This window comes from Humulus lupulus, chromosome 7, assembly GCF_963169125.1.
Source record: "Humulus lupulus chromosome 7, drHumLupu1.1, whole genome shotgun sequence".
In the NCBI taxonomy this organism is placed as follows: domain Eukaryota; kingdom Viridiplantae; phylum Streptophyta; class Magnoliopsida; order Rosales; family Cannabaceae; genus Humulus; species Humulus lupulus.
This window is the reverse complement of record NC_084799.1, coordinates 20764804-20836892: the sequence shown is the minus strand read 5'-3', so window position 1 is coordinate 20836892 and position 72089 is coordinate 20764804. Positions and strand designations below refer to the sequence as shown.

Below are 72089 nucleotides of genomic sequence, written 5' to 3'. Positions count from 1 at the left end.
AGCGAAGACCGAGGCCCAGACTGCCCTGAAGGTCGCCTTGGAAGCTGAGCGGGCCATCTCGGAGCAGTCCCTGCAGGACCTGTTCTATCACTGCTGGGCTCATAACCCGGATGCTGATTTCTCTTTTATGCCGCCTGACCTCTGGGCTTTTCTGCTGCCGAAACTCCAAGCCCGCCTAAACAAAGAGGCACCACCCTCGGAGACTGGGGAGGCCTCTGGCGCGGTGGAGCAGGACGAGACCGCGACCTCCAAAGGACCAGCTGATGGGGCTTAGGGCACTTCTCTTTGGGCATTTTTAATTATTTTTTATTTTCTTTGTAACCTTTTCATGAGGTGTTTCCACCTCGAGACGATTTACTTGGCAATCTTAACTTATATATATATATTTTTTTATATAAGCTTAGCTCATGCTTACCGTTATTTATATCCCGAGCTTTTTAAGAAAGAGCCACGACCAATAAACTTAAGTTAACTTCCAAGTTTTATGACCCGGTTAAAACCAGGAACTTATTTTGAAAACTTAGTTCGTGTTAACTTTTATCCATATCCCGAGCTCTTTAAGAAGAACCACGATCAATAAATTTAAGTTAACTTCTAAGTTTTATGACCCGGTTAAAACCAGGAACTTATTTTGAAAACTTAGTTCGTGTTAACTTTTATCCATATCCCGAGCTCTTTAAGAAGAACAACGATCAATAAATTTAAGTTAACTTCTAAGTTTTATGACCCGGTTAAAACCAGGAACTTATTTTGAAAACTTAGTTCGTGTTAACTTTTATCCATATCCCGGGCTCTTTAAGAAGAACCCGATCAATAAATTTAAGTTAACTTCTAAGTTTTATGACCCGGTTAAAACAAGGAACTTATTTTGAAAACTTAGTTCGTGTTAACTTTTATCCATATCCCGAGCTCTTTAAGAAGAACAACGATCAATAGATTTTAAATCAACTTCTAAGTTTTATGACCCGGTTAAAACCAGGATAGGACTTAGTTCGCACTAACCCTTACCCATAGATAAGAGTCAACACCTAAGTCGTTAAGGAGACCTGGTTATGTCCAGGTACCATATGCCCCCCAAGTAACTGGGAAAGGGTCTTTCGTGGTTACTTTTAAAATCACACTTGCAAATAAAAAGAAACATTCGATTCTTATTTATACATAGAAAGTGGCCCTCCAGGCCTTACAAGTGGATCATTGATAGTATTTCTTTAAGTGGATGGCATTCCAAGTCCGCGGGATCGCCCTTCCATCAAGTCGAGCTAACTTATAAGTTCCCTCCTTGATGACTTCGACGACCTGGTATGGTCCTTCCCAGTTTGGTCCCAAAACCCCATCTTTGGGATCTTTTCCGGCCAGGAAAACTCTCCTTAGGACCAAATCGCCAACGCTAAAGACGCGTTTTTTGACCTTGGTGTTGAAGTAGCGAGTGATCTTTTGCTGATAATGGGCGAGTTGGAGTTGCGAATCCTCCCGCTTTTCATCAATCAGGTCTAGGGAATGGCACAGGAGTTCGTGGTTCCGGTCTTGGTCGTAGGATTGGACTCTATGCGATAGAACTTTAACCTCCACGGGGAGGACTGCTTCACTCCCGAAGGCTAGGGAGAAAGGAGTGTGACCCGTGGGAGTTCGATGCGAGGTCCGGTATGCCCACAGGACCTGGGGGAGCTGGTCTGGCCAGACCCCTTTTGCCTCGCCTAGCCTCTTCTTGAGGCTTGTCTTTAGAGTTTTGTTCACAGCCTCGACCTGGCCGTTCGCCTGGGGATAGGCCACGGACGAGAAACTCTTCACAATTCCGTGCCTTTCACAAAATTAGGTGAACAGATCGCTGTCAAATTGGGTACCGTTGTCGGAGACGATCTTCTTAGGAAGGCCAAATCGACAAATGATGCTTTTCACCACAAAGTCGAGTACTTTCTTTGATGTTATTGTTGCCAATGGCTCTGCCTCGGCCCACTTGGTGAAGTAGTCAATGGCTACCACGGCGTAACGGACCCCGCCCTTCCCGGTGGGCAGGGCGCCCACTAGATCTATTCCCCAAACGGCAAATGGCCAAGGAGCCGAGATCATTTTCAGCTCGACCGGAGGAGCTCGGGCAACCACAGCGAATCGCTGACACTTGTCGCACCTTTTCACATACGGGATTGAGTCTTTGAACAGATTCGGCCAATAATAACCTTGCCTGAGAACCTTTAAGGCCAAGCTTTGCCCCCCAGTGTGGTCTCCACAGAATCCTTCGTGAACTTCCTGCAGGATGGCATTCGCTTCGCTTGGAAGAACGCACCGAAGGAGAGGTAGGGAGTGCCCACGTCGGTACAACACTCCTTTGACTAGCGTATATCTAGGAGCTTGATAAAGGACTCATCGTGCACCGTTACGCTCTTTGGGTAACCTGCCTTCGACGAGATACTCAAGAATGGGAGTCATCCAGGTCGGCCTAATATCGATCATCTCGATCTCTACCCGATCTCCCTCTATACTTGGCTTTTCCAAGAATTCTATTGGCACCAACCCCAGGGTTTCTGCCTCTCCCGAGGTGGCGAGTTTGGCGAGAGCATCTGCGTTGGCGTTCTGCTCCCGAGGTATTTGTTCGATCGAACCTCGCCCAAACGCGGACAGCTCGGCTTTTACTTTTGCCAAGTAGGCAGCCATCTTTGGTCCCCGCGCCTGATATTCTCCCAGAACCTGGTTCACCACGAGTTGGGAGTCACTGAAGCACTGGACGGAGTTCGCCTTTAGCTCGCTAGCTACCCTCAGCCCAGCCAACGAAGCCTCGTACTCTGCCTCGTTGTTAGACGCCTTGAACCCGAACTTTAGCGCCGAGTGGAATCTATGTCCCTCGGGGGATATCAGGATGATTCCGGCCCCGGAGCCGTTCTCGTTAGATGAACCATCGACGAAGATCTTCCACGACGAATGTGGGGAGGCGACCTGAGGCAAGCCTTCTGATGGATTCTCCTGGAATCCCGTGCACTCCCCCACGAAGTCGGCCAAGGCTTGACTTTTTATGGCAGTTCGTGGAGTATAGAAAATCTCGAACTGACTGAGTTCGATCGCCCATTTTAGCAAACATCCCGATGCTTCAGGCTTTTGCAACACCTGCCTTAGAGGCTGATCGGTCATGACGTGTACAGAGTGGGACTGGAAGTACGGCCTGAGCTTTCGCGAGGCCGTGATTAGGCAGAACGCCAGTTTTTCCATCAGTGGGTATCGCGACTCTGCTCCGAGGAGTCTCTTGCTGATGTAGTAGACTGACTTTTGAACTTGGTCCTCTTCTCGCACTAGCACGGCGCTTGCTGCATCCTCAGTGACGGCCATGTACAGATAAAGAGGTTCTCCTGCCCTGGGCTTGGACAGCACAGGAGGCTCAGCCAGATGCGCCTTCAAGTCGAGGAATGCGCTTTCGCATTCTACTGTCCACTCAAACTTCTTGTTTCCCCGGAGCAGGTTGTAGAAGGGCAAACATTTGTCGGTTGATTTGGAAATGAACCGGTTGAGTGCTGCCACTCTTCCTGTGAGGCCTTGGACGTCTTTCCGCGACCTGGGGGAAGGAAGCTCGAGCAGTGACCTGATTTTGTCGGGGTTTGCCTCGATTCCTCGGGTATTGACTATGAACCCCAGGAATTTCCCTGATGCGACACCGAACGTGCACTTCTGAGGATTGAGCCTCATGCCGTATTCCCGTAGTATTCCAAAACATTCTTCCAGGTCGGGAACATGGTTGTCGGCAGTCTTTGATTTGACAAGCATGTCATCAACATACACCTCCATGTTCTTTCCGATCTGGTCCGCGAACATTCTGTTTACCAGCCTCTGATAGGTAGCTCCGACATTCTTCAGACCGAATGGCATGACTTTATAGCAATAGACATTCGTTGGGGTCATGAAGCTGGTATGCTCCTGGTCCGCCGGGTTCATCGCGATCTGATTGTAGCCTGAGTACGCGTCCATGAAGGACATGAGCTCGTGCCCCGCCGTGGCATCCACCAGCTGATCGATCCTTGGCAATGGAAAGCAATCCTTGGGGCAGGCTTTATTCAGGTCGGAGAAGTCAATACAGGTCCGCCACTTCCCGTTGGGCTTTGGAACCAGCACGGGATTAGCGACCCAAATTGGAAATTTGGCTTCGCGGATAAAGCCACACTTTTTGAGCCAGGCCACTTCTTCTTCAAGGGCTTTGGCTCGGGTCGTTCCTAAACGCCTCTGCTTTTGGGATTTGGCAGGAACACTTTTATCCAGGTGGAGTGTGTGCATGATGACACTCGGACTAATCCCCACCATGTCCTCGTGGGACCAGGCGAATACGTCCAAGCTATTCTTCAGAAATGCAATCAGCTCCGCCTTTCTCTTGTCGCAGAGGTTCTTCCCAAGCTTAACCGTCCGTGACAGATTTTTTTCGTCAATGATCACCTCCTCGAGCTCCTCAATAGCCTAGAGCTCGGATCTATCCTCGCCTACTCGGGGGTCAATGTCCTCATTTAGGGCGATCTTTTCCTCTTCGGAAATCCGAGGTTTTTCGATCTCGGGAGTCGCCTTGGGTCCCTGAGATTCCTCTTCACCCTGAATGGCCATTGCCAGCTGCCCGGGTTTAGACTTTCCCTTCATGGAAATGCTGTAGCATTCCCCGGCAGCGAGTTGATCGCCTTTGATGGTACTGACTCCTGTTGAAGTAGGGAACTTCATGGCGAGGTGTCGAACGGAAGTGATGGCTTCGAAAGCTATGAGCGCAGGTCGGCCCAAAATGGCGTTGTAGGCAGCGGAGCAGTCAATGACCACGAACTCAAGTAGCTTGGAGACTGTCCGAGACTCTTCTCCTAGGGTGATCACTAGCTCGATCGTCCCTATCGCTGCTGATCCTTCTCCCGAAAAGCCATACAGCATCATCGAGGTGGCCTTTAGCTCGGCGACAGTCAGACCCATCTTTTCTAAGGTGGATCGGAATAGGAGGTTCACCGAGCTCCCATTGTCCACCAACACTCTCCTTACTTTCCAGTTGGCGAGCTGGACTGCTACGACCAAGGGATCGTTATGAGGGAATTGGACATGGCATGCGTCTTCCTCCGTGAAAGTTATCGGTTGTTTCTCTAACCGTTGTTGTTTTGACTGACGTTGCTCCGGGGCGAACTCCGCTCCGTTATGAGCCTTTAACTCATTCACATACCTCTTATGTGCGCCTCTGCTCGTGCCAGCCATATGCGGCCCTCCAGATATGGTGGATATCTCTCCCTCGATCACGGGAGGAGGGACGTCCTGATCTACCCGAGGCCCGGGCTGATTGGCTGGGACTTCTGGAGTTGGTCGACCCACTGGGACCCTGTTTCGTGAATATTGCGCCAAGGGGCCTGCTCGGATGAGAGTCTCGATTTCATCTTTTAGATGTCGGCAATCTTCGGTATTGTGGCCGATGTCGTTATGGAAACGTCAGAACTTCGAAGTATCTCTCTTTCCCTTGTGGTGCTTCAATGGCTCCGGCCTCTTCCAGGGGACCCGAGCAGCGTTGGCCAAGAAAATATTTTCCCTGGACTGGGTGAGCTCGGTATATGTTGTGAATACAGGCTTAAATTTATCCACAGACTTATTCTTCTTTTGACCGTGCTGGCTGTTTTCACCGTTTCCCTTTCTTTTGCCCCCGTCGGGCTGGTTGTTCTGCGCGTCGCCGGGAATTGCCACAGCGATCTCCGTCCCTGCCCCTGCGGGCTGCTCGGGAACCTGGCTGGTCCCCGCGGCTGAAGCTTCAGCTTCCTCTAAGTTTATCCATTCTTGGGCTCTGTTAAGGAATTCGTTAACCGAGCTGACTCCCTTCCTTTGAATATCTTTCCACAGGTCTCCTCCAACCAGGATTCCGGTTCTCATGGCCATGAGCTTAGAGCTATCGTCAGCGTCCCGAGCTCGAGCAGCGACATTCGCGAATCTGCTCAAGTAGGCTTTTAGCGTCTCACCGGGCTGCTGTCTTATGTTAGCTAGGGAGTCTGCCTGGACTCGGGCGGCCTAGGAGGCGCGGAATGCCCTTTTGAAATCAGCTGAAAAAGTCTTCCAGGAACTGATTGACTGTCTTTTACTTTGCTTGAACCACTGCCTGGCAGGTCCGATCAGTGTGGAAGGAAAGATCAAGCAACGCAGCTCCGGGCCGATGTTATGAGCCATCATTAGGGTGTTGAACATTCCCAAATGATCCGACGGGTCCCCGTCCCCGTTGAACTTTGACAAATGGGGCATACGGAAACCAGATGGGTAGGCCGTCGCTGCTATATTGGGGGCGAAGAGTTCCATTTCGTCGCCAGAATCATACTCGTCTTTTTATTTTTCTGTCAGGAGCTTTCTCATCAGCTCCTCCATCTGAGTTAGGCGCTCAAGGGTTTTGTCCTGAGATCCTGGGTTATTCCGGGGCTGTTCCACAACTCCGGACCCATTGTACACATTAGGTGGGTTGTTGCCCCTCCTATCTTGAGATAGGTTATTTGGGACATTCCCTCCATTACGTACTTCGGATCGGACCCCCGCCGAGCGGGCCTGTCTACCATCTTCGGTTCGATCGTCTCTGTGAGAGTTGAGGTGATCTCGGAGGTCGCCTCCTTGTGTAGTCTGGATACTTTGTGCCGAACTCAGTCGCTGACGCAGGTCTCCTCCCGAGAGATCACTCCGGCGACTACCGGTCCAGTGGCTCCTGCTGGATAGGCTTGGAGTGCGTCTTTGGCGGTTACGACCTGATCCTTCCCCTGGCACCCTACTGCGCCAGGAAGGCCCAGCCGACGGCGGGTCTCTCCTACTACTCCCGTAGGCTAGGACGTCTCGAATGGGCTGAGGAGATGGGTATCTGACTGGAGAAGGAGGATGCCTGACTGGGGAGGCGATCCTAGTTCCGTCCGTACGGATCAAATTTGGCGGGGGCCTTTCGGCCCTGCCAGCTTGCTGGTCCTGCGCAGGGCGAGCTGGACGAGGCGCAGGACGGTCTTCTGGGACGGGCTGGCGCTGCTGGCCCGCCCCGGATCTCCTTCGGGAGTTTCCTCGAGCTCTCCTGGGCGCCCTCGAGGAAGGTTGAGAGCTAGGGGTTGACGTCCTAACCGAACGGCTGTATTCCTATTGTCTGACCCCAGGCATTTCCCTAAAGTTTGCCTCTTGATGGTGTGATGAAGGGGCAGAGTTGGCTGCATGAGGCCTATCTGAATGGCTATGTCTGGACCGATTACTCCGGCGAGACTTAGGAGCCTCACCTTGCCTCTCTCCAACGTTAACGTTGGTTGTGAGAGGGGGTAGTCGGGCCAGAATATCCTGGATTTGCCGACCGGCTGTTGCTAACTGGCTCCTCAGTTGAGCATTCTCCATCTCCACCGCAGTATAATAACACGGGTTCGGATTAGGTGGCCGGGGGGCTGAGCTACCAGTGTCGTCCTGGCCCGCCGGCTGCTTTCCTGGCCTCTGCTGGACTTCAGGAATTTGCTCATCAGGGATGGCAACCTGGTGGGCCTCCTGCCCATCATGAGGTTCTGTTTCGTTGCCATGTCTGGATCGAGTGGTCACCATAGTTGGATGTTTGCAGTAGCACTAATCGAACTTGCTCTCAATGAAAGCACCAAACTGTTGACGCGGTTCTTCGCCAACAAGTAATTAAGAGAAGAAGAGAAAGGGATTAGCGCTGAAAGTAGAACCGTCACAGATATGAAATCTTAGAGAATGAACTATGTGACTCAAGACACATTTTTTAAGTGGTTCAAAGGTTAAAATCCTTCTACTCCACTAGTCAATATTATTGATGTATTCTGGATATTTGGTTTACAAAGTATATGGCTCTTCAGAGACTATTTTTTCCAACCCCTATCAACTCCCAGGGTCCCCATATTTATAGGAGAAGGCACCTGGAAGTTGGTAGGGAGGTCATCACGTGACCTTCCCATTGGTCATATCAACTCTGTAACATTTATGATTAATTCCTAAACCTGACACATAAGTGTGGTCTAATCAGTATGTAAGGAGATAATGGGCTGCATGGCCCAACCCAGCTGTGGGTGTCTGAATGCGCACGTTCCTGATGTGTGCCCGGAAAGTCAGGGAGATATCGGACACGTGATGTCAGATATAGGCACGTTTATCTTGCGTGTGTTGACTTCACAAAGGGTCAGGAATCCACGAGCATCAGCTCGCACATCGAGCTGCTTCACTGACCCAACCTTCGGCCTGAAGGACTCCTTCCCCCAGTCTTAGGCAGCATTGGCGAGTTCTTGAGGATACCCCGAGCTAAGTGAGTACGACCTAGAAACCAGATCTCTGACCTGGGGAGGCTTACGGACTAACCTTGATTAGTCCGAGGCTCGACCTGCTAATCAGCCCGTGGGAAAACTAGGGCGTACAGGCAGGTATCTAGATCTTTGGTGGTGGGGGATTCAGTGATGGTGGAGGAATTGTTGTACCGCCCTGCTAATTAGGGTCTGTCACCAAGTGTATTTAAAACCAGTGCTGGACTTGCTAAACAAGTCATTTGGACTAAATGTGTGATTAAGCCACTAAAGGTTTAGGTACTAAAAAATTTTGGTCAACTCATAAGCATTTTCATTAAATTAAAAACATGTTCTTTACACGGGATTCCAAAAACATCAGTTTAAAAGCTGGTTACAACATTCAAGTTACATAATAAGCCGACCTAGGCGGCAAAAGTTGGGTTTAACCCTAGTTTCCATGATCATCTCAGCCGTGGTGGTCAAGCGGACTGCATATGTACATGTCACTACTATCGCTCTCCGACTCATGGCTGGTTGAGCTTCTCTTTACCTTTACTGATGGACCCAAAACGGGTATGTTTTAAAAATTTATAACTTTCAAGCGCACGAATTGTATATGAAATATAATGTTCGTGTAAGCACGAGATCGAACCCAAATGAGTTGTCTAAAATAAAAAAGAAAACTATTTTAAACCAAAATTAATAAATTCTAACCTAGCTCCAAAGATTGATGAATTTTAATGTTATGAACATAAAATAAAATATTGAAAATAAAGCTATTTAAGAGAATAAAAATAAACCAATAATGATTTGAAAATAAGTATTAAAAGAAAGATTATTAAGATACTAGAATCCACAAAATGTAAGTTTAATAATACTTATTAGTATATTGATTCCCAAGTTTTAGTGATAGTTAAAATAAGTCAAACTATAATTTTCCAAATAGATTTATAATTTCAAGCACAAATTTCTTCTAAAAAGATAGGATTTTTCTTCCCTTTTCAAAAAGTATAATTTCAAAGTATTTAATGTGAATCAATCTAATGAAACAACAAAAAATCAAATAACATTATTTATAAGGCAAATCATAATATTTTTGTTCTAAGCATTGGATGTGTACAATTTAATGACACATCTTACACAAAGAATATTATGTTTTTGCAAAATGAAGAACAAAGTGCATATTATCTAACAATCCAAAATATGAGATATTAAAGATGAAAGACATATATGAAGAAGAAAAATCCATAAACTTTGTTGCATTACAAGGGAAATCAACATACAACATAAATATTATCTAGTTACAAGTTGCTTCCTCATGATCTTAATAATCTTATGAAAAATATTAGAAGCACATAACTAGAATAGAAATTACAAAATAAACAAAATACATACTTGAAAATGCTCTTGAAAAACTCCAAAATGAAAGAGAGAATGGTAGAAAGAAAATGGGAGAAAAGATGATGGTAACAAAAAATTAAGCACCCCCAAAATGGTCTTCAAAACCCTTATTTATAGCCAAAATGAGATTATTAAAATAATCAATTTAAATTACTTAAATTGATTAGATTAATTAAACTAATAATAAAATGGCAAGTAGGGATAAATTGTAGTGGTGATGATGATTTTGGGTAAAATGCTGTAGAAAAGTTGGGTAAAAATATAGCATTTTTAGACCAAAGTACAAAGGGACAAAATGACAATTTTTGGGCTCAAGAGAGTGGGAAGATGGCTGGTGGCAGCTGGGCAGGTGATTGGGTCAGGCGCAGAGAGGCAGGCCCACGGTGGGCAGGAAGTGGGGCTATGATGAGGGTAGGAGGCGTTGGGCCTTGCTGGTGGGATTTGGCCTGTTGAAGGGGTGTTGTTGGCTGGCCATTGGATTGGGCCTTGTTCATGCGGCTAGGAGCTTGAGGAAGTGGCTAGGCAGGGCTAGGGCCGAAGGAGTGAAGGAGGCAGCAAGCACGGCTGGGGCTAGGGGAAGCTTCGGCTTGGGCGTGGGTGCACAACTGGGCGTGGGCTGTTGGATTGCTTGCAGCTGGCGGGCCTATGGCTGAAGGGGAAAGAGCTGGATGAAGGCTTGGGCCTGGGTGGTTGCTTTGGGCTTTAGTTTTCATTATTACCATTTTTTCTCCTTTCTTTTCCTTGAAAATGCCACATTTCCTTCATTTTTCTTTCTTTTCAAGAGCAAAAATACCATAAATTCCCTAACAAAATAAACATAAAATAAATCATAATAAAATATTTTTATTATAAAATAAATCAAGTTAATTCTTTGAAAATATTAATTCTAACTTAATTTATATTTAACATTTAAGTTCAATAATACAACATTTTTTTACATCACACTAAATAATAATAATTCAACTAATTAACTACAACTTTTTACAACAAAATAACTATAAAAACACACAAAAAATATAAAAAATCAAAATAAACCCAAAAATTCAAAATTACTTTAAAACTTAATAAATCAATTAAAAATTCAAGAATTAAGCAATAATTAGCACATAAAAGTGGTAAAATAACTCTATTTTGTAGAGTTATCATTTACCTACACCACAAAACACCTGTGAGCCAAAAGACTCAGCAAGAAAACATATTAAACAATTCACAGAGTATTATATCCATCAAACAGTAATAAATGAATCTAGTGTATTCATTATACAAAATCGACAACCATAGGGTACTCAAGTGCATGTCGCACTTCCTTTGAATTTGTTGGCATCCAAGCCAGTCAAGTGCGTGTTGCACTCCCAGGGTGGCCCAGCCATGGTGGCCTGCACTCCACGTGCAAAATGCCAACCTCAGCTTATAAACTGAGTCCTTCAAGTCCTTGACTTATAAGTCAAGCCTCACATGCCCCCGACCTGTAAGTCGAAGCTTTACAACCCTCGACTTATAAGACAAGTCTCTCAAAGTCCAATATGCCCTCGACTAATAAGTCGATCCCCAATTGACATCCTAACAATCCTCTGGTTTATAAACCGAGCTTTCTAGTCACAACAAACAATCACATATTTCATTTAACATATGAATCTACAGTCATAATGCATTTTAATACACTCAAACAACATCATAGGCATAACCATAATTATGTGCATTTCAATGTACTTAACCAAATATTCACAAACATAATTATAATCATGCTCATTAACAGGGCCAAAGCCTTAATCATGTTTATATTTGACCATCGAACTAAGCCATAATCACACATTCACATATTGGGTGCAGTTTTCTTACCTTCGGTCCAAGTACAAGTTACTAGCGACACCCCTTGAGTACGATCCCTGATCCAAGCCCTTATCATTGACCTAGTCACAACCATAATAAGGAATTCCATCAACAATGAATGATTAAAGACTTCCAAACCGAGTCCTAGCCTGCGGGACATCAAATTCCACCCAACACAGAAGTAGAATCGATCCCGAGCCCAAAAGGTTAAGTTCCCGACCCAAAACATTCCTAGGGCCAAAAATCCCCTTAAGGGTTGCGGCCCTAAGGACCCATGTTGCGGCCCGCCTCTAAATCAGAGGCTTGGCCTCCCTGGAAAACCAAACACGCGCTGCGGCGCTCCCCTGAGGCGCCGCGGCCCGCCTCTGCCTCCGAGCCCACCTGGCTCCTTCTTGCTCCATAGGGCCGCGACACACCAAGAATAGGGTCGCGGCCCTGCCATTCAAACCCAGAATTTCTGGGTTTTTCCTTAGCCGAACCCAACTAAAAACAACCTAATTACACCCCAAATCTTTCAAATCCATTCCCATGATTAACATAACCCTTTCCAACAACAAAGCCTAGCAATTACTAACTCAAAACTCATCAACACATCCAAAATTTACTCTCCCAACTCACATACATGCAAAACACCATAGCTCTAAGTATTTCAACTGAACTAACATGTGGAGTTCAAATTAAAACCCCTTACCTCTCCTGTATGATTCAAGCTTTAACCCTCTCCAAACCAATCTCTAGTTTCAGGCCTCACTTCCAAGCTAACTTCCTTCCTATTGACTCAAGCCACCCAAAGCTCCAGAAGTTAGAGAGAGAGTGAGAGCAGCTGAGAATTCCCTTTTTGATTTCCCAAACCTTCTGATAAGTTCCCAGCCCCCAAGTCCTATATTGGATAGAAATGACCAAATTGTCCCTTGCCCTTAGCCTATTCATCATGTGCTCTCAAGGGCAATTTTGTCCTTTGTCTCATACCCTGCTATTCACAATTTACGTCCTATAATTCCCGTTACTTCCAACATTCTCACAAGATCACTAAATAATTTCCAATTACCCGTTAAATCCCGGTAATGTACTAAATTACTAAAAATACCCCCCCAAGCTCGCTCCGAGCCCGGTATTAAACCTCGTTATGACTTTTCCGCTAACTTGCTCATCAGGATCGCCTCGCGTCGAATAACCCAAATATATCCAGTGGTCTCAATCACACAGTCTCGAATTAACAATTATACCCCTAGCGGGTCAAATTACTATAATACTCTTCTTATTAGAAACGGGCCCACACACACATATTTAATATTTCTAACATGCAAGTATAATTATATTATAATATAATTCACATAATAACACAATTATTGCCTCCTGGCCCTCTAATCCAGACACTAAGACACATTAGGAAATTTGGGATGTTACAATTGTTGACAGTAGCTTTAAGTTTTTCTTGAGGCTTTCGAGGAGTACCATAGCCAGGAGGGAAGCCGTGCAAAAAATAGCATTTGTCAATTAAATTTCCAGGTTTGTTGTAATGGGTGCAAAAAGGTCGAGCCTTCATTGACCTAGGAGGTTGAGATTTAGTTGTCAATGTTGTTGCAGCAACAATTGTAACGCCCTACTACCTTAGTGCCGTTACTTAGTGAGTTTTAAAAATAGAAATCGTGCTTTTGACTGACTCTAAGTGGTTTCTAAAACCAAAAGTGTGAATAAATCATAATTTAAGGCTGTACCCTTTGAAAATGTTTAGTTTCATTGAAAACGTTAAGTATAAAACATCTGGGATCCCAAAATAAGGTTTACAAAATATTTACAACTCAAAAATAGATTTACACTAGATCAAATATCAAAAGAATGGTTTAATACAACCATATACAAAATGCCCCCAACCAAAGCAATCGGGCAGGCCGAACATGTACGCGCCGCCCCCACGCTCTCCATACTCATGGTCGGTTGACTGATTCCTTGCTTTTACCTGCCACACGGAGCACCCGTGAGCCGAAGCCCAGCAAGAAAACCCAAATAGTACATAACATATGCAATTAATATAGCTGGCATAATTCACTGATAAATAGAAAAACCATCAGATTAAACAAGCACGGCCATGCCGCCCCAGAGGCCTTACCAAAGCTTGGGGTCTCGGTCCTCACCGTAGGATAACTCATGTATCCCTTGGGTCCCACCCTGGCTATAGCATCCCATGTGCTGAGCGTTACTTCCGGCCCCACTGCCGTACCCGACCTACGCCGCTCTCTGCCTTAGCCGTTCATTCCATTATAATCACACATATAATACATTCAGAAATAACCATTCAAACATGCGATAGTTCATCTAAGTTTACACATTTGCACACAATACAATCTAGGGTCGTGCCCTGCAATCACACAGTGGGCCCATGCCCTATTCTCGGGTGTTACGGTTTTCTTACCTTTAGATTTGGTAGCCTTGATCACCCGACTCCTTGAGCACGATCCTACCCGAGCCCTAGCGCTTACCTAAGCAAAATCCACAAGTCAAAGTCATCACCAACCTCAAGTCCAAAACCTAGCCTCGGGACTAATCCCGAGCCCCCGGGAAGTCCTAGATCCCCAAAACAAAGTGGCGGAATCGAGCCCCGAACCCTAGGTCAAAATCCCTTCACAAAAGCCCAAAAATCCCCTCTGTGAACAGTGCAGCGCTACAGCGCTCAAAAGAGGGCGTTGTAGCGCTACAAGCAGAACCACCCCATCAGAACAGGGGCTAGCGCTACAGCGCCCCCTGACTAGCGCTGTAGCGCTAGTTGCAGCCAGACCAAAACCAAAAATCGCATTTTGCGATTTTCTTCTCCCATTTCAACTCCAAACTTGCCCAAACCTTTACCAAACCCAAAAACACACATATACACACCACACACTCATCCCAAGCATCCCATGAACTCAATCCCAAGCTCAAGCAACCCAAAACTCAAAATCTAACACAATGAACCCAAAAACCAGAAATTCACTCAAACAACAAGGATAGGGTCTTAGAATTCATACCGTGGGTGGAATTTCGACCTTGAATCGAACTCTAGACCTCCTTAGCTTGCACCTTCACAACCTTGACCTGTTTTCCCCAAAAACCCCATCCATTTAGCTCAAAAACACAATCCAAACCAGTCAAGCCCTAAAACAGAAAATCCCCAAGAACTTACCTCAATTTCTGATGTGATCTTGCTAACCCCTTGCCAATCCTCAGACCTAGCTTAGGATTCTTGATGCTCAGCCTACCCTAGCTCTCCACTGAGCTTGACTCCAAGAAAAATGAAGGAATTTGGTTGGGAGAGCCACAAACCGTTCTTGGACAAAACCCTTCAGCTTTCCCTCTTTTCTTTTCTCTTCTTTCTTTCTTTCTTTTCAGCCTATAACTTTTCTCTACTAAATCCACTAAGTATAAAGCCTTCCTTAACTCATCTCTTCCAAGCCTAAAGACCAAAATGCCATCCCTTAATAATTCTAAACCTTTATGCCCATAAAGGGGCATTTTAGTCATATTACCCAAGTTCCCACTAATTCCTCAAGTGTTCCTAATAATTCCCGCTCGCTACCCAATACCTGATTAGTCGTCAAATATGCATTCCTCATCATCAAGATTAACCTCAAAATATTTCCAAATTCTCATTAAAACTCCCCAGGCTTAACCCAAGCCGGGTATAGATTCCCGCTTTGACCTTTCCGCTAACCCGCTCACTCTAGGATCGTCTCGAGTCATGGATCACCGATATCAACACAAAACATGCCCAAAATGGCCAGATTACAATTATGCTCTTTTGAAGACAATCAGGTCTATATGCATACTAATTCACATAGTCATGCATCACAAATAATCAAATAGTCATATAACGTGCATTAAATCATAATCATGCATTAAACTCATTAAAGTCACACACAGAATCTCATTATGCCCTCCAGGCCCACTATTCAAGGCCCTAAGCCTTAACAGTGAATTTGGGTCGTTACAACAATGGTTGGAATGGACTAGGCAGTGGTAGAGCCAAGAGTCCGCTGACTTTCTTCTTGAATGACCATAGAGAAGACCTTGGATATGTTCAAGAGAGGGTCAAGCAGAAGAATCTGAGCACAAATTGGATGATAAGACTCATTCAACTCAGTCAAGAATTGTAAAACCTGATCAAGATTGTAGAAATAGTTGAGTTTTTCCATTGCTCCACAAGTGCATATAGCAGTAGGATGAAGCTCAGCAAACTCATCCCAAAGAACTTTGAGTCTAGTGAAGTAAGTTTGAACATCTTGGTTGCCTTGCTTGAGAGCAATAACAAATTCTCTGAGTTGGAAAATTCTAGGTCCATTGTTGTGATTGATACGATCAGACAAATCTTTCCACATAGCAGCAGCAGTGGCACAAAACATGATGCTTTCGGCAATATTGGGGAAAACAGAATGTAAGATCCAAGAAATCACCATGTTGTTGCATCTGAGCCAGTGTGATAGGTAAGGATCATTGGGAGGAGGTCGGGGAAGAGACCCATCGACAAAAACAGTGTTGTTCTTGGCTGCAAGAGAAGCAGAGATGCCTATTTTCCATGATTGATAGTTAGGACCAATAAGAAGAAAAGCTCTGAGGATGTGATTTGGGTGATCTGCCAAACTCAAGAAGTATGGTGTGTCTTCGACTTGGAGACGAGGCCTGATGTTGATGTGCTCGAGGTTAGGAGAAGCCCTTTATGGAGAAATTTCAAGGGCGATTGGCTCTTGATGCATGCAAGAAAATAGAGAAGGGGGACGATTTGCAACAGAGGGGAGATCGTTGGTGCTAGTTTCGCCATGGATGATAGAGCTTCGTGTGCGTGGTTGAGCCATGGAGATGCGGAAGCAAGAAAGAACAAAGAGGAAGGAAGAAGAAGAAAGTTTTTAGGGTTTCTTGATTTTCTCTGATACCATATTAGGAAAGAGAGACAATTGTATTATTTGATAAATTATTACACGAGATGGTCTTATAGCCCAATTACATAACATAACTGGTTAACCATCTAACTAACTTAGTCAACAAGTCCAACAAATCTAACAGAAACTTAACTGAAAGGAAAGGTATTCTAATAGTAATTTGGGCAAAATTTTAGCTTATTCAAAATTGGCTTGTGACCCTTATATTTATAAGATGACCGGTGTATTTGATTTTCCTATGATAAATGAATTTTTTACTCGACTTGATACATTCACATATTTGAATTTGAGTAACTAGATCTGTTATATGTGAATACATTTAAGAATGAGTTTTCTATTACATAGGATTTGACTGATTAACATTAAATAGACTAAAATTGATTGATTCGGAACCTACTTCATGCTTGTCGAGCTTGCAGTGCCATCTTCTCGAGCACTTCACTAGGAGTTAGCCACCTTATTTGCTCGGAGTCATGGATCATGGACGAGCTCAATTGCAAAATCTTCTTTAAGTCCAAGCACTTCTACATGGTACTTGTTGAGGTGCACCATGGACAATTAACCTTGTACATACACTCCATTGCTTTGTCTTCAAGAGTTGGGCTTTTAATCCTGTCATGATCATTGTCACTTCTTATCTTTAATTAATGGACACGAACTGTGGTTGTATCAACATATATGATTATAGCTATTCGTAAAATTTATTATTTAATTATATTATATTTATGATCATTGTAGTGTGAATTTTGTTATAAGAGTAGACTTTGTTGGTCTTTTCCTTGAAACAAAGTTTATGGGGACCATTTGAGGTTGTAGATTTCAAAGATGTGGATGGAAGAGCAAATCTTCACTCACTCCCTCATCCACTGGAAGGTAGAAATATTATGAATTAATTATGTATGTGATTAATGGTTGTTTGAGCCATAAAATTGTCACTCTTGAGTCAATACATGTGGGCTTGATACCTTTTTCACTAAGTGGGTCCTCCAAATCGATTCATATTAGTTTGAGATTTTCACAATAATAATAACAACAACAACATGTTTGAGGAAAGCAAGTTTGAACTTAATTTTCTATGGTCGTGCTTATACACTAATAGATAGTTGTCAACTCAATCATCACAGTAAGCTGACTTGAGTTAAAAGGGTGTCCAAATTTTCCAACTAAGCTAGCAAACAAATAAGCAAAAAAAGCTTTGGTTGGTCAAGTTGTTGACTTTGTGTTTGGTACGACTAATTAAATGTAATATAATAATATATATATATACTAAACCCTAGCAAATTCAGAATAAGAAAGCAAGTGTGGTTCACTGGTTTTGCTGTGCTTGATCATTCTTCATAATCTGATATATAACAAAAGACATTAAAAGAAAGCATGACATTTTGTGTTGGCTAATATGGCCCATCTCATTTAATGTAGAGGACCCAAAACATATACCATCACCGACGTACTACGTATCTTATTATCTTTTATAATGTGAAAAACAATTAAGTACAGAATCAATAGTGAAAATAAATAAATAGATATGTTTTAACATACCCAAAACAGTGATAATTGAATTTATATTTATATATATATATATATATATTTATGGAAGTGGGTATGATGTACATGTATCCATCTTTTTTTTTCCCCTCTTATTTCATGGGCTAGCTAGCTAAGAGTACTAGTGACACAAGATGTAATATGTTCACACATATATAATGGTGTTATTATAATATAATTAGTATTAATTAGTTTTAATGAAGATAATAGTCATGATATGAGTTGCGACAATGCCCTAAGGAGTTGTGTTTTCATTGGTTTCTACTTGTCCTTTTATCATAAACTATCGATGGCAGACGTTCACAACTCATAATTAGTATATATTTTGATTTCGTTATTCCCACTAAACTCTCACACGAAAATCCATGCATCACTCACACTCAATTCACTTCACTATGTATTATATATCATATCATATCAATATGTGCCACATACACACACACAGTTATATATATATATATAACCACTACCAAGTAATAAAAGTGAAAGAGTTATTTGTGGAGTTGTCTAGTAGCTAGTAGGACCCAAACTATAAATGTATGACGATTTATATGTCACTATATTGGTGAAGCTTGAAGTGAACATTTTTCACATGTACGTTTTCATCAATTTTTTTTAAACTTTTGTACTTTCACTTTTTATTAATTTGTAGCTATAATTTGGTACACAAGGACCCTATAAAAGATATATTGATCGATATTAGGATCTTAATATAAGACAGAAACAAATATCAACGTAAGTAAAAAAAATAATATACAAGCTAGTTCTGACATGATCAAGTCCAAAAGAAGAAACAAAGATATAGTAAAATATATATAATTAATATAACTCAAAACCTAAACCCAACAAAGATACCTGCCCTTTTATTTTTTAAACACTACAAATTAAATCGTGTTTCTACTTGGAACGGCAAAAACCTTAGTTTGTGAAGCACAAAACATGTTAAGAACTACTTTATTCACAAAAACGATCGAATTAAGAAATGAAAATGGCAGTACTATGGTAACCCTAGAAAACTTCATGTGGTATGTGTAAATATATATATATATATATATATATATTATATATAATGGAAGAAATTGAAACTTATAAGCTTAAACCAACAAAGGAAGAGTCAAAGTTAAGATCCTGAATTTGAGGTCCTTTGGAAGACTATATATACATGAGTTTCATTGGGTTTAAAATATTGTCAATTTACATAATTAAGTTTGTCTGAGACATTTATAAACTAGTTTTGGTGTGTATGTGTATGGAGTAATGGAAATTGATGACTTTCATTTGTCACACCTCCATATGCATGCGCTCACTCTAAAAATTCTTAATTAATACACCCTTTATTGTTTATTGTTATGTATCCATAATTTCAAAGTTATATACCAAGTAATTATATCAGCGTATATTACCTTTTGCCATGCTTAATTATTAGTATTGCTGTTTTTATTTATTATTTTTTTTTTTTGAGAAATTATTATGGGCTAATTTGATATTGTTTTTGTTTTAAAAGTTGTGTTTTTAAAAATGAGAATAAAAACAATTTTTTTTGTTTTGAAAAAACAAGAGGTGATTGACTAATATTTTTCTATAAATGATGGGAGAGAGTGATAAAAAAAATTGACAAAAAAATATTTTTGAAAAACATAGAAAATAATTTATTCTCAAAATGTTCTGTTTTATATTTTTTAAATTTGTTATCCGTAGTAAACAATGCCAAACATTTTTTACAGAACAATTTTTTGCTTTTAAAAATAAAAAACATTTTTAGTATAATACAAAAAGTAGTCTGTATATATATGAGTTGAGGGCTTCACTTTTAAGAACTTAATTTTTAATGTACTTTGAGAAAGTGTTGAAATCAGTATCAACCACCCCCACGAAGCAGCTCAAACCCATAAGTTAATTATAAAGCCTCATCACTTTTCTTCTTGTCTATATTATGGTATAAAGAATTGACCAAATCTTTCCAGCTTCACACATACATACATTCACACGTGTACAGCCAGTAAATCAATAATTATAATTTCCTTCTCCATCTCTTTAAAGCCTACATGTCCCAACTCATTAAACAATAAGTACTTATTCACTCTCCATCATAAGTTGTGTCCACATTATTCTCTTCTTTCTCAAAAAAGAGCCATAACCCAGTTCACAGTTCTCGCATATCTTTGGTTCTCAACACAAGAAAAAGGTCAGAAAAAGACCATGTTTGTGCCAAGGAGTACTAAACAAGTAGTACTTAATAAGGGTCTGTTAATGATTTTGTTGATGAGTATTATAGCTCTACAGTACAACCATGGAGTTTCAGGAGCTAGATTCCTATTAAGTATGGAGAAGATGGAAGATCTAGACAAGGTTCCAGCTTGGAGTAGTACTGAAAGTTCTACTACTTCTAACAATAATGATAATCATAATATTGATGGAGACCAAAGCTTCTATGCAAATGTCAACAGAGAAGTGCCCTCTTGTCCAGACCCTTTACACAACAGGTAGATTACATATATATATATATACATGACTTTTACAAGCTACTACTACTGGATTAAAATTCATTTACAACGAGTTGTATATAAACTATAAGCCAGTTATATATTATATTGTATTGGATATGGAGATTCGTGTTGAATGCTGAGAAAGTAATAATGCTATTATTTTTTTTCACTTATTATTTAAAAGATTCTGAGTTTTTCTTAGAAGATATTGTTATAGAACTTATTAATAGTTATGATTGGTTGTCATGAATCCAAATAAATGAGTTTTTCTTTCTTATTCCCTGAAAAACAGGGAAATGTATGTTCTAGCAGCCTAGTAAGGAATATGTGGTTTGACCTATATTATGCAAAAGAACAAAAAGTGGGTAATGTTATATCATCTATACCAATAATGCATCTTTCTAGCTTTTGCTTTATGGGGTTCAATTAGAAATTTCAACCACTATTCATATCCATTTCGTTTATCCAACTGGGTTTGCAGCCATATCTGCTATAGTTTCGAGTACTAACTAAGTTTCCATAATGAAGTTAGGTAATGGGGTTTTATAATATAGTACAAATTGGGACATTAAACATATCCATACCCAACATAGCCCCGTGAAAGTGAGGAATTCGACAAAGTTATTGAATCCAAGCAATATGTGTTGCTTTCTTGTTTTTAATGTACTGTCTTTGGGGTAACGTGTCTACTTGTTCATCTCTAATTTTCTTTTTCTTTTTTTTTTTTGGACACAGAATTAATGAAAAAGAAAATCACAAATTTGATTGGTGTGAGTGTTTACCGTAGTGGAGCAAAGTTAATACCTTTTATTTATTTATTTATGGTTTTCTTGGGAAGAAACGGGAGCACTAATAAAGTATAAGCAAAATGTCTATTTTGATAGATATAATTGCCATCGTGAAGATTAACGAAATAAAACAAACACCTTTTAAGACTTTGCGGAATGATTCCTTTGACTCGAGGAAGATGAGTCAAAAAATCACAAAAACTGTCTGCTTAAGTGAAATTAAAAAAAGAAAAAAAATGAATAAATAAACAAGAAAGGCTTCTTATTTCAATCTTAAGCTCAATTTTCTAAACCCAAGATCCCACGCCCAATTGAGGAATGACTTCTTTTCAAACAGTTTCATAAACGAAGGAAATTGTGGGCCAGCTTGTATGGATTGATGGGGTCTGCGTGCCCTGCAGAAGTCAAAAATGGAAAAACCAATGTTCAGAAGCCATCAAACTGAGCAGAGTTGAGTTTTAAACCTCAAGTCTTATGTTACTTGACTTGCTTATTGTACTGTGCGGATACGTAAAGGGATTTATGGAAAAGAAGATCCTTTTCCATATCTGACCAAATTATAAAAACAATTTTTCAGCATTTGATATTCCAAATTCAATCAATAATAATACACGAAAAGGTTCTGATATGAAACACTGGAGTTCATTAGCAATGTCAAAAACAAAACTTCACCACAATCAAGAAAAGGATCGCAAGATCAAGGTATTTAATTTAGTGTGGGAACAAATATGCATTGGAACAGATATGATTGAAACTGTTTCCACGAGTTATTTTGTGTTCCAATGCTTTTCCTTTTTCACATGGGGTTCAGATAATTCAAAACTAAATCTCAATGGTCAACTAGTTTTCATATGAAGTTGTAATATATGTTAACCTAGGCCTTTGATTTCTTCCCTTTGGTTTCACCGGCTGGTTTGCTCTTGAAAGGTAGGAAGGTCTTCCCGCCCATAAATGCTTGCAAGGCTTCCGGTACCTCAACACCATCTTCCTTCTGATAGTTCTCAAGAATGCAGCACAAAGTCCTCTCTGTTGCTGTGAGAGTAGAGTTCAACAAATGAACATATTGCTTTGTCTGCTCATTGCTCTGAAACATCACGAGGATTACATTAGAAGGCACTGAGAGAAATCAGTTGATCCTCTGGATCAACAACCAGAAATCTGCAATAGAATATGGCTTAGCTCAGATATATGTTGAGAGTACCTTTTTCTGTCCATATCGAATTTCTAATTTTCTAGACTGATAGTCTGTACAGTTCGAACAGGATACCAGCTCTCTATATGCCTGAGATGAAGGAAACCATGCTTCCAAATCATACTTCTTTGCTGCAGCATCGTTCAGAGCACCAGAAACAATAGCCACAACTTGATAGGGAAGATTTAGCTACAATTGAGAAAATCATTTAAGATTTAGTCATGTCAATAGAATAAAAAGTAAACATCATGCCTTTAGCATTCATAGAAGGCTCAACTCCCAATAATATATACAATTAATATAGATGATCTCTGTCGCACTAGAAGCAGGTAGGCAACGAGAGTGTGATCTCGTTATCTACGTCAATGAATGAGCCAATAGCTTAATATAATAGATGTCAATTTAATTTTACTTTGTTTAGCTCTCCCTCCCTCCCTCCCTCCCTCCCTCTTAGAATAAAAAAGAACGGCCATGAAATTTGCAACTAAAATATGGAAAGCAAGTCATGGAATAAAAAAAATACCATCTTGTAAAAGTCTTCGGAGTTCTTAATCATTTCCTCATGCATATCCCAAGAGTCATTACCATTTGGGGTAGTAAGACAAAATTGCTCCACTTTCTCAAATTGATGGACTCGGAATATTCCCAAAGTATCTCGGCCATGTGAGCCAGCTTCTTTTCGGAAGCAAGATGAATAGCCAGCATATCTGGAAAAGAAATTCTGATATGACATACGAATATCAAAAAAAGAAAAAGGTCTATTATATTCTAGTGCGAAGCTCCAACGTATTCTAACCTTATGGGTAGCTGAGAAGGATGGATCCAATCATCTAAATGATACGAACAAAGTGGCTGTTCGGCTGTAGCAATCAGATATTTGTCGTCTCCCTCACCAGTCACCTATTAAAAGCACTAGAACAAAGTGATGCTTGAATTCTAAAGTAGGAAAGTTCTAAATTCATTTGACTTACTTAGGGGGCGACTGTTTTTTTTTTTTTTTTGAAGGATCAACTAAACGAACTAACTATATCTTAGATGGTTGCAGAGTGAAAAACTGAACCTTGAATACGAAAGAACAAGCATGGGCAAAGAACACAATCTATTTAGTCTCAATATATAAAAAAATATTTGTAGCAATTCAAAATTCTACCTTGTAGAGTTCTTCATCAAACTGAGCTAATTGAGCACATTTTGCCATGATATCTTTTCTCATAAAAAAAGGAGTCTGCAATGCTGTGTATCCCCTTTTCTCCAAAAAGTCAAGACCAAAGTTAATCAGGGCCTGATTTAGACGCACACCATCTCCTTTCAGATAATAACCTCTTGCTCCAGCTATATCAGAACCTACATATTCCAAATTTCCAAACATATTGCACTCAATTTACATATCATATAGGACATGTGATGACTTATAATGGTCTTTACGCCCCCCACAATACCTAACTTGAGTGAAAGATTTTGCAACAATTTACCTTTCTTTGTGTCTGCAATCCCAAGAAGCTCAACAAGCTCAACATGATTCTTCAATTTTGGTTCTGTCCGTTTCTCACCCCATGTTCTAATCACAGCGTTATTTGCCTACACAAGATTTTGAATCTATTGTTATTAGGAAAAACAAAATGAAGTGTGCAAAAAGCCAAATCAAAGCGCTATAACTTACCTCATCATTACTAATGGGAACTGAATCATGAACAAGGTTTCCAATAGTTTCCAACTTCGAATTCAACTGAGTTAAAGCTTCTCGGACTTCAACTTCTTTCTCTGCAATGGACTTCTTGTTATCATCAGTATTCTTGATCATCTCAGTTGCATCCTCGCCTTTCTATTCTCCACAAATAAGAAACAAATCAAGTAAGAGTGTAAGCCGATGCAAAAGCAAACTTAATGAAAGCAAGTCAACAGCATTCGATGTATGAGATTCACAAAGAATCACCCTTGGTAACCTTTAATCAGAAAACTAAACTACAAATCCTACTTAGGCTTACCCAATTAAGAAATTTAAAACTAAACCCCTATATAGGCTCTCAGAATTCAAGCATTACTTCATTTTCTACCCAATTTTCATTTTCCCATAAAAATTCCACCCACCAAAAAAAAAAAAAAGGATGTTTTTTCAAATCTGAAACTACATTACAATATATATATATATATATAGAGAGAGAGAGAGAGAAAGAGAGAGAGAGAGAGAGAGAATAAAAAGAACCTACAATTCTGAGCTGAGCAACTAGCTTGTTGATCTTATTGAAATCCTTGCGAAGACCCTCAAGCTCGAATTGACCTATAATTACATTAACCAACAAATCAATATACAATAGTACTAATAAGCCAAAACAACAAATGAGTAAAGAGAGAGTTACGTTGACGCCATTCTTTGTCGAGCTTGATAACTTCGTCGACGATCTCAACATTGGCGAAACGACGTCGTTGAGATTCACGAATGATTTCAGGGTTGTTCCCCTTTTCCTCTCTGAAAAGATTGATGTCCAACATCGTCGTCTGCGTATGTCTAAAGCGAAAAAAAGAGTTCAAACTTGAGCTGATAGCGAAGAAGAGACTTGTTCTTTCCTTTACTCACCCAATAGCCAAAACCCTAAGCCTAAGCTGTTTGGCTGAGGGTTTATTTATATCCCTAACAAGAATAAAGTTATTGTAAAATCTGGACCCAGTTAACCCTATGTTTGGTACAGAGTAAATAAAAAGGGAAAGACTTAGGATTCAAAGAAAATTGGATTGATAGAAGGATTCAAAGAAAATTGGATTGATAGAAAAGAAAAAAAAAATATATATATATATATATATGATGGTAGGAAGGAAAAAAACAAAATAAGAGTTGTTACACTCTGTTAGTTATTGTTTTCTGTTTTTTGTTTTCAAAATTGTGTTCTCAGAAATGAAAACAGAAAACTGTTTTTGTAGTTTTCAAAAACCAAGAGGTGTTTAGCTAATGATTTCTAAAAACAATTTTTTAGTTTTATTTTTTTTAAATCTTAAATAAAATATTAACAAATATATTTACAAAAAGAAAAATATTTTAAAAGTTTGTAATAAATAATGATGAAAAATAAGAAGTGAGAAAGTAATGAGAGAAAATTTGAAGAAATAGAAATTAAGAAGAGATAAATTGATCCAAGAAAAAATGAGAGAGAATGTGATGAGAAAGAAAGTGAACAAAGAGAAGTGAGTAGAGATAAAGTGATGAGAGAGTAAATGACGAGAGAGAAAAAATGATGATATATTAAGTGATGAGAGAGAAAGTGATGTGAGAGAAACTAATGAGAAAGAAAATTATGTGACAATAAATAATGTTAGATAATAATAAATAAATAAATGATGTGAGAAGAAAAAAAGATAGACAAATTTTTTTTGAGAACAACAGAAAACAACTTTTTGTTGTTCTCAAAATTTTCTGTTTTTTGTAACTTTGTTTTTAAAATTTGTTTTCTGAAAACAACGCCAAACACCCTAACTTGTTTTCAAAAAACAGTTTTTTAGTTAAGGTGACAAACACCATATTTGCATCCTAAAATATCACTATGACACTTATTTTTATTAAAAATTAATATATAAATATATTTTTTTCAACTTATATTCATATTTTTCTAATTTTTGTTTAAATTTGATATTCTAAAAAAAACATATAAATGATATATATTTTAAATATATAAATAACAAAATTAAAACAAAAAAATGCAAAAACTTGTTAAATTAAGAGTGTTTTTCTAAAAAAATATGTATTTTAAAAAAAAATATGAAAACAATATAAAATAAAATTATTGAAATTAATAAAAAAAAATTAAAGAATGTAAAAAAAAATATTGAGAAAAAAGTTAAAAATGATTTTAAAAATTTTAAAAATTTAATTAAAGAGGTGCATATATATATTCTTATAGATAGTGCAAATATAATGCCAAAAAATAATAATAAATTAATAATTTATATTAATTATTTTGAATTAAAAATAAGGGTAAACAAGTAATTTGCTTTAGGTATATGTTATAAACGTTTTCTCTCTAATTTGGTGAGAAAAATATTGGTCGGATCCATTATATTTTTTTCCATCCAATTTTTTCTTCTTTCCATTTTTCTTTTCATCCAAACAAATGATCTTTTTCCTTCCCTCCATTTTTCTCTTATACTAAATATAGAATAAAGCTACTTATTGAAATTCTGTTTTTTTTTATGATTACCAACTTAATTATTCAATTTAAATAATTAATTGTTGAACTGTTACAGAAATATTTAAACAGACACAGAGACTGTTTGAACAGAAACCAGATATGTTTAAACAGTTTATCACCAGAAGATAAAAACAAACATAAGGTAAAGAACACACGAAATTATACGTGGTATCAGCAATCTTTGCAGATTGCTACTAGTCCACGGGGCCACGCCCAGAGAATGAAATTTATTAGAAGAATATCTAAACGATTACAAAACCAAATTGACTTATACAAATAAAGACTCCCTCTTGAATTTGTCGAAACTGTTGTAATCTAAACTCCTAATCAAATTTCTGAAGTGCTAAGATCTTGAATTTCCTTCAAATCATAACACTTGCACTTTTCCTCTCGAAAAGTGACTCACGAACAAGACTTCTCCCGAAACTTGATGAACAATGTCTAAATGTGTTCTACCTGCACAATTAGCACAAAGAAAATAATACAGAAGCACACTGTAATAAACCACTAAGAACTTGCTGGACTCAAGTTCTTCACATAATAAAAAGTCTCTCTAAAACTTGAAAATATTTGGAAAATAATACACAAAGAGATGATAAAAAAACCAACGACCTAAGGAAGATTATATACCATTTAGAATCCCTTTAGGTCGTGGAAAACAAATGAGAAATCAATCAGTCAATAAATGGAAAATCTCCCAAAAAATGAAAGTCAGAATCTGTTCAGACCGACTAGCAATCCGTTCAAACAGATTCATTGAACCTGGACAGTTTTTAAACTTAGTTTCCTTAAATAAAAAAGGAAACAATATATGCATTATCTCTGCAAGCTGTACATGGTTTTTAGACAAACAAATCAGATCAAGAAATTAAAATAAATACCAATAATTTCCATATATACAAAATTCAAGAAAATATATTATTTTATAGGAAATTATATATTTATTTTATTAACATATATAGAATAATCTGATTAGAAAACATTTCACCACAAAACAAGAAACTACCCATTTAGAAAATATCACACAATATATTTCGAAAATACATTCCATAATTAATTTTGTCAATTTTATCAAATATGCCAATAAAAGATTTTACACTTATTATCTATTTCGTTGTTGTATTCCGAAGCGTTGATGTGGTGTGATTCGAGAATTTAAGTGAGCATAGATAATGGTCTAATGAATTTTTTTTAGGAATATATATCTGCATTCTTATAACTAATGTGTGTATGTTTAGTGCCAAAAACTCGATTTTAACTAGTTTTAATTAGTTAAATAGACATCAAACTACAACCATGTCTATGGTATGTGATCACATCAGCAAACTATTCCAAAAAATAAACAAAATGCACTAGAAGTAGGGATGCACATGGGGCGAGGAATTGACAAGGAATGCTCCCCCATCCCCATTAATAATTTTAATCTTCATCCCCGCCTACTCCCCATCGGGGCGAAGTGAAGAATCCCCACGAGCCCCATTTATTGAAAAATAAATTTTAAAAGAAAAATGGTGAATTGTATAAAAAATAAAATATTACAAAGCATTTATACTTAAAAATACTAAAAATTATCATAAATAAAATTTAATATCTTTGAACACACATAAAAATATTAAAAAATAAATAAAAATTTAAACAGGACCCTGTTCGGGTAGGGAGTGCCATCCCGCGCCCACCCTGTGTAACATTCGGAGATAGAAAATTGTCCCCATCCCCACCTTGTTCCTCATTTAAACGAAGAATCCCCACCCCGTTAGGGGTAGATCCCCGCAGGGAAAATGTGTACCCCTAACAAGAAGGAGCATGTTTCTAATGATTTCGATAGTTCAAGGGGATTTTCACTACAAAAAGAAAACCAGGGGCAAAACTCTACAAGACCATAATTCAGAGGTACATATAATAGACAATTATTTTACTATTCTTAAAGTAGTCAAGGATATTTGGTTGAGTTAACAATCATTTTGTTAATATTTTATAAAATTAACTTAAAAATAAATAATTTAAAACTAGATAAATATCATTTTGGCTCTTGTGTTGTGCAAAATCATTTTGTTAATATTTTATAAAATTAACTTAAAAATAAATAATTTAAAACTAGATAAATATCATTTTGGCTCTTGTGTTGTGCAAAAGTTACCGAACGGACCTTCTGTTTTGTTAAATGACAATTCATGCCCTATGTTTTTCAAAATGAAACAAAATAATACCATAAGCCCAATTTTAGTCAAATATTTTTTAAATATAACTAAAATGCCCCTGAATTTTATAATTAAGTTAATTTAATAAAATAAATATTAATATAAAATTTAAAAAATTATTAAAAAATTTAAACAAAATTAATAATTAAATATTTATTAATTAATTAAAACTAAAACAAAATTTTAATAAACAAGAAATCAAAATTAAAACCATAACTCTAAACTATTAATCTATAATCAGATTTGTTTAAAAAAAATAAAGAATTAAACAACATTTAAGTACAAAATTAAAGCTTTAAACAGAACCAAGTTTAAAATCAATCTCTATCCTATATCAAAACACAAAATCAATTAATTTTTTGTCTTCATCTTAATCTGACGTTCTTCATCACCATCAAAACCGGAGATCTTCAATACAAAATGAAACATTTTCTATTTCCTATTTGATCTTCATAATCACAAATTACATCAAACAAACTCACAATTATCATTCCAACAAACCCACAATTAGAACATGAAATTAAATCTCATTCCATTACAACAAAAACTCAAATCTGGGAACATGGGAAAAAAATAAATACTGAAATCTCGATGAACAAAAACTCTCAAAATATCCAAGGCAATGAATAATAGGTTGGAAAATACTAAACATATCACAAACTCGAATATGGGTGATTTTTTTCTTACTTCTTCTTCATATTATTCTTGCTGCCAAATCTCTTCCAGCTCTCCACGGTGACCAACAAGATTCAGCCCCATCGTAGACCAATCCCAATGAAATCCAGCCCCAAATATGGGCCGGCTTCCCTAGCTGGAGATGGAGTAGATCTGAGGCACTCCACTGTCGCTGACTAAAGCTCCTCACCCACTATCACCGACCGAAGCTCTTCTGTTATATTATTTTATAATATAATATAATATTATATTATATTATAATATAATGTTTTAGATTAAATAGATGTGACAAAAAGTGTCACATATTGTAACATATAATAGAGAGTTATAATATTTAGATATATGAGATATATCCAAATATGTAACATATTTGGTGTTACAAATTTGTAACTTTCAATTATTACCCATTATTGTGTAAATTTGTTGTTACACAATATATAGATGAATTTCTTAAAGCCATATGTGAAATGACTTATAGAGATGTGATTTTAACTCACATAATGTGTATGGAAGTTACAAAATCAAGTGAAATGAATTTGGAACATTTTGGAAAATTTAGAAAAATTGGTTGTTGGAAAAGGTCTTGGGCCACGGCCCAAGTGGCAAAAACACTCTGTGGGTCGAAGCGGTTATTTGTCAGACAGCGACCCAAGTGGCTAACAGCATATTCCAATTTTCGGTTTTATCCAATTTTGAACGTTTCCAACAGCCAAATAACTCCCAAATCTTCATTTTAATTCCATAAACATCAAATTAATCATTGGTAACAGCCATGACGGTTTGTGGAATTTGAAATTCAAATGATGTCTCAAAACTCTATAAATAGGAGCTTAATGCTCACTTGTAAGATACAACTCTATCTATTAGAACACTTGGCTAGAAACACCTTGAGACTTGATTATTCCAGAAAGCATTTCCAAAATCTGTGAGAGAACCCTTAGTGCTTGAGTTAGGGGGATATAAGATTTTGGACAAATGTTTCAAACCTTGTTCAAGTTGGTGATCTCCAATACTCTTCACTTTGGTAGTGTGAGTGAGAGTTGTTTCTATTTTGTTTTCTTGTTCTTTCTTTTTATTTTATTTCTCTTCATCTTCATATTCTTCTCTTTTGTTTATTTGTATTTCTTGTTTTGAGTCGTAATCTTCTTTTCTTTTTGTTTCAAACACTTTACTCTATTTGTATTATTTTGCATAGAGTTGTATTTCTTTATTTCTCTTCTTCTATTTCTTCTTTTATTTATTTGTATTTTCCGTCATAGAGTTCTTCTTTTATTTATTTGTATTTTCAGTCATAGAGTTGTAACTTTATTTAATCAATAATTATTTATTTGTCCCAACTAATTAAAAGGAAAATTCACTTCTCCCCCTTTCTAACAATAAAGCAAAAAAAATCCCTAGAAATGGCTTTCCATCAAAAAAAAGAAGAAAATCATGGATAGAGATAATTAGATCTTTGTTAGTTTTCACAATGACACAACATTATATTCTATTCTTCCATAGTTTTTTATTCTTTTTCTTGTTCTAAAAAGTCCAAAAGTATAGGATTTTTCTTCTTTTTCATTAGATAGATGAATTTTTTTTTCCCATCTTTTAATTAGTTGGGAAAATATCATGCTAAAACTCAACATCATTTACTCTTTCAATAAAAAATGAAAAGTAAAACAAACTAAAAAAATTAAAGTTTTCCATGTTGTTTCTGTTCACCTTGTCTTTCAATACATGACTATGAAATGAAACACAATATTCCCAAGAAACTTTTTCCACCAATTATAAAATATAACAAATAAATAAGTAAAAAAAATTCCTGATTCTTCCACATGAAAATAGAAAATCAACTAAAATAATATTATCTCTTATCACTGACCACAAAAAGAGGACCAAAGTCTATACAGAATGCAGAGCTATAAGATTCTGTTTTGACATAATACAGATTGAAATACTGCACAACCAAGCGAAAAAGTTACAATGAATCATCTCTTTATACTCTAATAAATTGGCAATGCATCATATCAGCAAAATGTTCCTAAGTATAGGGTGCCTTCTTTATTCCACCCATTTTCTCTTAACATAATACACAGTTCTAAACAGAGAATGATACTAGCATTGCCAATAACAAATTTCTAAGCTATAGCTACAAATCCCTTTAAAAGAATACCAATCCAACAGTAAGAGAATCAATTACTTTTCTTGTTCTTTTTTTTTTTGGCTTTGGATGAGAGAATCAATCCTTGTGACATCACTCCAAGTGTCAGAACGTTTAAAAGTAGAATTGCAGCCTGGTCGGTATATATTGAAGTCCTTCAAATTTTCTAACTCGGTGGATTCTATGGCCGGCCACTTTGCTATGCTTCAGATGCCATCCTAAGAAGAAATTGGAGGACATAACTGCAATTCAGACGGACACGCAGTCCAAAAGTTTTTCCAACTTCTGTTGTGGTTTGCCATTTAGCTGACATTTAGGTGAGGCAAAACTGGAGGAACAGAACTGATTAGATTTGCCCACAAATTCGCAAGCTTCAACAAGTAGTGATTTCCATCCCAAACCACCATTTTCATTCCTGATGCCAACAAATATAGAAAATTTCAGTAAATGCCTTATGCCAGAAACCAGATAAACATATAAATTTAATGGCCAAGATTCTAAAAATATAATCTTTTCATAACTGATGTCCTTGAATTTTTCTGATTACCAACCAAAAAAAATTCATACCTGGCATAATTCCTGCAGTTAACATTGATAGTCGACAAATAGGTTGGTCTCCAGAGAAAACATGGTGCTGGAGTGCAAGTGCATCAAGATCATCAATGCACTTCATAGACTCCAGTAGTGCTTTCAAAGTTTCACCAAACTCCGAATCATATTGCTGTGAAATAATCTGAAGAGCTTCATCAAGCCCTGAAGTTGACCAGAGAGTAGAGCATTCATTTAGAAGAGGAAACAAACCAACGGGTTCTTCAGAATTTAACAATATCCATGGCTTGTAAAGTTCAGCAGAAACTCCAAGAACTTGAACTACTCTGTAAATCTCGGCAAGACAGATGATATATTGCCTGCCTGTATATTATCACAATAGAAAAATTATATAATAAGGATACTGTTTTAAATGTAACATAGATAAGGCTTTTATCATCAATACATCTTTGCCAATACCTTGAGTTTTAGATATAATTTGACTCTGGACATTCTTCTGCAATGCCTGTTTCCAAATAAAGGCACCATGTCTTAGCTCTTGAGCACAGACAGTGACTATTTTAGACCACTTAGATATATAACTAGATTGCGCCTCTGCTGATCCCAACTTAAGAATACTTAGTGTTGATGCTGCATGTTTCGAAAGTTCAATTGCTGATCCCAAATTTGTCTCAGCCTATTAAGCCAAAATATTTGTAGTGGTATCAAGATAAATCCACAAAAGAATATGTAAAATGAAACAATGAAACTCTAAAAAAATCTCGAGTCAGTTCTACGGACAGTAACAGTAAACAAACTTGTAGTTCCTTTAGTAATTATAGGCTTAATGAAGGAATAAAAAAAATTATATGGTTTTTTAATTTTTACATTATTATTATTATTATAAAAAAATTATTAAGATTGCTTGGGCATAATTTCCTTGGCACTAACGATTGACAAGTGTGTCATATCCAAGCCAAGTAATAACAATCCTTCCATTGCCAAAAATTAACAAAGACCATACAAAGCTAGATGTTGAATTCGACAGAGTAAAAAGATATCTGTTTAAACTAAAAATATAGTGAAGCAGTAACCATTCGGCACCGTTGTTTGCAAATGCAAAACACTAACCAAGCTGAGCATAAATTTTCCGGCTCTGATTGAAATGTGAAAATTTCAACAACCTTCAGTAACAGCTTACAATGATATACATATGAATTTGATTGCCAAAAAAATAAGATAAAAGTTTCAAAGACCCAAGTCTCAACATTTTATCATAGCACAGAATATATTTCTTGCAAGTGTATAAGGAAAATAAGCATGCACCTTAACTAAAGAACATATGTCATGGTTTTTTGTTAAATAAATGGAATAGACATACCAATGACAACTGCTTTGATAATTGATATTCCGACTCGAGAACCCTGAACTTTGGTTCCTGCAGAGCTTTAAGAAGTTCACCGAAGCATACATTTTTTGATGAAAGATTCTCTGTCTCGAACTCTGATATTACATTATCTTGATAAAGTTGATCATAGATTTTCTACAATGAAAGAAAAAGAAAAAATTAAAATGTTAGAAACCTGACTTTTCATTAAAAAAAAGAAAAAGAAAAACGAGACATTCAAAAGGTTTTGTTATTTAATCATCTAAACTGATTCACGATAAATCATTATTAGAAAAAAGAGAGTTACAAAAGATAATTAGGTATCATCATCGTCAGACACAGAATAACAGGGAATAATCTAGATTACAACCAAAGGTATCAATCTCAATGTATTTCAGAAAACGGGGGAAAAATCAAACCTGGAAGAACTACATTAATGAAACTCATTGAACTTATTGATTAATATAAAGATTACCAATGAAAAATCGTCAATCTCTTTCCTGCATTTTACATTCTAAAGGTATTTGCTACTAAACATTCTAAATGCTCAATAATAAAACAGTCAAAAGAGTTTAATTTCTATCAAAATGATACACATGAACAGATTTAATTATTTAAATGAGAGGATTATTAACAAAAAACAAAGGAAAAACTACAGATACCAACCTCGATTTCCACACCAAGCGCTTCCAAGCTTGCTTCTTCACCAGGAGTTGCACTGCTTTGAGCTTTCTGAACCAAAAAATATGCATATATTTAACAAGTTAGCATTGGTACGTAAGTTGCAAAGAAAAAAAAAAGATAATAGGAAGTTCACCACCAACCTTTAAATTTTCGAAGTGGCTCAATGCAACAAAACATGAGTCATCCTTCAACTTGCTATAAAATTCAACAGAATCCCTTAGTTGCAACTTAATATAAGATTTGCTTGGTAAATCTTCAACATGAGTTGCAAAAGTTTGGTTTTGATCTTTGGTATCCAAAACAGCATCCTTAAATTCCCAAGCATCATCATCATCATCATCATCGGAATCGTCATCATGATTGAGAATATCAGATTCCAATGGGCTAAGGGCAGCAGGCATTCCATTTTCACTTACTTTTGGTGTATCACTAACAGAAGTGTTCTCCTCAGCTTGAATGTATAAACTTGATATCAAATCATTGATAGATAAATTAGAACCAAGAGCCTTATTGCTATTATAACTTGGATAGGATGTAGGTTTATGCGTCAAAACATCATTTGGAAATTGGGAAGAATCATTCTCCAGTTCTTCATCACCAAAAATGGACAGGGGCAAGGCTTCGTGACTCTTTGGCTTGACTTCATTCTCCTGAATAATAACAAGAAGAGCAGTAAAAAAACTGGCAAAGGGAAAGTGTCTATCCATAATAAAGAGCACAAAACACCAGCAGACTACAATGGTTGCAACCAAAAATGTGGAAAGGCAAGGACCTCAAATCATTATAAGCACAGTTCAAAGCTAGATAGAGAAAATTGGATATACATAAACTCATTTATACATGTTTTTAAAAGTTTAAAAAGAACGTCATTTAAAAGCATTGACATAGACAATAGAATAAAAATAAATACTGAGGTCCAACTGTTGATTCACCTCAAGCTTTGACACTGTTTCTGGAAAGGCATCCTGAAATTCCCAATCATTGTCATCGGACTCATCATTCTTATCATCTGCAGAAAAACAAGCTCCATTTCCAGTATCATTTTTCATGCTACTGGAATGTAAATTTGGTATAATGCCATCTTCAATTGCAGAGCTTGAGGTGAAAGTAGACTCAAAGTCCCATACCCCAGTTTTGGGTAAAGCCTCCTCAGACACAGCAAAAAAATCAATAGTACCATGAGCACCATCTCCATTTATTGTTTGTCCTCCTAGATCTGCTGGTGCTGGATTAGCAACCTTCGCAGCTTCCTACAACAAAAATTTATTCACAAAAGATATGTTCGTAAACTATCTAACAAATCAAACAAAACAAAAAAGAAGGAAACCTTGTAAATAACTCACCAGCTTAGGCTCTGGTCCAACTTCTGAAAATACATCCCTAAATTGCCAAAAGTTTTCATTAGAATTTCCCCGTTCACCAACTGTAGATAAGTTTGACCCAATCTCCATATGATTCTTCTCAGTTATAGAGTGTGAATCCCATATAAGATCATTTGGAGAGGCAGAACTCGGATTGAAATCAAACAATGAGTTCCAATCATCAGCTTTATGAGGCTTATCACTGAATTGGGTCGCCACATCAACATGACCATGTGCATCATTACTAAACTCAACTGCAGTTATGGATTCCTCAACATTTAACCTTCCTCCATCGTCAACCTTTTAAATTTGAAATAGTCAGACTCACCGGACTAAATATTAATACTAGAATTCAAATGTTCCTATGCGAGTCCAAGACTCTTGATAAAAATTGTTGAGGTACTTAATCTAGAGAGGCAAAGTAGTTTCCAATTTCGAAGAAAATTTCAATTATATGATACAAACATGAAGCATGTATAGAAAGAATAACAATTAAACAATACCCGCCTTAAATTCCGGGTCCTTCTCCATAGCTTCTTCCACCTTCGGCCGTGACATTTCAACAACCTGTTGTTCCTGACACAAAGGCACCAAAAAAATAAATTAAACCGAGTTTTCACCGATTTATTGTTTCTGATAGCATCAACAAAAGCTTAACTTTACTAGCACCAGCTATATTACTAATCCAACATTTCAAAGTCAATACAATTAAAAACAAGAATCTCTAATTTCTTTCCATTCCTGAAATTCTTATCATCCAAAAGCAGGAAATCATCTAGTAAAAAATTATAAGGATCTCCATTTTGGCACAAAATTCTCATTCCTCACCTGTTTGTTTGCATCAGCAGCTTTGAATTCCCAACCACCATCGTTGTCTTCATCATCATCAAAACTCTCACTATGTTCTACCAAATCCGAACTCAGCCCATCGGAATTGAAATCGCTACCAATATTAGAATCTAATTTATTTGAGTTCGGATCATTATCGTGAAAAATGGAATCAAACCCATTAGGTTGCCAATAAAACGCATTAGTTTTTGATCCCAGGCTTTCAACATTCATGCTGGACTCATTATATTTCGTACTCGCTCCATCCGAATTTGAATTCGGATGCGATCCATTTTCAACCTTGATCCGCGGACTCTGACTATACAAATTTGCAATCAAATCATTAATACCAACGCCCCCATTCAAAGCCAAACCTTTTTTCGCATTATCATCTTTCTTATGAAAGAATGAGGCTGCACCATCACCAACCGTAGGCTCACCCAAGCCAGAATTATTCTCCTCCTCCTCAGTCTCTCCAAACAACGATAACGGAATAGCTCCCTGAGGTTTAACCCACTGAACCTTCGCCAACTCGACTCCACTAGGCACCGATTCAACCCGAGGCAGCGTAGATTCAATACTATCCACTGAATTCCCAAATAGGTCCAAGGGTTTTTGGTTCTGTGAAGGAATGATGGACGAATTAACGCCTACTCCATTGGAGAACTCAAATCCGCCATTGATCTGATTAGAAGGGGTGGTTACGAAGTCGCCCCAATCATCGTCGGAGAACAAATCAGCGGAGGATCTGGTCTTCAGATTGGCGATGGAGGAGGCGATATGAACAGGGGTCATTGGAGCAAATTTGAAGTCCCCAAAGCCCTCATCGTCGTCATCGTCTGCCATAGGTGAGGGCTCTGGTTCGGGTCTCCGTTTTCTTCAGGTACCGCTCTGTTTTGAGCTCTGGTTTATTATGGTTTGCAGAATCGGGTTGTTGATTTTCGGACTCTTCGGATCCTTGGATTGGGTCGAACGAAACCACTTATATATTTTGACTAATTTTGACCGCAAATCTTGACTTGTATATTTCTATATAAAAACAATTTATTTATAAAATAAAAAAAACTAAAAGTGTGGTCAGTTGATTTGGAAATGATTTTATGATTTTGAAAACTCAAAATTTGTGGGATCTATCTGATTAGTAGATTGTTTTTTAAAACTATATCCTAATCAGAATTCTAATTTTGTATTGTAATTTAGAAAACAATAATTTCTTTTTTTCTCTATTTTGTAATTTTTTCTCCAGAAACTTAAAATCAAAATGAGGGTTTGTTTGTTTTCTCTACTCCTATCCTATCATTGCTTGTATTTTTTTTTTTTGCCATTTTTTATGACTTGAGTATGTTCCCACTAGTAATAAGGTGTTTATGGAACATTTTATGATATTTAGGATGTTTGCTGTTATTTTTATAGATGACAATGCAATATTGTTATAAATTTAATCAATAATTATTATTAAATTTTAATTTATCAATATAATTAAATTTTACTTAATTAAATTTATTGATAAATCAAAATTTAATATTATACAACTTATGTATATAAAATATATAAAATTAAAATAATATGTAGATTCAACTCTTCCAATCAAGTATTCAGTTTCTGTTATATTTTCAAATTTAATACCAATCACAGATTCATTTTTTTAAAACTCAAAAATAATTTACTGACATTGAACCAATCACATTTTCAGAAACATAATTTTAGTCACTAAATTCAGATTTTCATTTTAGAATCTCATTTTTTAAAAATACAGTTTTCTAATCGCGAACCAATCAGACCCTAAACTATTTAATCAAAAACAAAAATAATAACTATTAACTAAGATTAACAAATATATATATATATATATATATCGTTATCAATTTGTTTTAAACTAAGATATAGAATTTAGATCAATTTTAAAATATATAGATGTATAATAAGAATTTGGGGGTGGCCTCTTTCATTTTGGCACGTAGTAAAATTATAATTCAATTTTTTTTTATATAATATTGTACATTATAGTTATAACATGCATCACATCAATATTTTAGAAATTATAAATAATTTACGATATTAGTTTTAAATAGTTAATTGCACGCGTATTTTTTTTAAACGTGTGCAATTAACCATTTTGAACTCATGATTTTAGTATGATAAATTATTTATAATTTTTTGAAAACTAGTGGGATGCCTATTAAAACTACACCGTCATATAAAAATTAATTTCTATACACGCCGAAAATAGGGAGTCATTGACTAGTAGAGACTAAACTACCACTCCTACTACATAATTTTCTAATAATTATATACAAATTGTAATGCCCCAAATTTCCTAATAAGGTTTAGGACCTTGATTAGGAGGTCGGGAGGGCCATAATTGATTTATTATATTATGTAATGATTATATGCATGTTTATGTGAATTATATTATTATATGATGGTGAATGCATGCATATGGGCTTATATATTAAATGTAAGGGCATTTTGGTAATTTGGCCATAGTGGGCGTAAATGTATATTTTGGGTGCATGGTTGAGATTAATTATAATTTTACCACATTGTATGTGGATTGGTTCGAGCTTCTCGACATGAGACGATCATGAGATGTAAGTGTTCGGTCTAGTCATAACGGGCTTAAGTTCGGGGCTCGGGGTGAGTCTCGGGATGATATTAATGATTAGAGCATTACCGGGAATTAAAGGGTAATGGGATGTGATTTATTGGTATTTGAGAATATGGAGATTAGTGGGAATTGGGAAGCGTTAATTATGATTAACGGGATAGGCGAAAAGTACCAATTTTACCCTTGAAATGGTTTAGAGGCTTTTGTTGGCTTAAGGGTATTTTGGTCATTTTGGGTTTTGGATATATATGATTTAAAGGCTGCTGGCTGTGGAAAGTGGTAGATTAAAACAGAGATAAAACAGAGCATCTTCATCCTCATCTCTCTCCCTCACCGTGCACCATTTCTCTTCCTTCTCCCTTTGGAATTTTGAGAGCCAACTTGAGGGAACAAGCTAGGAAATCAGGGTGGCAGCTAGGGGACTTGTGTCAGCCATTAAAGGAGGTTCAAGCTTGGGTTTAAGGTGAGCTTTATCCACTAACTTTCTGGTTATACCCTGTTTTAGTGTTAGATTTCAGCTTAAGTTTTATGGTGGCTTGTTTGAATTGATGGAGGTTTTAGTTGAGGTTTGTCTTGGGTTTTTCTAAGGGTATGGTATAGAACAAGTTTATGGATTGTATTGGAGGTTTGAGTGGTGTTTAAATTGGGTTTGATGGATTGGTTCCAAGAGAAATCATAAGGGAAGAAAAACAGGGGTTTTGGCTGAACTAGGGGGTTGCGCCGCGGCATGGATAGGGAGAGCCGCGGCCCTTGGTGTAAACTGGGTTTGGGCGCCTCTGTCTGAGGGGCGGGCCGCGGCATGGCCAAGGAGGGCCGCGGCCCTTAAGGCCCATTTTTGCCAAAATGGGGTTTTTAGCTTGGGGATTCAAGCCATAGGCCTCGGGGTTGAACCTACTACCCGGTTGAGTAGTATTTGAGGTCCCGGAGGTTAGGTTTTGGTTTGGGAACATTTTATTATTCATTTTATTAATGGTATCCTATATGTTTGGTTATGACTAGGTGACCGCTAAAGGACTAAAAGCTGATCGTTCTGAAAGGTCGTTTCTTTTATTAATTCTCGCTCGAACCCAAGGTAAGAAAACTGCACCCTGTGTATATGTGACATGCATGGCTATTATGGATGCATGTTGATTGATTATTGAGCATGACATGCATGGCTATTATGATGCATGTTGATTGGCTATTGAGTATGACGTGCATGGCTATTCTTGATGCATGTTGGATGTTTAAATGTAAACATTGATAGCATAATGAATGTCTGGCAATCTTGCCCATTTGCATATGATTATTATTGAGGCATGCTGGATGATTAAGTGTGATGCATGTGGTGCACGAGGAACATATGATTAGGGCATGCCATGAGTGATGAATATGAGATTGGCTAGAGCTTGAGTCTCTGAGTTTGTGCATGATTATGATTATGCTAGCAACTGTTTGGTAAGCATGATGAATGCCCTGTTCTTGGATAATTGGCATATGACACACATTGATAGCATTGCTTACTTGTGCATGGCACTGACTAATTAGTCAGATTTGGTAAAAGTGTTAGTATCAGCTGTGAGGCTGTGACTTATTAGTCAAGTTCGGCAGTGATACTGGACACTGATCACATAGCGCTGACTTATTAGTCAGAACGGTCTTAGCGTGGTTCACGCAAGCCAACGGGGATTAGATCTAATCGACTGCTAGCATTGAATGACTCAAGGAGCATTAATGCCTGACCGAACTTGAGGGTCGATGAACAAAAAGAGCCTGGAGGCTAGTGGTTTACCTAGCAGCCACTCTCCCGCTACAAAACAGAGCCTGGAGGCTAGTGGCTTACCTAGCAGCCACTCTCCTGCTAGAAAAGAGAGCTTGGAGGCTAGTGGCTTACTTAGCAGCCACTTTCCCGCTAGAAAGCAGAGCTTGGAGGCTGGTGGCTTACCTAACAGCCACTCTCCCGCTAGAATCATGTGATGATCACCCATTGGTTTGAAAGCTTTATGTTCAATGTGATTATAATGATAATCGTTTGATAATGTTTATGAAAAGTGTTATGTTTTCTTGCTGGGCTTTGGCTCACGGGTGCTATGTGGTGCAGGTAAATGCAAAAGGAAGCTGAGCCATCCTTGAGTTGAAGAGCTTAGGTGATGACGTGTACATATGCAGCTGCTCGACCGCCACGGCCGAGGTTTAAAGTGGAACTAGGGTTAAACCCTGTTTTGCCGCTTGGAACGGCCTGATGTAAATAATTTCTGTAATAAACTCTTAAATTTATATTTTCGGGATCCCAATGTATATATTAAACGTTCTAGTGAAACGTTACATCATAACCAAAATGTTTAAACCCTAAACCGCTAGTCTTACTTAGATCACAATTTTGGCCAAATGACTCGATTAGCGAGTTTAGCACTATTTACAAGGCACACCGTAACGGTCCCAGGAGTTGGGGCGTTACACAAATTATTATATATTTTTTTAAAAAAAATCTCATTCAAATTTTAAAATAACTTTAGATACGGTTGTCATTTTTTATTTTATTTTTATTATCATTCGTTGAAGCTAGGGAATTTGTTTATAAACAAAATTTGGAAGGGATGCTGTATAAATTTAATAAAGAATGTTATTAAAAATCATCAATTGTATTTCAATTTAGGAAGAATTGCATCAAAAATCTCTATCTAATCATATTTGTAACACAAGCAATTTTTTTTGGTAGCAGAAGCTTCTCTTGTTAGTATTTTGTTGCACAATTAGTCTATTATTGGTGCACTTAAATCCCCATACAGTGTTTTTTTATGAAATTTGGAATGGACAAGTGTCATTATTAACTTATTAACTATTAGGGATCAACTGTACAACAAAATGCTAACGTTAGAAATTTTTGCCACTAAAAAAATTACTTAAAGATTTAAGTGTTACAAACATGATTAATGAAGGTTTGTGCCGCAATTCTTTTTTAATTTATGAATAAATTTTGCTAGTCAACAACTCAAAACTAAAATAGTCTTAAATTACAATAATACCCTTGCTTGAAATTTATTTCAAATCTAAAATTAAAAATAAAACTTAAATGAGAATTAAATAACACTAATTTTGTGTAGGTATATTCATTATTCTAGCTTTATTGATTCGTTTGAAAAGATAAATAGTTTCTATGTTTTAGATTTTTATCTAATTTTTAAGTTTGAAACTTAGATTTTGGCAATTGTAAAAATTTGTTTACAGATACATAAAAAATTTAATTTAAATCTGTTCAAAGAAATGAATTATTTTAAAAGTAAAATAAGAAATATTTTTAAATACTTTAAGAATTTTCTTTAAAATAAGTTATTTAAAACTCTTTAAATAGTTGGTTGACAGTTGGATGGGAGGCAATTGTTAACTCTGACATAAATACACGTTCCATATCAATTTTTTTTTTAATAAATTTCTAAAATAGACATTGTAAATTTTAAAATAAATAAATTAATAACAATTTAAAATTGAGGAATTTGCCAAAATTGCTTTATCGGATATTGATATTAGCAAAATGGCTTTTTTATTTTAATTAATTTTTATAATTATTACATATTTTAAAAGAATGTTTTGTAAAAATGACCTAAATGGAAACTTTTATTAAGCAAATAGCTTTTAAAAAAAATTATTAGCAAAATGGTCTTTCTTTTTAATTACCAAAAAATCTTAATTAAACTTTTAATTAACATGAATATGTATTTTTTTGGCTGAATCCTCCTGAATTTGATTGAAAATAAAAAAGAAACCCTAAGAAAGAGAAATGTCTAATTCTCCTTTCTTTATTTATTGTAAAGGTTAGTACTTTACTTGAATCTCAGTTTTTACAATTGGGTATTCATTATGTCAAGTTATATAGCTATATTTAGCATAAATATACATTTTTCTGCTGAAAAAAATGAAATTCTAGTGTAAAAATAGGTCCAACTCGAGGTTGAAGACGACCTGGCAAATATGCGATCCAGTGCGACCCACGTGGGTCTCACAGAGTCTCTTAGTGCAATTTTCAGCAGTTACCAAATTGCACTAAGCGACCCTGTGCGACCCATATGGGTCTCACAGAGTCTCTTAGTACAATTTTCAGCAATGACCAAATTGCACTAAGCGACCCTATATGATTCATAGGGTCTCTTAGGGTCGTTTTGTATGTTTTAAAATGAACTTGTATCGCTTTAAAGTAATTATAAGCTAATTGATATGTTATTTTTATTTTATATTTGTTAATTTAAATATTTAATTTATGCCTTTATTTGCATGGACTATAATGGTGAGTGGAAGATGGTAGATAGACGCATTTGGGAATGGTTTGGTACTAGTTAAAACAAGGGATTTTTGGTTGATAGAAGTATAAAGTTTCATCAATTAGTGGATAAAGTCTACGAAAAAATAGGTGTTGATCGAAATTTGTATGAAATTGAAATTACTCATAAGTTAGTTAGTGAAATATTTAGTAAGATGGCACCAAGTCAGGTTTGTAATGATTCTGATGTTGAGGATCTTATGATATTCCACAAAGATAAAGATGCGATTGCTCTATATGTGTGCGTGAAAAAGAATAAAGATAAAGGAAAGACAAATCTTGTCAGTGATGGTGATGATGATGAGTTTGGTTGTGATGATAGTGATTTTGATACTGGAAGCTTTTATGATAACTATTTTGGTTGTCATATAATTGAACAAGTTTCAAATGAAGATCTAGTGCAGAACAATGGAGACATCATTGGTTCCAATCCAACACCAAATGATATAGTACAGGAGGGAGGTGACAATGTACTCGAGGAATGTGATAAATTAGTTGAAGAAAATAACAATGTAACTGAGGGAGGTGACAGTGTAGTCGAGAGCGGTCAGATCATCCCTTATCGAAATTTTGATATTGGAGAATTTACCAGAGAAGCAAGTCAAAATAGTGGGAGACATGATGAATCTGATTTAAATGTGGGTTGACACTTTGCAAGTAAGGATGAATTGAGTTATTATCTTAGTGTCATCGCCATTAATGGGAGATTTGAAATGAGAACAATAAGATCAAACAAGTCATTGAAGGAAGTTCGTTGTATTAGTGAAAATTGCTTATGGTGAGTGCGTGCTACAAAGAAGAAAGATTCATAATTCTTTGTCATTCGACAATACCATGGTCTTCACACTTGCTCATTGATGAACCGAAATATCAATCATAGACAAGCATCCAGCCGTGTTATTGGTGCTCGTGTACAGGGACACTTCAAGAACAGTAAGGATCCACTCAACCCTAGAAGCCTCGCGAGATTCATGTGCGAGGAAATGAAAGTTCAAGTCGGTTTTTGGAAGGCTTGGAAAGGAAAACGATGGGCTCAAAATTTGATCAGAGGAACAGCAAAAGAAATTTTTGCTTGCTCCCTTCGTATTGTCATATTTTGAAGCAGGTAAATCCATGCACAGTTACCCACATTGAACTTGATTCAGAAAATACGTTCAAGTACTTTTTTATGGCTTTGGGAGTGGCTATAAGAGGGTTCACCTACATGAGGAGAGTAATTGGTATAGATGCGGATTGGATCAAAACTAAGAATAAGGGTGTGTTATTAGTAGCAACTACACAAGATAGTGAATATCATACTTACCCCATTGCATGGGGTTTGGTTGATAGTGAGAATAACACTTCATGGACATGGTTCTTAGAGAGGTTAAAGGAGTTGATACCTGATAGCTCAGACTTGTGTTTTATTTCTGATAGACATCAAAGTATTGAACATGCAGTGCGTCATGTTTATGTTATGGCTTCTCATGGGGCATGTTATTGGCACATAAAGCAGAATATAAAACATCGTTTCAAAAGTGCTGCTTTGGCTAAATTGTACAAGAAAGCTGCAATTGCATACTGTATCAAAGAGTTTAATAAACATTTTGACCATATTCGCAAAATATATCCACGTGTTGCTAAGTATCTTGAGAATGATGCCAAGTTCAAAAAGTGGCTGAGAGCATATTTTGGTGGTAATCGGTATGAAGTTATGACCACTAACATAGTTGAGACTGTGAATAATTTGATGCGAAAGGCAAGAGAGTATCCAATTATTGCTATGATCGATTTTATCATAAGCACCATGGGACAATGGTTCCTTTCTCGTCCTCGAGAAGCATATGTTGTGACAACTCCATTGACACCGAAGAGAGAGGAAACCTTAAGAAAAAGATGGGATGAAGTTGGTTCATTGATAACACTCCAATTAAATGAGAATGAGTACAATGTAATGTGCGGAGAATTCGATGCAATAGTGAATTTAAGGTCAAAAAGTTGTACGTGCAAAATTTTTGATATCGAGAAACTTCCATGTGTTCATGCCATAGCAGCAGCATGAATGTCCCAACCTCAAAATACTGGGGAACTTATATATTCAATGTGGTCAAAATTCTACACTTCAGAATATTGGTAATTAGCATATGTTGAAACTATATATCATGTTCCTCCAAACTCACAGTGGACCAATATTCTTGAAGATGTTACTGCAATACAAGTGATAGCACCACCTGAAGACATGACTAAATGGCAGCTAAAAATCAACTGCATACCTTCCCAAGGTGAAGTTTCTAAGAGACAATATAATTGTGGGGCATGTGGACAATCAGGACATAATGGGTAGAAGTGTCCAAGTCGTCATGCACCATCAGATGTTAGAAGCACAACTAATATGTGATTTGTTATTGTATAGTTTTGTAAAAACTATGTTCACAGTTTCTTCTTTTAATCTATGTAAACTCTGTTTAGATTTATCTTTCTTTTAATCTATATAATCCAATGAGGCCCTTAGGGTCTCTTAGTGCATTTTGAAGGTATTTTATATTAGTGGTAAATGCTTCAATGTGACCCTTTGGGTCTCTTAGTCAATTTGAGGGTCTCTTATAAATTAGGTGTAAATGCTTCAATGCGACCCTTTGGGTCTCTTAGTGCAATTTTAGGGTTTCTTATAAATTAGGTGTAAATTCTTCAATGCGACCCTTAGGGTCTCTTAGTGCAATTTTAGGGTCTCTTATAAATATGATGTAAATTCTTCAATGCGACCCTTAGGGTCTCTTGGTGAAATTTTAGGGTCTCTTATAAATTAGGTGTAAATGCTTCAATGCGACCCTTAGGGTCTCTTAGTGCAATTTTTGGGTCTCTTATAAATTAAGTGTAAATTCTTCGATGCGACCCTTAGGGTCTCTTAGTGCAATTTTAGGGTTTCTTATAAATTAGGTGTAAATGCTTCAATGCGGCCCTTAGGGTCTCTTAGTGCAATTTTAGGGTCTCTTATAAATTAGGTGTAAATGCTTCAATGCGACCCTTATGGCCTCTTAGTGCAATTTTAGGGTCTTTTAGTGCAATTTTAGGGTATCTTAAAAATTAGGTCCAAATGCATATAAAGCGACCCTCATGGTCTCTTAGTGAAATTTGAGGGTCTCCTGTAAGTGATGTCTAAATTATAAAAGTGATTTAATTAATCAATTATATTATAAAATGTTATTATAACTAATTTAATCATTGAATTACATTATAAAAGATCTTTCATTAATAGTTTGATCGTTTAATAATATTTTATAAGTGATTTACTTATTGAATTCGATTTTATTGTTGATAAATAATCCAATTAGTATCACTACATAAGTACTTTCATCATTGAATTGCAATATAAAAGTCCAATTTTAGGACTACTTCTTAGGTGTAAATGCTCCAATGCGACCTTTAGTCTCTTAGTATCTGCTGGGCTCTTAATGTAATTTGAGAGTCTCTTATAAATTAGGTGTAAATGCTTCAATGCGACCCTCAAATTGCACTAAAAGACCTTGAGGGTTTCTTAGTGCAATTTGAGGGTCTCTTATAAATTAGGTCTAAATGCTTCAATGCGACCCTCAAGGTCTCTTAGAGCAATTTGAGAGTCTCTTATAAATTAGGTGTAAATGCATAAGTCCTTCAATATAGTAAGAAATACATAACACCAAAAGCAGATGTTCTTAACAAAAAAAAAAAAACAATACATCTAACTAGGAATCTGCACTACCGACATATAATTGAACTACATATGCCTGTCTAAAAGTATCTATGTTGTCATCGTTTAGCAACGTTCCAGCTGACTCATTGCACTTACCAGCAATGTGCATTTCTATTGTCTTCAGCATGAATATACCACAATCTCCCCTATGAAAGACAAGGTTAACTATATTAGTATTATCTTTAAAAGTTGACTCATATATGTAAATTTAAATGAAACTTACATTCTATTGCTTTGACGAATAGTATCTGCAGGGGCAACTTCTATCTTCATGAAGTACATACACTGAGCATGAAATTCATTAAAATGGCCACTATCACGAAGTAATAGCAGAAAATATTCTACAAGTGGTTGCACTGATCTTTCCATTACTTCTATGGAGATCCAGTAGTCTGGATTGGAGTTATAAATCCATATTGTCCACATTCTAATGTTTACTACCAATGCCATAAAAATGTTTGTTATTATTGTTCCATGGCACATAGAAGTAATTCAATTTTATTCTTTATGTTAAAATACCCTAAGCGACCATAAGCGACAATGTGGGTCACTTAGTTCAATTTTATTCTTTATGTTAAAATACACTAAGCGACCCTGTGTGGGTCGCTTAGTTCAATTTTATTATTTATGTTAAAATACATTAAGCAACCCTGTGGGTCGCTTAGTTCAATTTTCTTCTTAGTTGTTAAAATACACTAAGTGACCTTTGCGAGCCTCTAGGTCTCTTAGGGTCACTCGGTTTAATTTTGTTCTTGATGTTAAAATACACTAAGCGACCTTTGCAACTTAGAGGGTCGCTTAAGGTCACTTATTTCAATTTTCTTCTTAGATGTTAAAATACACTAAGCGACATTTGTGACCCTTTGAGTCTCTTATGATTACTTAGTTCAATTTTCTTGTTGATGTAAATATACACTAAGAAACCTAACCCAACTGAGGGTCGCTTATTTCAATTTTGTAATAAATATTTGCACTTAGTTCAATTTTCTTGTTGATGTATTTTGTTTGTTTGGCAAATTATTTCAGATTTCTAGAACTATTTTGACAACAGAGCTTCCTTGTGTCCCGAGTGTTATTATGAATGAAAATGTTCAAAGGAAATCTAAAGTTACCATTAGGTCTTCGATGCAAATATTTGAAAAGATAAATTCGTGGTTATCAAAAACTGACAAGATTGTTTTTAGAAAATATGGTCAATTGGGTCATTTGTTGGACCTCCCTTGGAAATGAGAGTTTTGGGGGACCTTATCGCACCAGATAATTGCAAGAAGGATAAATTGTCAAAAAAAAAACATGAGTTTTGGTTTTTGATAAATGGCAAACCTGTGAGGTTCTCTATCCAAGAGTTTGCAATAGTATTTGGATTATACACTGGTGGCGAATTAACACTAGAAGAACTAAATGTGGTTTCATCAAACAACAATTTAAAGAATAAATACTTCAAGGATAGGTCTATAAAAATAGAGGATGTAGCAAATGTTCTAGATAATATACCAAAAGAGGAGAGAACAAAAAGATAGAGTGAAGTTGTGCTTTGTCTACCTACTAAGTGTGTTTCTGTTAAATTCAAGTGTCGGTACTACAATAGATTTATCTTGGCTACAACTAGTGGACAATTTGGAAATATTTGATAAATATCCTTGGGGGCGGCTGGTCTATGAGAAGATTATAGATCAAATCACTCGTGTAAAGTTCCGGAAAGATCATAAAAAGATATTATCAGGTGGAACTTCATATGTTGTCCTTGGATATTTCAAGTAAAAAAATCTAAAATTTTGTATCTAAATTTTGATAAGTATGGCTTATCATATGTTTTTCTTGCTTATAATTTTTGTTTTGATTCTTATAGATATGGATCTGTGAAGCAATGCCAAAATTTGGAGAAATGATTGGACAAAGAATTCTAGAAAATCATATTCCACGATGGATTGATTGGAAAATAAATGTTAAGGTCCAAAATATCACAGTTGCAAGAATATTCAAAGTAATAGAAGAAGATGATGAGGTATTTATCCACTTATAAAAGTTGCTTATGAATTTTTTAAAACGCAAATATATTTGGTTATGTTAACTTATTTTACTTTTCTTTATTTGGTTTTTCAGTTCTTTGTGCGACCTACTATACTTCCAAGTGCGGAAGAGAATGTACAACTGTTCTATGAAAGGCTTCATAGCTATGTAGACAATGTAGATGACATTATAGATCAGATTTCTTCATTTTTAGGCGGCAATGTCATCCTGCGTAATAATCCTCGTATTGTTATGGGAGAAGAGGCCCAGATCCATCCAGAGTGTTCTACGCCAGATTCCCCACCTCCATCTCCTCATCCACCATCCTCAGAGGGTCCTTCAACCCAGATCTTTGTAGATTCTTCTATGCCACCTCCTCAATTTACTCCAATTCATCCTGTGCCATCCTCACAATCTGCCCCAACTGATCATGTTTATAGTGAATTATTGGAATCACTAAAATGTTTCATGGCTGAACAAGAAAAACTGCACATAGCGAGATATGAGGAGATGGAACGTTTGAATAAAGAGAGGTATGAAAAGATTGAACGTTTGAATAAAGAGAGGCATGACGCAATCATGGCAGCCAACTCTAAGAGTGAGTTTTGAATAGAGAGAGAAATGTGGCATTAATGGAAAAGTTGGATATTTTGATTGAAATCCTTCGACTTGTGCATGCACATTTTTTCTGGGTGTGAAGACCCACAGGTAACTTTTCAAGTACTTTAGCTTATGATTATTCTTTATTTCTTAATTATAAGTTAAATGCTTTGTTACTCCATGGTTGTAGGATACACCTTCCAATGCGCATGCAAACTTTGTAGATGGATTCACCACACCTCAAGGAGAGCATAATATAGATACTGACCCTAAGGTACCTGATATGGCTGCACAACCTTCTAGAGACGCAATCACCACACCATCTCATTCACCTGCACATACCTATGAGACACCACCATCAATTATTTATGAAGGGGTTGGTAACGAAGAACCTCGTGATGAGGAAGAATAGGTAGTTCGAGATGGCCGACCATTGAGATTAAGAAAATGTGCTCGAAACTTGTTGTTACCTTTCATATCATGGCCAAAGAAACGTCGATACTCAAAGTTAGAACCTCCTACTTTCGACCCTTTTAGGCTGCCTATTGAAAATGATGTGCAAGCTTTTTATAGGTGGTACAATGAGGATACATGTGGTAGACCCGTCATTCGTTGCGGCCTATTATTTCGAGAAAGAAGTTTTTTTGAGACTTTGTTGGCAAATGAACAATATATTGATAACGAGGTAAGCTGTATCATTCAATTATTTCATAATAATTAGTCAATACTAGTTTTCTTTTTCAGCTTAACTAATATTGAATAGTTGATGCTTTTGGGCAGCATGTGGATGAAATAACCTATATATTTAGAAAAAGAATGGACAAATTTCAAGACATATTTCCATAAGATAGATGCATTTTGACGAATGAGTTTGGGAAATATGTTCGTGAGTGCTATCACTTGTATTGCAGTAACATCTTCAGGAATGTTGGTCCACTATGAGTTTGGAGGAACAAGATATATAGTTTCAACATATGCTAACAACCAATATTCTAAAGTGTAGAATTTTGAACACATTGAATATATAAGTTCCCCAGTATTTTGAGGTTGGGACTTTCCTACTGCTGCTATGACATGAACACATGGAAGCTTCTCAATATCAAAAATTTTGCACGTACAACTTTTTGACCTTAAATTCACTATTGCATCAAATTCTCTGCACATTACATTGTACTCATTCTCATTTAATTGGAGTGTTATAAATGAACCAACTCATCCCATCTTTTTCTTAAGGTTTCCACTCTCTTCGGTGTCAATGGAGTTGTCACAACATATGCTTCTCGACGACGAGTAAGGAACCACTATCCCATGGTGCTTATGATAAAATCGATCATAGCAATAATTGGATACTCTCTTGCCTTTCGCATCAAATTATTCACAGTCTCAACTATGTTAGTGGTCATAACTTCATACTGATTACCACCAAAATGTGTTCTCGACCACTTTTTGAACTTGGCATAATTCTCAAGATACTTAGCAACACGTGGATATATTTTGCGAATATGGTCAAAATGTTTATTAAACTCTTTGATACGATATGCAATTGCAGCTTTCTTGTACAATTTAGTCGAAGCAGCGCTTTTGAAACGATGTTTTATATTCTACTTTACGTGCCAATAGCATGCCCCATGAGAAGCCATAACATAAACATGACGCACTGCATGTTCGATACTTTGATGTCTATCAAAAATAAAACACAAGTCTGAGCTATCAGGTTTCAACTCCTTTAACTTCTCTAAGAACCATGTCCAAGAAGCGTTATTCTCACTATCAACCAAACCCCATGCAATGGGGTAAGTATGATATTCACTATCTTGTGTAGTTGCTACTAATAACACACCCTTACGCTTAGTTTTGATCCAAGCCGCATCCATACCAATTACTTTCCTCATGTAGGTGAACCCTCTTATAGCCACTCCCAAAGCCATAAAAAAGTACTTGAACGTATTTTCTGAATCAAGTTCAATGTGGGTAACTGTGCCTGGATTTACCTACTTCAAAATATGAAAATACGAAGGGAGCAAGCAAAAAATTTCTTTTGCTGTTCCTCTGATCAAATTTTGAGCCCATCGTTTTCCTTTCCAAGCCTTCCAAAAACCGACTTGAACTTTCATTTCCTCGCGCATGAATCCCGCGAGGCTTCTAGGGTTGAGTGGACCCTTACTGTTCTTGAAGTGTCCCTGTACACGAGCACCAATAACACGGCTGGATGCTTGTCTATGATTGGCATTTCAGTTCATCAATGAGCAAGTGTGAAGACCATGGTATTGTCGAATGAAAAAGAATTATGAATCTTTCATCTTTGTAGCATGCACTCGCCATAAGCAATTTTCACTAATACAACGAACTTCCTTCAATGACTTGTTTGATCTTATTGTTCTCATTTCAAATCTCCCATTAATGGTGATGACACTAAGATAATAACTCAATTCATCCTTACTTGCAAAGTGTCAACCCACATTTAAATCAGATCCATCATGTCTCCCACTATTTTGACTTGCTTCTCTGGTAAATTCTCCAATATCAAAATTTCGATAAGGGATGATTTGACCGCTCTCGACTACATTGTCACCTCCCTCAGTTACATTGTTATTTTCTTCAACTAATTTATCACATTCCTCGAGTACATTGTCACCTCCCTCCTGTACTATATCATTTGGTGTTGGATTGGAACCAATGATGTCTCCATTGTTCTGCACTAGATCTTCATTTGAAACTTGTTCAATTATATGACAACCAAAATAGTTATCATAAAAGCTTCCACTATCAAAATCATTATCATCACAACCAAACTCATCATCATCACCAACAAATCCATCACCATCACTGACAAGGTTTTTCTTTCCTTTATCTTTATTCTTTTTTATGCACACATATAGAGGAATCGTGTCTTTATCTTTGTAGAATATCATAAGATCCTCAACATCAGAATCATTACAACCTGACTTGGTGCCATCTTACTAAATGTTTCACTAACTAACTTATGAGTAGTTTTAATTTCATACAAATTTCGATCAACACCTATTTTTCGTAGACTTTATCCACTAATTGATGAAACTTTATACTTCTATCAACCAAAAATCCCTTGTTGCAACCAGTACCAAACCATTCCCAAATGTGTTTATCTACAATCTTCCACTCACCATTATAGTCCATCCAAATAAAGGCACAATCCATATCTGTCATAAAGTTAAGTATTTAAATTAACAAGTATAAAATAAAAATAACATATCAATTAGCTTATAATTACTTTAAAGCCATACAAGTTCATTTTAAAACATACAAAACGACCCTAAGAGACCCCATGCGACCCTATGAATTAAATAGGGTCGCTTAGTGCAATTTGGTCACTGTTGAAAATTGCACTAAGCGACCCTATGCGACCCATGGGTCTCACAGGGTCGCTTAGTGCAATTTGGTCACTGCTGAAAATTGCACTAAGAGACTCTGTGAGACCCACATGGGTCGCGCAGGGTCGCATATTGCCAGGTCGTCTTCAACTTCTAGTTGGACCTATTTTTACACTAGAATTTCATTTTTTTTCAGTAGAAAAAGGTATATTTATGTTGAATATAGTTATATAACTTGAAATAATGAATACCCAATTGTAAAAACTGAGATTCAAGTAATGTACTAACCTTTACAATAAATGAGGAAAGGAGAATCAGACACTCACGTTCAAGAGTGCATGAAGATTTCTCTTTCCTAGGGTTTCTTTTTTATTTTCAATCTAATTCAGCCAAAAAAATATACATTAATGTTAATTAAATGAGTTTTAATTAAGATTTTTCGTTAATTAAAAATAAAGGCCATTTTGCTAATAAATTTTTTTGAAAAGCTATTTGCCTAATAAAAGTTTCCATTTAGGTCATTTTTACAAAACACTCTTTAAAATTCAATATACTTTATTTACATCCGAAAAGATTCCAGTCGGCTGATCGGTGCTCAAAATCATAATGAGGCAGCAGTTCGCCAGTGCTGGTGTATTTCGAATTGTTGAGGTAGTTCGTTCGTGTAGGCAGTCTTGGTGAAGTTGTTGAGGACTACATCTTTGACCACTTTGTGGACGCAGATCGGCCATATGATACCGTCCATGGTGGAGTTTTCTTTGATGTCTTATGCCTGGCGAGCTTAGGGAAATTGACAAGCATGGGAATCGTGCGATATGGAATGGATCTTTGGTGAAAACGTTGTTACCAGCCGGTGCATTCCTGATCAGTGAGATCACAGGCGAGGAGGCAATCTGCTAGCTTGTTCCTATTTAGAACTAAGAGTGAGACATTATGAAATATCTGGTAGTAGTTTATCGCATTGAATACAACATCTTCTTTCTTTGTCAATGATTTGAATTTTGATACTTTCAGAACAAATTATAGAATTATAACAATAAATTGTAGAGTTCAAGCGTGGAGACCGGTGTCGTATAAAATGTCATATTTGTCAAAATATATCGTTTATATAAAAATTGTACATATAGATACGGAAATTATTGGTTTTAATTTTGTTAATTTTGAATAATTAAATAACTGGTTAAACAAATAATTTTTAAATTCAAATCTCAAGGATACAGGAGTGTGTTGCACCACACTAGGGGTCTCCTTAATTTTATCATTTGTTTGTTTAATCAATATTTAAGACAATATATTTATCTCAAAATAAATATTAGTTAATTCAAAATTAACTTTATCTTAAAATATCAGTTTTAAATAAATAAATATCTTATTATAAATAAGTTAAATATTAATCTCTCTTCATATTAATCTAAACATGATTAATATTTATTGTTTACTGAGTTTTTTGGAAACTTTAATAATAGAAGATTAGAGAGCTTAGAAGAAAGGGTTTGAGGAGTAAAGACAAGGTTTTTGCGTGGTTGGGGCGTTAATGAGCCTTAGTCCACGAGGCAGTTGTATTAGAGCTTAGAGAACCTTTGACAATGGAGTTTTTTTACAAGTTTGAGCAGAGTAACTGCTTACAATAAAAATCTCGGATCCCCTCCTCAGTGCACTACTATTCATATTTATAGGCACAGGAGTGCACTGGGCTTGGGCCGGGCTGACCCGGGCCCAATAAGGGCGTAAATACCATTAGCTTCTTTGATGGGAGCCCAATACAAAGGATTAAAATATGAAATGTACAATAATCAAAGCCCATTGGGCCAAACCAAATAATATCTTATTCTAAGACATAAGACAAACTGGAGTTTCAGTCTGGGTTCTCTGGCCTACGAGGAAGATTTGGGGGATAAGATCGGTCAGAGTAGTGGCGGCGCAGTTCTGAACCAACGGCGTACAATCCTAAGGTAGCCTCTTCTACAGGTTAAGCGTGGGGACAACCCCCACGCTTCATGGGACGATGTCAGTATCCTAGGCACTTTACCTCGCCAACCTCGGACAACTGACCCGGGTTCGTTTACCAACGTCCCCCTCCGTTCACCAAGGTCCCGGACCATTTACCAGGATCTCGAACCATTTACTAGGATCCGGGTTCATACCACCTGCCCCGACGGAGGTCCTGGTCTACACTCCCGGACGCCCTTTGGGCCTTGCCTAGACTTGGGCTACCAACATTCGTTTTCCTCTCGTCAAATGGGCCCGATCTGGGCCTTAACTCCAAATCGGGCGGCCCACGGGCTTAGAGTGTGAATCTAGACACTCGGAAAGAAATGGGGAACATTTATTTTAACATATAGATTTTCAAAATACAAACTATATAGTTAAATAATTAATTAATTCACAATTAATCAACTGTCAATAATTATCACATAATTATTTCCTTGCCCTCGAAAATTAATTCAATTGCAATTAAGTCATTATCTCTACAAATCTTTCTTTTGACATCCTTACCCTTTACAGTGTAGGACAGAGTTGATCTGGGGACAATGGACCTATAATACGAAGCTCCAATTAACCAAATTATTAATTAAACTCTTTAATCTAATAATTTTATTTATTATTTTTATGATTACTCCACTAAAACACATGGAATTGCACTCTAAGTTTTTATGGAATTATATTTACAGAGTTTTCTCTTGTAGTCCATTGATATAATCAATAAATATAGTTATGTCCTCCATTTATTGGTTCGTTAATTAGAGTTGGTCAATATTACTGTTTTACCATTCTAATTACCTCTTGATCTTTAAGTACCATTAATTCACTAGCGAATAATTAATCTATAATCAAATTATAGATTTGAGCTCAATCACTATTCAATTATAGAATTAACCCTTAAGGGAACCAATATTCGATATGTTATGAAAGTATGGATTCCATTATTGTAAATCATGTTCCCAGCCATTTATGATATTGAATCTCCAAAACAAAAGTCATTAGTCTCATTATACTAAGAAACCTTAACGAGTGAATCAAAAGATCCAATAAACACAAACAGGAGTTCATGAATACTCATGATTTAGACTGATCTACAAATGATCATCTATTATGATAAAAAATTAAATCTTTATGTCAAACGACAAGTTTATAAAGATAATTAATTCTCACCGGTCCTATCATATATAATCTCTATTATATACAACACATTTACCAAGATGTTTGTAACATCCCGAATTCCTAATAAGGCTTAGTGCCTTGATTAAGGAGCCAAGAGGGCAATATTGGATTAAGTATGTGTTTATGTGATATATGCATATATGATTATGTGAATTATGTGAGATATATTATGATATGACTACGCTTGCATGTGTTAAGTATATTAAATATGCATGTAGGTCCGTTTCTTATTAGAAGGGTATTTTCGTAATTGTGACTCATTGATGGTATATTTGTATGTATGTTTGCTTTATGAATGAGACCACATTATTATGTGGATATATTTGAATTATTCGACATGAGACAACCCTTTTGAGCAAAGTAGTGGTTAAGTCACAACGGGGTTAAATATCCGGCTTGTGGTGAGCCTAGATGTATTTTGGTAATTTAGTACATTACCGGGGATTATTGGGTAATGGGAATTTATTGGTTATTAATTGGGAATATTGGTGTTAATTTAGATTAGTGGGATATGGGGGAAAAATATGATTTTGCCCTTGGGGTATTAAAGGGCAATTGATTTGACCAAATGGCAGTTTGGTATTTTCCAAGCCAAATGGTGACTTAAGCTTACTAGAAGCTCTCAGAAGTAACCAAAAGCAAAAGAAAACACTCAGCAGCTCCCACTTCGTCTCTCTCTCGTTTTTTTCTTTCTCTCTTGGGCACTTAGGGAATTCTTGAAATTTTTAGAGGAAAGCCTTGGAATTTGGGAGAGCTTGGAGAAGTTTAGAGCTGGGGATTTGTTTGAGATTCATCCTAGTGTCAAAATCATTTAGTTGAGCTAAGAGTTCTCCCCTATCTTGGTGAATTTTTGGTTTGAGTTCTTTGTATTTTTGAGCTTAGAAGCTCAAGATGAGATTTTTGGTGTTAATGGAATTTTGATAAAGTTTTTGGGGTTTATATGTTGTTTGGGAACGTTTTGGGACTTATTTTTGGCTATGGTTTGGTTTTGGGAGGAAATTTTGGGATTTTGGCTTGGAAGAAAACATAGAATTTTGGGTTCTTGAGTTCCCGCCGCGGCTCACAGGAACTCAGAAGGATAAGGAGGTCCCTCAAAATGCTTTGGTGTCGCGATGCTGGGTAGGTTTTGTCGCGGTGTATGTCCAATGAGGATAGTTTCAGAGCTCTTTGCCTTATGGCACGCCACGGACCTATGGGGCTTGAGATGCGACTCTAATTAGGGAAATGACCAATTCAGGTTTTGAGTTGCGAGGACTCAAACCTAAGGGCTCAGGAAGGATTCTATTACCCGGTTTAGTAGAATTCGAGGTCCCAGAGGCTAGTACTTGGTCCAGAAGCCCTTATTCGCTCGTTATTGATGGATATTCTCTATTATGGTTGTAACTAGGTTACCGATCGACTCAAGAGGAAAGGGGTCGTGCTCAGGGTCGTGATACTTGTCTCGCTAAGGACATAAGGTAAGAAAATTGCACCCAGTATGTGATTAGGGTTTGGCCCGGTTATCGAACATGGTTATGACCATGCTTGGACTGTTTTATTAGACATGTTAAATGTGTTGTGCTTACTTGTGATATATGATGTATGCTTATCTGTTTTATCTAATTGAAAGGCTAGACTTATGAGTCAAGGGCAACAATAGTGTGTTGAGCGCATGCCAAATTGGTTAGGCCTATCCAGGAGCGTGATATACGCTTGAACGCCCCTATGGTAGCTTGGAAAATAAAATGCCAGGTACGCTTGCCCAGCCCTAAGGCTGGTTATACAAAGAATAGGGCAATGGGCCCCGGTGTGACTCTACTGTCACTTATCTAGGGTAACGGGCCCCGGTGTGATTCTATAGTCACTTATCTAAATTAAATACATGCATGAGTAAAGTTATTACTGTTGGGCATGCTAGATAAAATTTTGTAATCTCTTATTAACTGCTTATGAGCATGTGTATGTTTTCTTGCTGAGCCTTGGCTCACGGGTGCTATGTGGTACAGGTAAGGGAAATGGGAAGCTGGACAAGCCATGAGTTGGAGAGATTTGGTAGCGACATGTACATATGTAGCCTGCTCGACCGCCATGGCGGGGGATTCTCAGAGGAACTAGGGTCGAACCCTAATTTTGCCACTTAGGCCGGTCTGTTTGTATTCCTTTGAGTTGTAATTAACTTTTAAACGCTTATTTTGGGATCATGTGTACGAACTCAAACATTTTAATGAAAGTAATATTATTTTGACCAAAATTTTTAACCCTGACCCATTAATTACTGTTAATTACATGTTTATGTCCAAATGACTCGGTTAGTGAGTCCAACACTATTTGAAATACACAGTGTAACGGTCTTGGCTATCCAGGGCGTTACAATGTCTATCCACATCAATAATCTGAATCTAGATCACTTGTATCTCGCATGCTTAGTAAAGCACACTAGTAACCATTCATTAAAGATTTCATACTTTAATATATTACTGACTATTTTATTCATTATATATGATCTTAATTCTTTCGTACTAATACAAGATCATATTCTCATGAATGAATAAAGAATTTTCTTAATATTATTATATAATTAATTCAAACGATAATTATAACATTCAAATATAATAAAATTTTACTTTTATTTAAATCAATAAAATGTCTTTACATATTTTTACAACTAGCTGGTGTGCCACTCGTGTACCCAGCTGAGTGCCACCTGTTAACGTAGCAGGTGTGCCTCCCGAGCATCCCGTTGATGTGGCGCAAGATCTGCCAGTTGGTGTGCCACATGTCACATAAGAGCGTGGCAAGGGCAAAATCGATTAAAACACTGCTCCAGGGAAAAAGAAGGCTTGTCGAGCCCCCGAACACAACAGTACTCTGAGGCCAGCCAGTCAGAGTAAAGGGAAAGGGGCCTGAGGATATCACCAGGCCGCCAACAGCCGTGGAGTTGAAGGCGTTCCGCCTAGGCACTATGGGACTAACCACGCTAGGTCTGGAAGTGGTGTCCCCCCAGCACCTCGCCAGTCTTGTAGATCCCTCGACCAAGTGGCCAATTGGTGGAATGTCTCCTTTAACTGAGAGCAAGGCTTCAACATCTCGATCAATAACAAAAACATCAAGTTTGACGGAGAGACCGAAGTAGGGTATCCCAAGGACGGTGGTTGCCACCAAGGTCAACCAGACCTACAAGATGACTCAAATGCTCGTAGGGGTATAGCAGCTCCCGAGGAAGAGATCAGCCAGATCTCCAGGACAATCTTAATGCCCGGAAGATAGAACACCCGATATAGAGTGCCAATCAAGACCGCGACCCTCTCCACGTAGAATTGGAGAGTTTAAAAAAGATTATGCTTAGGATGGATCGAAGACAAGGCCATAACTATGACTTGGAGGACGAGGATAGGGAGCCGTGTGCTTCCCACATAGTGGAAGCCCCGTTACCCCAAGGCTTCAAGATGTCAACCATCACGTCTTATGATGGTAGCACGAATCCCACCGAGCATCTGTCAAAGTTCAATCGATTAATGTCGGTGCATCGTGTCTTCGAGGATGTGAAGTGCCACGTGTTCCTGTTGACCTTAACGGGGCTGAAAGATGGGTGGTTCAAGAAGCACAAATCGGGGTCCATTCATTCCTGGCACCAGCTCTCATCCTCATTTCGAAGACAGTTTATAGCAGCTAGGAAAGTGAGCTTTGAGGTCAACACCTTGGCCAACATAAAGCAAGGACCCCTCAAAACCCTCAAGGCCTACATAAAGCGCTTCAAAGAGGAAACCGCTAGGACCAAGTGTTATATTATTTTATAATATAATGTTTTAGATTAAATAAATGTGACATAGATTGTTACATATTGTAACATATAATAGAGAGTTGCATTATTTGGATATATGAGAAATATCCAAACATGTAACATATTTGGTGTTACAAATTCATCACAAATTTGTAACTCCCAAATATTACCCAATAATGTGTAGATTTGATATTACACATTTTGATTTGAATTTCTTAAAGCCATATGTGAAATATGGCTGTTAGAGATGTGATTTTAACTCCCATAATGTGTATGGAAGTTACAAAATCAAATGGGAATGAATTTGGAACGTTTTGGCAAATTTGGAAAATTGGTTGCTGAAAAAATGACTTGGGCCGCTGCCTATGTTTTTCAGGTCGCGGCACAAGAGGCAAAAATAGGCAAAAAACACACCGTGGGTCGCAGCTCGTGTTTTTCAAGCCGCGGCCTGAGCGGCTGACAACATTTTCCAACTTTGGTTTTATCCAATTTTGAACGTTTCCAACAGCCAAGTAACTCCCAAATCTCTATTTTAATTCCATAAACATCCAATTAATCATTGGTAACAGCCATGGGGGTTGGTGGAATTTGAAATTCAAAGGGTGTCTCAAAACTCTATAAATAGGAGTCTAATGCTCACTTGTAAGACACAACATTTCTATCCATTAGAGCACTTGGCTAGAAACACCTTGAGGCTTGATAATTCCAGAAAGCATTTCCTATAATCTGTGAGAGATCCTTTAGTGCTTGAGTTAGGGGGAAATAAGCTTTTGGACAAAGGTTTCAAACCTTGTTCAAGTTGGTGATCCCCAACACTCTTCACTTTGGTAGTGTGAGTGAGAGTTGATTCTATTTATTTTGTTTGTTCTTTCTTTCTATTCTATTTCTCTTCATCTTCATATTCTTCTCTTTTGTTTATTTGTATTTCTTGTTTTGGGTTGTGTTATACCCAAAAATTGGAGAATGCATCCTAGGAGGCTAAGGAGAATGCATTCTAGGAGAGCTAAGGGGAGTGGTCCTAGGAGACCCCAAGGAGGATGTGGTCCTAGGAGACCTCAAGGGAGTGGTCTTAGGAGACCCCAAGGAGAAAGTGGTCTTAGGAGACCCCAAGGAGGATGTGGTCCTAAGAGACCCCAAGGGTGTGTAGGAGGCAAGCCTCCCAAGGTTTCCTAAGTGTTGGCTCGAACGTGTCCAAGCTAAGTAGCTAAGGAGGAGGAGTCTCATGCAAGAGGAAGAAGACTTAGATTTTGATAAGGAGAGCCTATACAATGTTCGATCGGACATGTTTGGGAGATGCTAGAGGAGAATGCCTTGATCTTGTCCAAGGTGAGATGTTATGGAGGAGGTTGCCTCAATGTTGTCCAAGGTGAGGTGCTAAGGAGGTTGCCTCAATGTTGTCCAAGGTGAGGTGCCAAGGAGGTTGCCTCAATGTTGTCCAAGGTGAGGTGCTAAGGAGGTTGCCTCAATGTTGTCCAAGGTGAGGTACCAAGGAGGTTGCCTCAGACCACCTTGGTCTGAGGAGAAGCCAAGGAGATTGGTTCAAGGAGGAACATGGCATGCTAGAGGAGAGTGTCATGTTAGAGGAGAGAAGTGCATGTCCTACCACCATGCACGTCCGACCAACACTTGCATGAGTGGTCAGTAGGAGGTGGATCAACTAGCTAGAGGAGACTAAGTCAAGATTCCCAGAGACAGCTTCAACAACATACGCGGGAATCTTTCATTCTTCCCACAAATGGGGGGTTTGTTACATTTCGAATTTTGAATGTTTAAATGTAATAAATATAATAAAATATCCCTATCATAAAGGGATATCAGTTGAGGATCCCAGGCCTATAAATAGAGAGCTTATGGGATGAGAGAGGGGGCTTCTGCTGCTTCTTCTTTCTAGAGAGAGAAAATTGGGACTGTGTATTCTAGAGAGAGAAAGTTGGGTCTGTGTATTCTAGAGAGAGACTTCTTGTATTTTTGCCATATGTACTGAAGAAACTCAGTTGGCTCAGTCCATTTGATCTTGAGTACAGATCTATAAATCACAACTCTAAGTGGATTAGGCCATTACCGACAATCGGGGCTGAACCACTATAAAAATCTCCTGTGTTATTTACTTTTCTTGTTGATACCGTCTGTTGTCGTTTTTATTTCTCTTGAAGGCTTGTCGTTATTGACGTTCTCACATCGTTGGCTAAAAATACAGTCAACAGGTTGTAATCTTCTTTTCCTTATTTCAAACATTTTACTTTACGTGTAACATTTTGCTTTGAGTTGTATTTTCACTATTTTATTCTTCTTCTCTTCTTGTTTTTTAGTTTATTTGTATTTTCAGTTATAGAGTTGTAACCTTATTCAATCAATCAATATTTATTTGTAATATATTGTCTAGAGTTGTAATATTATTATCAATTTCCATTGAGGCAAAATAATTTTTCCTAACATTCAAAAGCTTATCCCTTTTTGTTTCAATGGAAGGGGAGACCATCAAGATCATGAACCAAGATCTAGCGAGGTTGGATAGGTTTGATGGATCCAATTTCAATAGGTGGTAAGATAAGGTGAAATTCTTTTTGACAACACTCAAGATAGCCTACATCCTTGAGTCATCCTTGGCACCTCTAGCCGAGCCATCCGACAAAGACAATCCCGAGGAGGTGGAGAAAAGAAGGAAGAGAGAAGAGGACAACCTTCTTTGTAGGGGTCATATCCTTAATGCCCTATCCGATAGGCTCTATGACCTTTACACCGAGATCAAATCGGCCAAGGAGATATGGGATGCACTTGAGAAAAAGTTCAAGGCGGAAGAGGAAGGTACCAAAAAGTTTTTGATATCTCAATTCTTCGATTTCAAATTTTTTGGTGATAAGTCTATTCTTCCTCAAATACATGAATTGCAAATAATTGTTAACAAATTAAAAGTGTTAAAGATTGAGTTTCCTGAGGCATTTCAAGTTGGTGCTATAGTGGCTAAATTACCACCAACTTGGAAGAGATATAGGAAAAGAATCCTTCATAAAAATGAGGATTATTCTTTGGAGGAGATCCAAAAGCATATTCGAATCAAAGAGGAATCGATATGTAGAGATAAACTTGTGGAGGGGTCTAATGAAGAGACTTCCAAAACAAATGCGGTGTCACAACCAAAACATCCCAAAAACAAAGGGAAAAAGGGTAACGAGAAACCTTTGGGTCCAAAAACCAACCCAAAAAAGTTTAAGGGCGAGAAAACTCCTTGTTTTGTGTGTGGGAAAAAGGGTCACTATGCTAGAGAGTGTAGGTGATGGACCCAAATCAGGTATGTTTTAAATATTTATACTCGCAAGCGCACGAATTGTATATGGAATATAGTGTTCGTGTAAGCACGAGATCGAACCCAAAGGAGTTGTCTAAAATCGAAAAGAAAACTATTTTAAACCAAAATTAATAAATTCTAACCTAGTTCCAAAGATTGATGAGAATTTGTAACAATAAAAATAAAATAAAAGATAATAATAAATAAATTAAAGACAATGTATAAACATAAATTAATAGTAGAAATCAAGATGGTAAAATAAAGATTATTAAGATAATAGAATCCACAAAATATAAGTTCAATAATATTTATAAGTACACTGATTCCTAAGTTTTAGTGATAGTTAAAATAAATCAAACTATCATTTTCCAAATAGATGTATAATTTTAAGCACAAATTACTTCTAAAAATATAGGATTTTTCTTCACTTTTAAAAATTATAATTTCAAAGCATTTAGTGTAAATCAATCTAATGAAATAACAAATAAATCAATGAACATCATTTATAAGGCAAAACATAATATTTTTGTTCTAAGCATGGATGTGTACAATTTAATGACACATCTTACACAAAGAATATTATGTTTTTGCACTAATGAAGAACAAAGTGTAAATATGTGCTAACAATCCAAAATACATGATATTTAAGATGAAAGAATATATTTGAAGAAGAAAATTCCATAAACTTTGTTGCACAAAATGAGAAATCAACATACAAAATAAACACTATCTAGTTACATATTGTTTATTCATCACCTTAATAATCTTAAAAAGATTAGAAACTCATAACTAGAATAGCAAATACAAACTAAAAATTACAAACATAAATAGGAAAATTTGGAGGAGAAACCCTCAAATATTTCCTCTAAAAATACATAGAAAAATAACAAAAAAAAAAAAAAAAAGAAGAAGATGAAGAGAATGGAGAGGTTTTGAAATGTGTAGAATTTTGTGTAGTGTGGTAACCTCCCCTCTCAAATTGACACTAAACTCTCATATTTATAGCAAAAAATGGGCATTAAAATAATCAATTTAAATTAATTAAATTGATTAAATTAATTATAATATGGAAAATAAGGGTAAATTATAGAGTGTAATAATGATGTTTTGGGGTAAAATGTGTAGAAAGTGGGGTAAAAATGTTGTATTTTTAACAAATGGGACAAGGGGACAAATTGCTTTGTTGGGCTCAAAAATAAACCAAAATGGTAGCCATTTTGGTGACTGGGACAGACATGATTTCGGCTGGGCTTTATGGGCCAAGTGGGCCTAGGCTGAAGCTTGGAGGCTTGGGAAGCTGCTGGTAGAAGCTTCACGTGGCTGGGAAGGAGTGAGACCGAATGGAAGCTGCTGATTGCTGGGAGGTGATGGAGTGATTCGGTTGGGAGGCAGCAGCTGAAGGAAGTGGGACAGGTGGCGGCAGCTGGTTGGAGGCGAACTGGTGCTGGGGAGCATTGAAGAGAGCTGCTGGCTGGAGTGTGCAACCGTGGGGCTGGGAAATGGCTGGGCTGGGCGGGCCTGGGCCTTGGAGCTGGTGTGGCTGCTTTGGGCCTTCTTATCAATGCCAATTTTTACTTTCTTTTCTTTGAAAATGCCATTTTTTTTCTTCATTATTCTTACTTTTCAAGAGCAAAAATACATCAAATTCCCTAACAAAATAAACATAAACTAAATCATAATAAAATATTTCCACTATAAATAAATCAAGTAAATTCTTTGAAAATATTAATTATAACTTAATTTATATTTAATATTTAAATTCAATAATACAACATTTTTTACCTCAAACTAAACAATAATAATTTAAATAATTAACCACAACATTTTACAACAAAATAACTATAAAAACACACAAAATAATATAAATTCAAAATTACTTAAAAACTTAATAAATCAATTAAAAACTCAAGAATTAAGCAACAATTAGCACATAAAAAGTGGTAAAATAACTCTTTTTTGTAGAGTTATTAGTAGGCATAGAAAAGACCAACAAGGACCTAAGGTGAACACAACTCAAGAGGCAAACATAGTTGCTACCCTTAGTGAGGTGAATGCGGTCCAAGACAAGGTGAAAGGGTGGTGGTATGATACATGTGCCACCGTCCATGTCACCTATGACAAATCATTGTTCAAGACCTTTGAAGAGTCAAAGGGCAACCATGAGATACAAATGGGCAATGAGGGAAAATCCAAGGTACTTGGCAAAGGTACTATTGAAGTCTACTTCACCTCCGGCAAGAAAGTTACATTAGTAAATGTACTTTATGTTCTCGAAATGAGCAGAAACTTGGTAAGTGGTGATTTGCTTGGCAAGCCCGGCATTAAAGCCATTTTTGAGTCCGGTAAACTTATACCTACCAAATCAAATGTATACTTGGGAAAATGGTACTCTTGTGAGGGAATGGTTAAATTGTGCACCAATGATGTAACTTTCAATGTTATCAATAAAAATGCTAATTCCGCCTGTATTGTTCAGTATGATTCTTTATTTTTGCGGCATCTTAGACTATCGCATATAGGTTTTTCAACCATGAAAATAGTAGTAAAATGTGGTATGATTGCATGCAATATTAAAAACTATGGTAAATGTGAAACATGTGTTAAGGAAAAAATTATTAAGAAACCATTTCCTAGTGTAGAAAGATCATCTAATTTACTATATTTAATCCATAGTGATCTTTGTGAATTAAATGGTATTTTAACTAGAGGTGGTAAAAGGTATTTTCTTACTTTTATAGATGATTTTAGTAGATATACTTATGTGTTCCTTTTAAAGCATAAAGATGAAACTTTTGATGCTTTTAAATTGTATAAATTAGAAGTTGAAAATCAACTAAATAAAAAGATTAAGGTGCTAAGAAGTGATAGAGGAGGAGAGTACTCCTCTAATTAATTCAATACATTTTGTGAATAAAATGATATAATTCATGAGTGCACTGCACCTTATACACCACAACACAATGGTGTTGCCGAAAGGAAAAATAGGACTTATCTAGAGATGATAAATTCTATGTTGGTGTTTTCTAAGTTGAACTTCAACTTATGGGGTGAAGCGCTTTTAACCGCTTGCTACATTCTTAATCGAATACCGATGAAGAAAAATGAGATTATCTCCATATGAGTTATGGAAAGGAAGAAAACCCAACATAGGGTACTTCAAAGTGTGGGGGTGTCTTGCATATTGCAAGAAAAACGAACCTAATAGAACAAAGTTAGGTTCAAGAGCCATAAAGTGTACTTTTGTTGGTTATGCCAACAATAGTAAAGCTTATAGGCTATTCGACTTAGAGTCTAATGTTGTGACTGAATCTAGAGAAGTTGAATTTTTTGAGAATATGTTATGTGACAACAATTCTCAAGCTTCAACATCTCTAAAGGAGAATTTGTTATATGAGAACAATTCTCAAGCTTCTACATCCAAAGTTGATTCTCAAAAGGAGAATTCTCAAAAGGATGTAAAGCAACCCTTTGAACCTAGAAGAAGTCAAAGGCTTAAAAATCATAAAAGTCTAGTAGTGGATGAGATAGATTCTCAACGAATTTCATTCTACATGGTAGAAGGAAATAGAGAGGAAGTCATTAGGAAAATTCCTATTGTACTTCTCGTTGAGGATGATCCTAAGACTTATAGAGAAGCTATGCAATCGAGAGATAGTACATTTTGGAAAGAAGCCATCAATGATGAGATGGATTCCATTCTTTCCAATAACACTTGGGAATTAGTAGACCTCCCACCAGGATCTAAGCCAATTGGGTGTAAGTGGGTATTTAGGAGAAAATACCACACTGACTGCACTATCCAAACCTTTAAAGCTAGATTAGTAGCTAAAAGGTTTAGGCAAAAAGAGGGTATCGATTATTTGATACCTATGCTCCTGTTGCAAGAACAACTTCTATAAGAATTTTGTTCGCTTTAGCTTCTATACACAACTTGTATGTTCATCAAATGGATGTCAAAACGACATTCCTTAATGGTGACCTCAATGAGGAGGTCTATATGGAACAACCCGAAGGGTTTGTCCTACCGAAATATGAACATAAAGTTTGTAGACTTGTAAAATCCTTATATGGATTTAAACAAGCTCCTAAGCAATGGCATGAGAAATTTGATCAAGCCATCATATCTAATGGGTTTAGACATAACAATGGAGACAAGTGTTTGTATTCCAAAACTTGTAAGGGATATGTGATCATTGTTTGCTTATATGTGGCTGACATGCTTATTCTAAGTAATAGCATGAAAGGGATAGAAGAAACGAAGATTTTTCTATCATCAACCTTCAAGATGAAAGATCTTGGAGAAGTTGATACCATACTCGGTATCAAAGTAAAGAAACATAGTGGGGGTTTTGCGTTAGAGCAAGCCCACTATGTTGAGAAAGTATTGAAAAAATTTAACCATCTCAAGGTTAAAGACCAATACTCCATTCGATCATAGTATAAAACTAGAGAAGAATGAAGGAAGAGCGGTGGCTCAATTAGAGTATGCTAGTGCTATAGGGAGTCTAATGTACGCTGCCCAGTGTACTAGACCTGATATAGCATTTGCTGTAAGTAAACTTAGTAGGTTTACAAGTAATCCAAGTGTGGATCACTGGAAGGCAATTGGAAGAGTCCTAGGTTATCTTAAGAAAACCAAAGGACTAAGCCTTCACTACTCCAAATTTCCTTCAATTTTAGAAGGATATATAGATGCAAGTTGGATATCCAATCTTGGGGACAACTTGTCCACATCTGGTTGGGTATTTACACTTGGTGGAGGCGCAATTTCTTGGGGTTACAAGAAACAAACCTTTATATCTCATTCCACTATGGAAGCAGAGTTCATAGCTCTAGCTGCTACCGGCAAAGAGGCCGAATGGTTAAGAGATCTGTTGATAGAGATTCCCCTAATCAAAGATAATGTATCTACTATATCGATACATTGTGATAGCCAAGTGACATTGGCTAAAGCATACAGCGGAGTGTATAATGGGAAGTCTAGACATATTAGTCTAAGACATGGATATGTAAGAGAATTGATTCAAAGAGGAGTCATCTCAATATCCTATGTGAGAACAAGTGAAAATCTGGCGGATCCTTTCACTAAGCCACTAACAAGGGATTTAGTGGCTGCATCATCTCGATGGATGTGACTTAAACTCCCTAAAGAGATTCACGATTGATGGTAACCTATCTTAACACTAGTTATTCAACTAGTGTTAGGTTCAATAGGTAATAACAAGTCAATCAAGTGAATATTAGTTGTACTCAAAACAAGTCCCATCTGAGATGTTGAGTACTTGTGATTTACCAAGTTGAGGGTTAAAACCGAAAGGTTTTTTAATAGAATTCAGTCTTGTGAAGACAAGTATTTTTTGGTAACAAAATACTATAAGAATTCTACCTATATGGACCTTGGGGTGGTGCCGCCTCTCATGAGAATTGGGAGTATTTTCAAGAACGTCCATGAATGGAAAGTGCACATGGCCATTAACGGTGCAACGTGAGACATAGAGGTCTCAAGTAAACATTGCAAAGGTGTGTGTATTATCACCGATTTAATGATTGATTAAATAAGTGTTACAATAGATGACTATTTAATCTAGTGGGGGAATGTTATATTATTTTATAATATAATGTAATATTATATTATTTTATAATATAATGTTTTAGATTAAATAAATGTGACATAGAGTGTCACATATTGTAACATATAATACAGAGTTACATTATTTGGATATATGAGAAATATCCAAACATGTAACATATTTGGTGTTACAAATTCATCACAAATTTGTAACTCCCAAATATTACCCAATAATGTGTAGATTTGATATTACACATTTTGATTTGAATTTCTTAAAGCCATATGTGAAATATGGCTGTTAGAGATGTGATTTTAACTCCCATAATGTGTATGAAAGTTAAAAAATCAAGTGGGAATGAATTTGGAACGTTTTGGCAAATTTGGAAAATTGGTTGCTGAAAAAAAATGACTTGGGTCGCTGCCTATGTTTTTCAGGCTGCGGCCCAAGAGGCAAAAATAGGCAAAAAACACACCGTGGGCCGCGGCTGACAACATTTTCCAACTTTGGTTTTATCCAATTTTGAACGTTTCCAATAGCCAAGTAACTCCCAAATCTCTATTTTAATTCCATAAACATCTAATTAATCATTGGTAACAGCCATGGGGGTTGGTGGAATTTGAAATTCAAAGGGTGTCTCAAAACTCTATAAATAGGAGCCTAATGCTCACTTGTAAGACACAACATTTCTATCCATTAGATCACTTGGCTAGAAACACCTTGAGGCTTGATAATTCCAGAAAGCATTTCCTATAATCTGTGAGAGATCCTTTAGTGCTTGAGTTAGGGGGAAATAAGCTTTTGGACAAAGGTTTCAAACCTTGTTCAAGTTGGTGATCCCCAACACTCTTCACTTTGGTAGTGTGAGTGAGAGTTGATCTATTTATTTTGTTTGTTCTTTCTTTCTATTCTATTTCTCTTCATCTTCATATTCTTCTCTTTTGTTTATTTGTATTTCTTGTTTTGGGTTGTAATCTTCTTTTCTTTATTTCAAACATTTTACTTTTCTTGTAACATTTTGCTTTGAGTTGTATTTTCACTATTCTATTCTTCTTCTCTTCTTCTTGTTTTTTAGTTTATTTGTATTTTTAGTTATAGAGTTGTAACCTTATTCAATCAATCAATATTTATTTGTAATATATTGTCTAGAGTTGTAATATTATTATCAATTTCCATTGAGGCAAAATAATTTTTCCTAACACCAAGAGGGTCGATGACGACCAACAATTGATGGCCTTACAGGCAGACATTCATGCAGGGTCTCCTCTATGGGAAGACCTCCAACAGAAGGGATGTCGTAGGCTCGATGACTTTATTTTTTGAGCGCAAGAATATATAAACTGGGAGGATGCCTAGATTAGAGCATTTGGCAAGCACGTCGCTTTCTCCGCTCCATTGACTATAAGCCCTGTTGCTCCAGGGACCCAATACCCACCTTACACTCTTGTCCAACAGAGTGTGGGGAGTGCCACACAGTTCAACCCAGCTATCCAGTAAGTTGGCTTTAGTGTCATGCCTCCTGCTGGTTTCATTGTCGCTCCGAAGAGATATGGAGCAACGCCTACTAGGTACAATGTTTTTTAGCCTGCATTCAGTGCTAGAACTACCACTCAAGCCCAGTCAGCTGCACCCAGCAGAACCCCCAGCGGAAATAGGCGTAGGGGCAAAGGCAAAGGTAGATAGCATAAGGGAGCTAGGGCTGCTTCGGCAGGACAAGGAGTGGCCCCTGAGTAGAAGTATGTCTCACAGTACTCCAGGTATATGGACCTAGTGGACTCTAAGGAGAAAATCTTCTTAGCCATGTAATAGCATGTCCACTACCAGAAACCGCAACCCATCCGGAAGGACAAGGAGAGGAGAGATCCCAACAAATTTTGTCGGTTTCATTTATGTTGTTTTTTCAAGTTTAGTGTAGTTCTATACAATTATTGTCGTTTTTATCAATTTATGTCGTTTTCTGCTATTATTATCGTTTTTTGTAAAATATGTCGTTTTCGCTGTCTTTCCTCCAATTGAAGTCGTTTTCTTACATTTATGTCGTTTGTTATCCCCAAAATTTGAAAACGATGACGTGGCAATAAAAGTGATAAGTGGCAAGAAATGGTTGGGTCAAAGGTTTTAGATTAATCTGGTGATATTACTGACATGGAAATTGCTTATCTGGTTTGGAAGTGATCTGCCCGACCTGGTACAATTTTTGCCTGACTGGTAAAGATTTTTGACTGATCAGTCACCTGTCTTGGCCGACCAGTGAAGTGTTTGGCTGACCGATGGAGTGCATGGCTGACCAGTCAACTATTTTGGCCGACCAGTTGAGTGTTTTAACCGACCAGTCTTTCTTCAAGGAGTGAAGTTGACCGACTAGACAGATCATCGTTATGCAACAAAATTCTAGTAACGGCTTCGGCTAGAATTAGTCGTACCTACGCGAGAATCTCTCAGATTATCCTAAGGAAATCACATATTGTTGTATTTTAACTTTTATTATTATATAAAATTGTGAGAGTAGTAGAAATATCCCGATTATGAGGGATTTCAATTTGTACGATCCTGGGCCTATAAATACAGAGCTCATGGCATCATTGAGGGATTTGAGTTATGATTTTTCTAAGAGAGTATTTGTATTCTGAGAGAAATATTGTATTATTTTCATTTACACCGAAGAAACTCAGTTGACACAGACTCATCTGATCTTGAGTGTAGATCCATAAATCACAACTCTAAGTAGATTAGGCTATTACCAACATATTGGGGCTGAACCACTATAAAAATCATCAAGGTCGTTTTTTCTCTTGAAAGTTTATTGTAGTCTTGACGTCTACTCGTCGTTGGCCAAAATCGTGGTCAACATCGTTTATATTAATGTTTGTCGTTTTTATAGGTTTATGTCATTTTATGTTGTTCTTTGATTTTTTTAAATAATTTCTGGTCTGTTCAGTCATCCTTTAAAAAGTAGTTTTTTATTTTTTTAATAAAAAAAATCTAAAAATATTACAAGGAAACACATTTGGTAAGTGTGTTTCGTTTTTTTTAATTTAAAAATAAATTTTGAAAACACATTTTTGTTGCTTTTAGAATTTTTTTAAATAAATTTTTTCATTTCTCTATCTCTCGTCTTCCTCAAGCAACACTACACCAATGACTTTCTTCTTCTCTCATCCATGGCTTCCACTATCCCCTTAATTTTTTTTAGGTAAGATTATCACCTCATTCTCTTGTGTCTTTATGATCTATTTATCTCTCTCTCTCTCTCAATTTACGTAAAATACCTCAATCCACCACCTTTCACTCTCATCGACCTCTACCACGTATTGTTATCATCCTCACCACCTCATGCTTATTCATCTTATAAAAAATAATCCATATAGGTGGAAAGCTGAAAGCTTCAATAGTTCCTTACTA

At 36.8% G+C, this 72089-nt stretch overlaps 2 protein-coding genes across 4 annotated transcripts; both read right to left on the bottom strand.

Annotated features, from left to right (window-relative positions):
- Nucleotides 1-21237: 21237 nt before the first annotated feature.
- LOC133790906 (serine--tRNA ligase) lies at nucleotides 21238-24954 on the bottom strand. Of its 2 annotated transcripts, XM_062228746.1 has the most exons (10): nucleotides 24717-24954; nucleotides 24567-24637; nucleotides 24020-24181; nucleotides 23832-23937; nucleotides 23510-23703; nucleotides 23156-23259; nucleotides 22883-23066; nucleotides 22369-22548; nucleotides 22042-22251; nucleotides 21238-21562 (listed from the first exon to the last, which is right to left on the bottom strand). In XM_062228746.1, the coding sequence occupies exons 1-9, from the start codon at nucleotides 24847-24849 to the stop codon at nucleotides 22042-22044; spliced, it is 1344 nt and encodes a 447-aa protein (XP_062084730.1). In that variant the 5' UTR covers nucleotides 24850-24954; the 3' UTR covers nucleotides 21238-21562. The 2 variants fall into 2 exon arrangements, with proteins under 2 accessions (XP_062084730.1, XP_062084729.1); XM_062228745.1 differs by lacking the exon at nucleotides 21238-21562 and having other exon boundaries at nucleotides 21725-22251; nucleotides 24717-24953.
- A 6280-nt stretch (nucleotides 24955-31234) lies between these two features.
- LOC133790905 (uncharacterized) lies at nucleotides 31235-37297 on the bottom strand. 2 transcript variants are annotated; one of them, XM_062228744.1, is made up of 10 exons: nucleotides 36342-37297; nucleotides 36021-36080; nucleotides 35496-35813; nucleotides 35085-35402; nucleotides 34293-34802; nucleotides 34135-34200; nucleotides 33463-33624; nucleotides 32562-32778; nucleotides 32121-32465; nucleotides 31235-31968 (listed from the first exon to the last, which is right to left on the bottom strand). In XM_062228744.1, exons 1-10 carry the CDS (start codon nucleotides 37185-37187, stop codon nucleotides 31856-31858), a joined length of 2955 nt encoding a protein of 984 aa, XP_062084728.1. In that variant the 5' UTR covers nucleotides 37188-37297; the 3' UTR covers nucleotides 31235-31855. The 2 variants fall into 2 exon arrangements, with proteins under 2 accessions (XP_062084728.1, XP_062084727.1); XM_062228743.1 differs by having other exon boundaries at nucleotides 36021-36089; nucleotides 36342-37296.
- Between the last annotated feature and the right edge of the window lie 34792 nt (nucleotides 37298-72089).

What these genes read in the sequence shown, in the direction of transcription:
- LOC133790906 (XM_062228746.1), bottom strand. Translation starts at nt 24,849, where the DNA reads ATGTTGGACATCAATCTTTTCAGAGAGGAAAAGGGGAACAACCCTGAA. An exon ending in TAGTTGCTCAGCTCAGAATT is followed by an intron (nt 24,182 to 24,566) that starts GTAGGTTCTTTT and finishes TGTGGAGAATAG; the next exon opens with AAAGGCGAGGATGCAACTGA. An exon ending in GATTGCAGACACAAAGAAAG is followed by an intron (nt 23,704 to 23,831) that starts GTAAATTGTTGC and finishes TGGAATATGTAG; the next exon opens with GTTCTGATATAGCTGGAGCA.
- LOC133790905 (XM_062228743.1), bottom strand. Translation starts at nt 37,187, where the DNA reads ATGGCAGACGATGACGACGATGAGGGCTTTGGGGACTTCAAATTTGCT. An exon ending in AAACAGTGTCAAAGCTTGAG is followed by an intron (nt 34,803 to 35,084) that starts GTGAATCAACAG and finishes GTTATTATTCAG; the next exon opens with GAGAATGAAGTCAAGCCAAA. An exon ending in CGCTTGGTGTGGAAATCGAG is followed by an intron (nt 33,625 to 34,134) that starts GTTGGTATCTGT and finishes CTTTCATTGTAG; the next exon opens with AAAATCTATGATCAACTTTA.